This window comes from Rhinichthys klamathensis, unplaced genomic scaffold, assembly GCF_029890125.1.
Source record: "Rhinichthys klamathensis goyatoka isolate OS25496 unplaced genomic scaffold, OSU_Roscu_1.1 h1tg000042l_1, whole genome shotgun sequence".
In the NCBI taxonomy this organism is placed as follows: domain Eukaryota; kingdom Metazoa; phylum Chordata; class Actinopteri; order Cypriniformes; family Leuciscidae; genus Rhinichthys; species Rhinichthys klamathensis.
Window position 1 is genome coordinate 2,652,563 of NW_026606589.1, and position 72,089 is coordinate 2,724,651.

A 72,089-nucleotide genomic window follows, 5' to 3' on the forward strand; every position below is an offset into this window, starting at 1 on the left:
TCCTTTAACTAATGTAGTTAACTAATGAACCTTATTGTAAAGTGTTACCGTAATGTCTATGGTTTCCAATACTGTAAACTCACAGTAAAGCCAAGTTTTTACAGTAAAATTGTAAAAACTTGAACAAAATTATCAGTAAAGTACTGTTTTCAGGATTATGTTTCAGGGTTATGTTTAGTTTCATTGTCTTCTTTTTCAGGATTATGTTTCAGGGTTATGTTTAGTTTCATTGTCTTCTGTTTAAGTTTTAGTCATGGTTTTCTTTGTCTATGTGTAAGCTGTTGCATTGCTTTTTGGGTGTTCTCTTGTTTGGATTACTCTCTTTGTTTTATAAGTTAAATAAAGTATTTTGAAGTGGCAAGAGATCCGTTTTCTCAACTCTTTCATCCTCCTCTGCAACTATGTGACAACTGTAGATTTGACAAGAAATGTCTGAGAGTGCAGTTGGATAAAAGAGAAGTTATACTGTATAATTGCTGTGAAAGTAATGCAGTTATTAACCTGGAATATACAGTAATTTCATTCTGGGTTTTTTTAACAGTGTAATGATAGTGTAATGATACAAGCTCAGAGATATTTAGAATCTGTTGGGGTTTTTGGATGTTTTTAAACATTAAGATTACTTTGTGGTAATGCAACTGTTTTTTGCATATTTATGTACATGAATGTGTATGTCAGGCCATAAATTCACAAAAACTTGGCATGAGCTCTTGCTTTGGTGTTGCTACCTTTGCCCTTTGCCACCGTATAAATAATTTTCTAGATCCGCCCCTGCCAAGGTCGGTCATATTAGTCTAGCAGTCTATATTGCCTGTCCCCTACACTGGAAAAACAAATTGGTGTAAAAACAATTTTCACTCATGAATTACAATAAATTTCAAGTAACACACTGAATTAAATGTGAAATTTTGAAGTAGAAAAAAAATCAATTATAATTTTAATTTAATTTTATTGAATATTTTTTAACTAGTTCATTTAAACAGTAAAAAATGTAAACAAATTTCCCAAAAGGCTGGCCAAAAGTTATATAAAAATGTATATTTTTATTAACATGTTTGAAAATGTATACTTTTAATATTGTACACCATTTTCCAATAACACACTAACAAAAATAATGGTGAAGCTTGCAGTGGTATTTTAATAGTTTGATATGTGAAAAAAAGTCTATAAATACACTTACACTGATTTACATGTTTATTTCAACATTCAGTTCCCTTTCAAGGGAACTCGAGCTGCGTCGAGACGCTGTGGGAACGCCCCTGCGTGATTGCGTCGTGAAGCACGTGTATAATCAGTCCAATGGAGAGACGAGATGCCATAGGCGGGTGACGTCATCGACCAGGAAACAGACCGCGCTAGCTTCTGTGCCTTCAGCAAGCGCTCTGTGTGATTCTGTCTCTATTTATTGTTGTTTGTCCACAAGCATATATATATATATATATATATATATATATATATATATATTAGTGCTGGGCAAGTTAACGCGTTATTATCGCGTTAACGCATTTATTAATTAATGCCGACAATTTTTTTTATCGCGCGTTAACGCAGTTTTTTTATTATTATTATTATTTTGAAAGTCCGTTGCTCACTGGCTCTGAATACACATAGGCCTACAGTCAAACCATGATCACAGGAGGGGTGGGATGTTGGTCAGCCAGCAAATAACCCACCCAAACAAGCAGTGGAGAGGCTTTGGCAGGTTCTCTCAGGTGAACAGAAAGGGAGACAGCGCTCCGCGAGTGAATGACAGGCGCTCCATGGATAGTAACCATGCAACGGCTTCTGTGCGCTACGCAGCTGTAGCCTTTTTAACTTAAATTAAAATTATACATAACTTTACCTGATAGGCCTGCGTTTAGTTTAGCGGGGATGCTCTGCCATGTGAATTCCCTCCTGTTGATATCCTGATAACTATTTAGATTCTGGAAACTCACAAACAGCGAGCCGAGGATCAGTCTCTCTTCCAATGATTTGTGCTGCGCGTCGTGTACAAAAAGTTAGACAATTCAACTTCGGCAACGCGCGGGCGCGTGCGTGAGGCGAGCATGACCGCAACAGTTTCACAGAAACGCACCCGCTTGTCGCTGCACCTGCTCGACCACTTCACCTCACTCTAGGCTGATTTATAATTCTGCGTCGGACCTAAGCCGGAGCCTCTACGCTATAGACTACGCGTTGGTTTTCATTTATATATCTGCGTCGTTGTCCGCGTTGACGCGCAATTACACATGCAGAGGGAGAGTGTGAAACCCGGGGAGCAGTTCTAGCAATCACAGCGCTTGCAGTACGCGTAGAATTGACGTTACATTTTTGGAGAGATGCACGTCAGGGTACGCGCGCTACACAGCTACGGCGTGAGTTCGACGCAGAAGTATAAATTGGGCTTTACCTCTGTTTAATGTAATCTTACGTGGGAAACCATGGCATGCCATGCTAAGCTGCTATCAGAGAAGGAACGTTGGTCGATTTATATCTGTAGTAGTGATCATGACCCTTTGACTAGACTGTGTCTGCTGCTCCCTGATACAAGATACCTGTTCAGAAAAAAAAAAGAAAAGAAAACTGGACTCTTTTTAACAAGCTAGATAAAAGGTAATGCCCTGGCAGTGGCAAATAGCTTTGTTTAAATATTTGATTTGATTACGTTAATGTTTAAGTTGAGATTTACAAGAAATATTGTATTGATACTGTGTAAAGGGAATACTGCTGGTATAAAAGCACCTTATTTGTTTAAAGTTTTTGCAAACCACATGTTATTGCACTTTTGTAGCAGTACATTTAAATCAAAAGTGCGCAATACACTACTTTAGAATTCATTATTCAATATTGCGCGTAACAATGCGATTAATCGCGATTAATCGCAAGAAAATCATGCGATTAATCGCGATTAAATTTTTTAATCGTTGCCCAGCACTAATATATATATATTAGACAGGAGTATGGAGAGCAAACATCCTTGGATCGTGTGTTCGTCCCTGCCCTCGCTTTATTACGAGTGGGGACACACGCGATTCATGTGTTGTTTGTTTGGGAGTGGAGCATGCACAGTCAGCTCTAGTAAATTGGGGCTGACAGTGTTCATTCATAAATTACCGACGTGTAATGTGCACTATCGAGAGTTTTAGCTCTGCTCTTGTCGGTTTTCTTCTCGAGGGAAGAAAGTCAATAAAGATTTGGAGGCAGCACGTAGATTATGGGTCTTCATGTCTACAATAAGAATCTATGGCTCAGATTGCACGCTTGTCGAGGCAGAGCGTAGATTATGGGTCTGCATATCAAATAATGGGTCTGCATATCTGCAAAATAAAGTGGCTCTTCTCACGTTTGCCGAGGCAACGTGTAGATAATGGTCCGCAAAGTATAATATGCGCAGGGAACTGAGTAGACGGGGAATTTCCCTTTCTCTCGTTCTCTTATGATTGTGTGAAAACTAATTTTGTATTATTTATTGTTTGAGATTATAATATGAGGTCTATATTAATACACTATATTTAGCCTTTCAACTAGACCGTTTCTACTTGTCTGGTTGATATTTGACTGCATTTAATTTTTGAGAAAATTAAATATGTACTCATCTAATCTTTGAGTTAAATTTTTTGTATTAATATACTATTCAGCTTTTTCACCTCCCTACGGTGGTGGACCCCAAGCAGGCTCTGGTTATGTTATCATTCCTGGGAAGCGACTCACTGAGGAGGGTCGCAGCGCTGCCAGTTCGGTTGTTCCCTGCCAGTTCGCCGCTTCAGGGCACCGAGGTGTCAGCGTTCCCGAACAATCCTCCGAGGAGGGTCATAGAACAGTCAGTTCGGTTGTTAAGCAGGCTCTGGTTATAGAGCAAGAAGTACAGACTCTTCTGCGAAAGGTGGCTATAGAATCCACCCAGGAGGGAGTACTTTTTCTCTCAGTTGAGCAGGTTGATCCTTCCCCCCGTCCAGAATTGTGGAAACTTTGGGCTTGGCCTCTGAGGGGGCCCAGCTCATAAGTTCAGGTCTCTCAACTGAGGTTGTTGAGACCATCCTCAACTCCAGAGCTCCCTCCACGAGGAAACTCTACACCTTGAAGTGGAAATTGTTCACTTCCTGGTGCGGAGAGCACCAGCTGGACCCAGTTATCTGCCCTGTGGTTGCAGTGCTGGAGTTCCTGGTCTATCCCCCTCCACACTAAAGGTGTACATGGCGGCCTTAGCTGCTTAACACGTCCCTTTAAGTGGTTTATCCTTGGGGAGGCACCCTGTAGTACGTTTCCTTCACGGCACTGTGAGGCGTCTGACCAAGATACTAGGAGTATGGCTGCCTCAAAGGCTATGACTTGGATCTAGGCTCCACTCCGGGGTTTAGGGTGCTTGCTTCTTAGTGTGCGCAATGACTTCACACAGAACAGGCATTTGCTATTATGGTGTAGTGGGTATTAGGGATGTCACGGTACCAAAATTCCAGTAGTCGGTACCGATACCATTAAAATATTACAGTTCTCTGTACCAATTTCGGTACCACAGCAAAATATGTTTGAACTATTTTTCCAATTTATTTAACTATTTGAAAAAAAATATTCAATTCAATGACTTTATTATTTATGACGGTAAATTTATGAAAGCATTGAAGGCTACATGCTGTTTAAATGAAAATTTTGATGATATTGAGAAATATTGCTTATAAAAAAATCAAGTGAAAAATAAGCAACCTTCTATGCACACATTATTATTATTAGTAGTAGTATTTTTAATTAATGGAGACGTAGTTAAATCTATTGTACAGTAGCCTAATATAATTATTTCTGTCAATTTCTTTAAGTTGAACCAAACTTTTATTTTGACGGGTTGCCGTGAAGACCTTTGAGTTTCTGTGCGTGTATGATATGACGATAGTTTTTCTCAAATGAAACGGTAAAATGCTCATGAAGTGACTCTCGGAGATGAATTGAATCATAAATCATGTCATTATATCGTGAGGCAGCAGAGACTGAAAACAGCGCGAGCGTCACTCGTGCTTCAGTGTGTGTGTGTGTGTGTGTGTGTGTCTGTGTGTGAGGTAACGTAAATGAAACCGTGCGTCTGCGCTGTTCATTCACACAGAGACAAGCAGAACATGCAGGTTTAATATTTAAATAGTCTTTTTGCAGTTTAATATACACAGACACCACATCAGCAGCGCCGTCGGTCACCATGTCTCAGCGCTTTCATGAAGAGGACGCAACTTCACGCCCTTTGTGCATGCATGCGCATCAAGAACCGGGTTTGACCGGGTACTCGGTACCACCGGTACTTGGTACCGTGACGTTTAAAAAAATTTTGTACCGACTTGGTACCGAAGTACCGAATATTTTGACAACACTAGTGGGTATAGTGTTCCCACAGCGTCTCGACGCAGCTCAAGTTCCCTTGAAAGGGAACGTCTCAGGTTACGACGTTGCCCTGCCATACTCCCTGCATGCCTGTTTATCGACTTGCTTCGGCCTATCAGAAGCTAGCGCGGTCTGTTTTCAGGTGTGCTTTATAGTTTCCTGGTCGATGACGTCACCCGCCTATGACGTCTCGTCTCTCCATTGGACTGATTATACACGTACTTCACGACGCAATCACGCAGGGGCGTTCCCACAGCGTCTCGACGCAACGTCTCGTTCCCTCTCAGGGAACCATGGTTACAGTCGTAACCTGAGGCGTTATTCAATTATACACATAACGTATAACAAATGTGTAAACATGGATTATATTTATTCATTTGTTTTGTATGCTTTGGTTCTTTGTCATAATTGCTCTTGTATGGCCATGCAATAAAACTGATTTAATTTTTTTGTAGAAATATCCATATAACAGTCAGGAAATTAAGGCAAAGAAAGCAGTTCTCAAACACACATAGTAACAGGATAGAAAACAGCAGTACTGCAGGTCATGTCACCAGACCAAGTCTTAATGGAGCTCATGTTTCAGCACTGTTTAGTATGAGACGTCTCTTGCATGGGACAGATCATCATAGTGTCAGAGGCCTTATCGCAGCAGTAGAGGTAGAAGAACGGGAAGAGTTTCTCTTTAAACGAGTCCACAAAGGTGTAGATGTGACTTTTGTTTTGTACATCATAGAATGACAACTGTCCTTCTTCGTAGTCCACATATACGCCCACTCTCTTCAGCTTGGGCTCGATGGAAAGCAGGAGGGGTGGAGAGGAAGAAGCACGATATTCTCGCCCTTTCCTCATAGCTAAAGCCCAATAACCGTGAGCCGTACTCACCGAAATCCTCCCTTTTCTGTTAACAGATGCCCGGGCGACACCTAGGTACCAGTCGTCCTTCTCGCCCACCTGAACTTCCCAGTAACTGCGTCCGGATGACAATTCTTCACGGCCGAGTGCAATAACCACCGTATCGAAGCGCTCTGGTGTATCGGGCAGGTCCTGCCATGCTCCGAGATGACGCATCTGACGCCTGTCCTCGGATAGCTGCAGCCAAGGGTTAGCCGTGTCCGGGTCAAAGGTTACATCCACTTCACGGGGACATACAACAGAGACATACAGTAAGTAGATTATCAAACAGACCAGGCAGAGATAAACCCACTTGAATGCAAAGCGGTCTAGTGATATATGACCGATTAAATGAACAAGAAAACATTACCTGAGTACTTCTGAACTCTCCTCAGCTCTGTTTAAGATGACAAAAATAAATAAATTAATAAAAAGTAATTGTTTTATAGGTTGGATTGTACTTGAGAGGTTTTTATAATTATTTTACTTTTTTAAAACTTTAGAAAAACCTTTTATGTCATGTCATGTCATGTCATATATTTGCACAATTACACTATTTTTTAACCCTTTAGAACCTGAAGCTAAAATAGGTGTTTTTCACACATTTTGATTTTTTGACTGCAAAATTCTAAAATAATGTGCTATCTTCATGTGCAAGGTGTCATCTTTTTCAGAAAAAGATTAGCTTTCAACAAATTACAGTTATTGACCATTATTGTGTGTGGTGAGTTTGTAAATAGAATTTAAATAGACAAAAATTTAAAAAAACGAGAACACATTTTCTGATTTTTATTTAGAAAAAAAAAACAGAAAAATCACAAACGAAAGGAACTAACACTTTAAAGTTGAAAAATGAAGTATAATACATCAGATACAAGTCTTTTTTGTGACATTGGGTTGCACAGTTTTCATTTAGGACACTTTTTTTCATACACGCACACATACAAATGTGTCCATTCATAGGCACGCACACATACACATGCATACACCACATGTAAAGATACGTGAAAGAGTAACGACCATCCGCCTCCCAAGTTTCATTAAAAATCATCCCAATCCCCTCTTCTGCTGTCTACCACTTCTTTCGCGATGTATTTCTTAGTTTCTTTTACTATTTTATACAATCCAAAACACTCTAACCTGCCGCGCTTCGTATCTCTCTGTTCAAATCCTTCCTTCCCGCTTTGCCAGAAAGCTGCTGTCATTTGCTGACAGAATTACCGTAATAAGCCGTATATTGCCGAAAAGCGCATGTTGTCTACTGTCAGGGGCAATTTGAATGGTTTTGATAGTGTGAACGGTTGAAGAGTTACGGTACAATGAATACAGCTTGCTTGTCTGTGTCGGCGACGACACAGCCGGTTCTAAAGGGTTAATGATGAAGTTGCAATTTGATACATTTAAAATATGTTTAAAATACATTTTAACATTGAATAATAATGTTTGTGCATTTGTATGTTAGTCAACACATAAAAAGTGTACTTTAAAGCACAACAAAAGATTATTAAAACACAATATTTTAAAATGTAATCTAAAATATAACAAAAAAATTGACATTATTACAAACTGCACTTTTTAAAAGTGTGCTTAGAAACATAGGGGCAGTTTCACACACACACAGGTGAGGTCTCTGGACGGGACGTGGAGGATTAGGTGATCTACCACAAGCGGTAGATCACCACCACCAGTGATCTTTCACTTCGACAAGAGCACCCTCTACGAGGCACGTAGAAACACACACCTACGCTTTGAAGTGTAACCTGTTTGTTGAGTGGCCTCAACGCACTTCCTTATATTCCTGATTCACAGGGCGGGGTGTGCGATGCAAATCTTGCACGCCAATGTGCATTGGCTTGTTTAGTCCAACTCATCAGTTCAGTTCTGACATAACCTCCGTTACATTAGAACCTAGATATTTTAGTCTTGGAATAGGCTTAGGGCCTATTCCAATCGTACACCCGGCGCAATGCAGCGCCAAGCACGACGCAAGTGTTTTTTGCTAGTTTCAGTCCAGCGCGGTTATCATTTTCACGTCCTGCGCCACGTTGTTTAAATAGCAAATGCATTTGCGCCCATTTGTGTGCCCATGGGCGCGCTGGTCTGAAAACGAGGTGTGTTCAGGCACATTGTTGGCGTGTTGCTATTTTGAGGCAACAGAAATAGACTGTGCCAGTGACCAACTGAAACCTGGTCTAAAGTTTTTTTCTTTGTTATTTAAAGAGCGTATATGCGCCTATAGGCGGGTCCACAATGCGTGTACACTCTGCTTATTAAACACACAGGGACACACAGCAGCACACACACATGCGAAATATTTCAAATAAAATGATTACAATGTAAAAGATTATTGTTGTGTACATTTGATGGAATCTGGCTCGTCACATAGATGGTCTGCTTGCGCTTTAACCTCACACACACACACAGACACACACAGCTTTAACCTCGCGCACGAGCAGTTCCGTTTGCGCTCTGGAGACACGTTCGGTCTTTCCACTATCAAATTCCGTCATGTAAATAGCGAATCCGCCATGGTGCGAGCGCAACTGGCATTTAAATGGTAAATGGACTGCATTTATATAGCGCTTTCACAGACCCAATGGCCACCAAAGTGCTTTACATATTGCCTCACATTCACTCACACATTCATACACCGACGGCGGTGTCAGCCATGCAAGGCGCCATCCAGCTCGTCGGGAGCAGCTGGGGTTAGGTGTCTTGCTCATGGACACCTCAACACTTGGTCAGGTGGAACCGGGGATTGAACCACCAACCTTCCGGTTTGTAGACAACCTACATGAGCCCCTGCCGCCCCACAAAAGGGAATGGGTGATGAGACTAAATCCCAAAACACACCCATTACTCATAAAGAAAATAGGGACAACCCTTTTAGACCATGCGCCTGGTGCGCTGACCATTTTTCCCGTCGTTAAACAAGCAAAAGTGGATTCGGACACGCCCTAAGTGAACTTGCGCCCTGCGTTTTAGACCATGCACTTAGATCGTTAAAATAGGGCCCTTAATCTCTGTCTGGGAAACCGCCCCACCATGAAAGTGTACTCTTTTTTGGTAAACTTAAGAGGAATTTTATTTTATTAATATTATATAATCTGCAAGGACAGTACAAGATTTGAAGTAGCTACACTACAAGTGCACATTCAATAAAGTGGTGTAAGTATGACATCATTTCATAGGCCAAAATGGGGTAAAGAGTTAGCATTGTAGCATTTCTGGTTCCATCGTCCTGGTGTCAATGAGTTTTTTGAATGGGATTTTGGTTAAATGGATGTAATAATGTCTGTGGTGAACACAAGCTCAAGACACTTTGACGTTTTATTCTACGACATAAAAGTCAGTTTTAATATAAATACTGACCAATACTGTAATACTGACATAAATATCAGTATTACCCCAATTGTGATTTTTTGAAGGTGTTATGTGTCTTTAAAAAGGCAGTTGCTAACAAGTGGCTAAATGGGACTACAGAGTCTGTCAGGGAGAATAAACGTCATCATGGCGAACAGGTCAGCTCAGTCTGTGTTTACAGCCTCGTTATCTTTATAATCATGCTCTAATAAACTATTGTAACTCAAACATTTTGGGAAAATGTTTTTAGATAAAACTGAAAGAGTAGTCGGAAGCTTAGTGCTGGTGACGTTGAAGTCATGGGACTGTGGTGTAGTTTGTTTATAGCCTACCTTTACCTTTTTACTTCTGGCTACTGCATATAGACTTCAAAATTCATAAACGTTGTGTTCATCTGGGAAAATTATCTTAATGGACAAAACGTGTAAGTATCATAAACTTTTGTTGACCACAAAGCTTGTTTTTTGCAATAATCCAAAAGCCTATGGGGAAATCCTATTGGGTTTTTGCCAAGGGAACCAGTGTGACGCTAACTGCTAGTTGGCCTACAAAGTGACTTCATACCTGCGCCACTCTATACAATTATGCACTACTTCACAAGGGCAGGAAGACCCTAACAGTTAATTCTTCATGGTTACAGCCAATCTGTCTTAAAACTGTGCCACTTGTTGAGGTGAATATAAAGTATAGGGGCAGAAAAAGAGTGATGTGCATTAGTAAAATACTGTAACAGTAAAGTTCTTACCCAATTCTACAAGTTTGTCCACTTCTTCTGTAAGTGTCTCTTCTAGTTTGAGCACTGCTCTTCTGGTGGTGCCAACACACTGATCCGCATACACACAGGTCTCAGACCAGTCTTTAGTGTTTGGATGAGCCATTAATGATGTAAAGTTCTGGAGGAGAAGACAGTGGACATTTTAAAGGAGCTGTGTGGCATACAACAGAGATTAGCAGCAAATTCCCTTTCAAGAAAAGTTCACTCGCCATCCATATTTGCAATATTTCGGTAGCATCCGGAGCTTTTAACGGCAGCTGCAGTAATGCAATGACCTTACTAATTAGCAATTGGCTCTTTTATTTAGAAGGCGGGACGTATTACACCATATTGGGCATTGCATTTTCTCCCATTCATAAGTAATATGAGTGTGCCATCTTTGTATATCTAAACTCTTTGTTAGCAGACTCTGAATAATACATCTTGAAAAACATCCTGCAACCTTTGAATGTTTGTTGCCATCATTGATCACAAAACACTTTGGAGGTCATTTTTAGCACTGTACAATTATGCAAGTTGCTTATGAGTTTTTAAATAGTCATGGGTCTCTAGATTTGTTTAATCATTCTTAAATGTGAATCAAATTATCCACATCAACAAAATTGACAGTGAAGACTTTTTACATTAGTAAAAATGAAGAACAGATTACATGAAAAAAAATATAGGGTAAAAATATTTTACCTGCAGGAAGTGAATGTGGTCTTCAGTGTGTGAGAGATACCCTAACTTTGTGTTTCTCAGTTTCAGAACATCTATTTCCTGCTCCAGTTCTTGTATTTGTTGGTTGGCCCAGCTCTCTGTCTTCTTCTGCTTCTCCTCGATGTCCAGCACCAGCTCGGCCTGGACCTTCTGGACTGCTCGGATCAGATCCGAGAATACCTGCATGCTGTCCTCAATATCTCTCTGAGCGCTGCTCTGTGTTTGGGAGGAGATACACACTAATCAGTGCAGACCAGGGGCGTAGCCAGAATTTTATTTTTGGGGGGTCCCATCTTAAAATGAGGGGGCAACTAATATATATATATATATATATAGCCTATATATATAGCTTAACACCTGCACATATTTAACATCATATTTACTTCACCGTTTCAGAAGAACAGACATAACAGCCTACATCATAGCTCGCCGATTATAACCTTTTACATGAGTCTACGATTATAAAAAGTATCAATGATTACATCATACTCAGTCCAGAGAATCCACCAATTCACATTCGAAAAACAGCAGGGAAAGATTTAAAAGCAAATGTATACAGCATCAAATTACAGCATTTTTACTTCACTGTTTCAGTGTACCATTTTGGGGAAAAGCAACGATTCTTTCCGGCAAACTCAGTGTAATGAAAAGTGGTCATCACTGGTTGTGAAGGTGGTTCATCAATTGTCATTGGGCATTGTGCCGATCTGTGTCGTGGAAGTCTCACCCATGGGCGTCAGTTTGGTTTGAAATGTGCTGGGGACAGAGACGCATTCGGAAGTGCATTTTCAGAAGTGCTGGGTACAATGCTTACTAATGTAAATAAATAAAAATGTATACAAAAATGTGATGATGTCCGACTCGTTTTATGAAGAAGAAAGCCTTAAAAAAAGCATTAGACATATGACCCACTATTCTGCTTCATAAGTACCATGTTGACAATATGACATGACGTGGTTTAATGTACTTAAAGGGGTCATATAATGCCATTTTTGTACAAGCTAATATGATTCTTTAGGGTCTAAATTAAAAGTTTGTAATATACTTTAATTAAAAATTCTCATTAGTATTGTAAGAAAACACTTATTTTACCTGGTAAAAAACAGCTCTGTTTTCAGCACGCCGTTTCAGTGTATATGACTTTAAATGATCATGAGCTTTGCTGACTCCGCCTCTCTGTTCTATGCGTACACCAGAGCAGGTGTTCTGACGATTCATGCTACCCATCGAGATTTGCTACTTACTGGTTATGCGCATGTGCAGACTCAGTTTTTTTTTAACAAAAGGTAAATTTTCATGTGTTATAAAGTAATTTCCCTTTTAAAAATGCCAACTACCATATGAATATTTGTACGGTCAGTCAGCTGAACAAGAATAACTGAAAGTTTCAGTTACTAAGGAAAGGTGTGCTTTAACAAGTCAAAGATGAATATTTGATGATAATTTTTACTTTTCACACCGTTTTAAAAATAAAAACAGTAGTCTACAGTATACAGTAGCTACTCATAACTTAGAATTGTGTTATAATTGTATTTCATTTAATATTAATCGACATTCTGTGATCGATTCGCGCTACGGTAGCATTTTTCGACGAGGCAGCACAAATCGTCAGAACACCGGCTCTGGCGTACACCGTTTGTAACACAATAACACAATAACCATAACACGTTGTTCAGTATAAACGTGGGATTATGCATTATATTGAGAACGTCATACATAGAAAACATGCCGAAATGTACCCTGAGTGTAAACCTTAGACGCATTCATTGTGAAGCGTGCAGCTAGCGATTTACAAGGATTAATATAAATATTAATATAAAGTTTAATAAAACGTTACACTCACTTCAGTTCTTCTGTAGCAGCTGCAGGAACACGAATAGATGGTACCGATCCTTTCAGGAGCAGCTTCTTAGCAAAACCAGCTTTATACCTCCTCGTTTATAAAGCAGTCTGATGTGTGAAATGATTCGCGCAAACATGAGAGCATTGACGTTGCTCGTGGGGAATATTCCCTTCGAAAACAAACTCAGCCACTGCGTCTTCGGCGGTTCGGATTTAGGAACATTAAAATGACTGCTGTGTTCATTATTACACCCAAGAACAGAACACCACAATCGCTTAGACGCCATTCTGCTCATAGACAGTGCTCCAGCATATCAACAATGACCGCGCCGATCCGCGCGGACTATGATTGACAGCTGGCTCACGAGCGAGGGCGGGTCTGTGTTGAAACGCGGCTGTCATTCAACAATCGCGGGAGGGGCGTGCGAGCTTGTGACGTCACAGGCTCGAACGGCTCGATTTGAGGCAGGGGAAAACATATAAGGAGATTAAAACAAAACCACTGGATGGATTTTTATCATTATATGATGGCTGTGTACAGACACTGCCAACACACATTTCAGTACAATCAACTTGTAAAAGTGCATGGACCATTATATGACTCCTTTAAACAATGATTACCAAATTTCTCTCTCATATTGCCCCTCATAACCACTGAAACCAGTCAAAAAATCCAACCCAAAGTCCAATTATTATGGACGTTATCTGACATTAAGCGTTTCTGCTTCACATTTTCAGCAGGGCAGCGGCCAGCGGAGCGGCTGTGGGTTGACTCTCTACGGTTTTCATGGGATTTATAAGTCCCAACTTGAAAAAGCTTTACGTGGTTTAATATACCTAAACAACAATCACCAAACTTCTCTCATTGCTCCTCATAACCACTGAAAACTGTCAAAAAATCCAACCCAAAGTCCAATTGTTATGGACGTTATCTGACATTAAGCGTTTCTGCTTCATTGAGTCTATTCTAGGAAAAAGCTTAACGGTTTAATGTACCTAAATCACGATCAGTGATCACCAAATTTCTGGTTAGATTCTTTGACAGTTTTAAGTGGTTATGATGATATAAAATGTGTGGCTATGCCTTTTTGCTAATATTTTGATTTAATTCCCAGTACCTACACACAACACAACTTCTGCAATACAAATTTTGCCAAGATTGAAAAAGCAAAAATATGTGTCGCACAGATGAACGCTATTATGATGACTGACATCACCCAATCATGTGCGATTCCCACACGGGTGATTCCAATCAAAGTAACAAGTTCGATTTGGCGTGCCAACCACCCCTCCCCCAAACGTATCCCAATGTTACAGTTGTTGCAGTGTTATGAACAGATAAGCGTGTAGCCAGCGCATCAGCAGAACGGCTAAATTGAGCTCAAGGTTTTAAAAAAAAAAAGTGGTGGGTACAAAATGACTCATGACGAAATCTGATGGGGACGCGTACCCACCGTCCCCACCGAAATCGACGCCTATGGTCTCACCACTAACACTCCTGTGATGAAATCATAGACAGTATAAGAAGTGGACAGAGCCATCTCATTGGAACTCAGTTAAGACAGTTGAAGCCCATTTTTAGCGATTTTTGAGCACTTCCGTTCCTGACGCGCAGACTCAAACCGACTCAAACTAAGCTTGATGACGTGAGCAACCTGTCTGACAGACGTTAATCTTCTAGTAGCTGTGCGTGAAAATTGCCAACGTTAATCTTGCAGAGACGGGGAACTTGAGCAAAGAGTTCTTTGGCGTGAGTGAGCAGGAGTAAGTATTCCGTTGCTTTTATGGACTCATTATCTATGGGCTTCTCCCTTGACGGGACGTCCCCCCGATTGCCTGCGAGCTTCTCCTCCTGTCTGTACGGTAATTTCTGTTCAGCGCGACAGAGAGTCGAGTGGTTATGACGCAATCGTTAGCCTATTTTTACTAAATCTGTTTCTACGGGGCCATAATGTAACATAGAAGCTAATGGAGCCCTTTATACATTGTCGTGTTTCTTTAGAAATAAATAATGGACAAATGGAGTCTTTAAACGGCTCAGATGTAAAGTTATTCGCTGTCAAAGTGACGCCAAAATGAATGGGAGTCAATGGAAATGCTCACGCAAGTGAAGTTCTGCTACAACATGGCGTCACCCGGCCGGCTTCAACTTCCGGTCGATGGATTACCCCCTTGGATGAAATAGGCCTATGCGTTTCTGTGTGTTTCTCAGGTGCCACTTCACTCACTGTCACCTCGTAGTAAGCTGAAGCAGACTCGGATGTAGATGGCACATTTTCTCCTTCTCACTCATCTTTCCGTGCTTTTTTGAAAAAGCGTAATATTGTACATTGCGCACCAGCCATTGTCACTGCATATTAATGAACTCTCACTCAAAGATGACAGCGTAGGTTACGCACAACATGTGACATAATCAAATCAAGTTTGAAAACAGCCGCATTTTACCGTGCAGCATTTTGATTGGTCAATCTATCAATTAGACTAACAATTTTAAATTTCTTTTTTTAAATTATTTTATTTTAAGCAAACAGAAATCTGAGGACATGTAAATGAGGAGGCCTAGGCCCACCCAGGCCCCCTCCTGGCTAAGTGCAGACATAAATAAAAACGTTTGTTTGAAATGTTTAGCATATATATATGCATATGTATGTATTGCATATCACCATGACTTAATAATAATACCTTTGGATATAGTTCTTTAACCATTTGAAGGAGCTCTACAGAAGTTTTTTTGGTTAAAAATCTGTTATTGAGCAAGAACATAATAAATCAAATTATCTGTTTCTAAAACTGTCTTGCCTTGCTAAGAATCAAAACAGCAAGCTTATAATAATGATTTATAACTTGGGCTGTTGGGTTATATTTCACGGTAAATGGTCAGTTTCATGTCATTCCTCTTTGTTACTGTAAATAAAGAAATGGTCCGGTAAGGTCCGAATGGCGGAGGTGGACAGTAACAAAGTACATTTACTTGAGTACTGTACTTAAAGGACAAGTTCGGTATTTTACACTTAAAGCCCTGTTTTAAGATCGTTTCTGATGAAATAGAACAGTTAAGATTGAAATTTGGACACATGCTGCTGGCCCGAGAATTTTCGGTTTCTGTGGTTGCACCCCCCCACCTCCACAATGGTTGCGTAGGTGCACTGGAACAATCCTTCATAAAACGCATTAAACTTTAGTTTACAAAGACGTGAAACTCACCGAGTGGTCTGGGGTGTTCACTGATATGGTCACACAAAAATCGCTGCAAAAGATGCTTTCCAACAGGTTTTATCGTAGTTTTTGTCCAAGAAGTTGGACAAAACTTGTAGTTGTATTACATACAACAATGCAACAATAATAAAACAATGCATTGACATTTACTTTTTACTTTTGATACTTAAGTTCTTTTAAAAACGAGTACTTCTGTACTTTTACTTAAGTAAAAATCGATCTTTACAACTTTTACTTGTAACTGTCACGGTTTTCCCTGGTCCTGTCCCGCACTACATTTCCCAGCATTCCCCCTGGATCCCCGCACCTGCACTCACTTCCCTCATCACCGCAGCTGTTCCCTTTCACCTCATGATCTCGCTATGCTGATCCTTTATAACCTCCTCACTCCCATTGTCTCACTGCCGGGTATTATACGTTACTTCATGTTTCTGTTTCCACGTGCTACTACTGTGTTCTGAAACACTGGCTCCAGAGGTTATCGGCGAGTGGCTTTGTGTTCCCTCACTCGGGGTGACTCCAGTGTCTAAGTGAGAGATCGTCATTTCTAACGGGGATATTCCCGTGTTGGCTATCCGTGTGATAGTGTTCCTCGGAGTGTTTCTACGTCTCTACGCTCGAGGTGATTCCTATGTTCTTACGTGATTGTTTATTCAAGAGTCTTCTATGAACGGAAATACTGGATCGACTCCTCTTCTCCAGTGACTGATGTGAGTGTTAATTCAAGAACTGTCTGTATGAGAATTCCCCGTGCATCCGTGAGCGTTAATTCATGGACTGTCTGTATGAGAATTCCCTGGGCATCTGTGAGTGATATCCCGAGGACTGTCAGTGAGAACATCCCATGCTCATCTGAGTGATATCATAAGGACTGTCAATGAGAGCATTTAGGAATTCGTGCTTGAGTTCAAGTTTAATGTGTCTGCAATCTTTTGAGTTTTCTACGTTTATTCTTCTGCCCTGGATTTGCTCTGTGTATAAATAAAGTCTGTTGATTTAGTATTCTGGTCCCCGTGGTTATTGTGACAGAATACCCGGCCACACACTTGAGCAAGTTCCAGTTCAGTCCCAGCTTTAACCGATTCCCCTTCCAGGATGTGTTGGGAACAGATCGCGGCGCTGGCCCAGGAAAGCCGCGATCTTTTTGATTTTACTGTTAAATTTTGTTCTTTGGCCAAGGACTGTGACCTGAGCGATGAGACGATTAAGGCCTGCTACAGGATCGGGGCCGAATACGTCGATCCGCGGCAGCTTCTTGACGTCTCGGGTCTGGACTGGAGGGAGGCTATATCCGTCTGCTGGGATAGTTTTTTCCCTGAATGTACTGTCCTCAACCCAGTCAAGCCTGTTCAACTAATCAGCCCAGTCAAACCCACCGAGCAGGAGTTCAGTATCCGCCCTAGACCAGTCGCGGGGATCACCTGGCCCAGAGCACGTAAGCTGGTTTCAAACAGTGCTGATCTGGCGTCCAAATTGTTCGACCCCCCTTTGATGTCAGTCCGGGGAGCTCGCAGGTATGCCCCACATCCAATCGGCCCAGCTAAATCCGCTCATCTTGTCTGCCCAGCCGAGCCAGAGCCAGTCGTCTGCCGAGCCAGAGCCGGACGTCTGCCCTGCCGAGCCAGAGCCGGTCGTCTGCCCAGCCGAGCCAGCGCCTGTCGTCTGCCCAGCCGAGCCAGCGCCTGTCGTCTGCCCAGCCGAGCCAGCGCCTGTCGTCTGCCCAGCGCCTGTCGTCTGCCCAGCCGAGCCAGCGCCTGTCGTCTGCCCAGCCGAGCCAGCGCCTGTCGGCTGCCCAGCCGAGCCAGCATGCTTCGTCTGCCCTGCCGAGCCAATGCACCTCATCAGTCCTGCAGAGTCCGCTCGTCACATCAGTCTTGTCCAGGCCGTGCCTCGCACCAGACCCAACAAGCCCGCACTTCACACTAATCCTGCCAAGCCCACAACCCACGTGAGAATAGATGAGCCTGCACTTTACTTAGCGCCCGTCGAAGCAGAAACCGTGGAGTTAATGGCCGCCTTGCCAGCAACCGTGAAGGTTTTGCCCGCTGACTCGGGGTCTGAGAATGTAGTGACCGCCCAATCAGGGGCTGTGAGTACCGAGCCCGCCAAGCCAAGCACTGTAAGTTCCGAGTTACCCAAGCCACTGGGTCCGCCCAGTTCCGAGTTACCCAAGCCACTGGGTCCGCCCAGTTCCGAGTTACCCAAGCCACTGGGTCCGCCCAGTTCCGAGTTACCCAAGCCACTGGGTCCGCCCAGTTCCGAGTTACCCAAGCCACTGGGTCCGCCCAGTTCCGAGTTACCCAAGTCGCCGGTTACGTCCAGCTTGGAGCGCCCCAGAACGCTGGCGCCGCCCAGCCACGAATTCCCCTGGACGCTGACTCCGTTCGGCCCAGAACATCCCAATCCGTTAACTTCGGCCAGCCCTAAGTACCCCAGACCACCAGCTCCATCCAACCCAGAGCTCCCCGAGCCCCAGGCCCAATCCGGCCCACAGCATTACTCGTCTGTGGTCTTGCTCAGCCCAGAGCCTGTGCCACCATGGTCAACCACCCAGCCTGCTCCCCCGTGGTCGACCATTTGGCCAGCCCCGCCCTGGTATCCTCTGGTCCCTTACTATCCTGGAGTCTCTGGTCCTTGGTCCCTGGTTCCCTATCCCCCCGGGTAGGACTCCAGGACGCCCACCCTCCATCCCCTCGGATGTTATTAGGCGCGAGGACGCGCCTCCCGGAAGGGGGAGTGATGTCACGGTTTTCCCTGGTCCTGTCCCGCACTACATTTCCCAGCATTCCCCCTGGATCCCCGCACCTGCACTCATCACCGCAGCTGTTCCCTTTCACCTCATGATCTCGCTATGCTGATCCTTTATAACCTCCTCACTCCCATTGTCTCACTGCCGGGTATTATACGTTACTTCATGTTTCTGTTTCCACGTGCTACTACTGTGTTCTGAAACACTGGCTCCAGAGGTTATCGGCGAGTGGCTTTGTGTTCCCTCACTCGGGGTGACTCCAGTGTCTAAGTGAGAGATCGTCATTTCTAACGGGGATATTCCCGTGTTGGCTATCCGTGTGATAGTGTGCCTCGGAGTGTTTCTACGTCTCTACGCTCGAGGTGATTCCTATGTTCTTACGTGATTGTTTATTCAAGAGTCTTCTATGAACGGAAATACTGGATCGACTCCTCTTCTCCAGTGACTGACGTGAGTGTTAATTCAAGGACTGTCTGTATGAGAATTCCCGGTGCATCCGTGAGTGTTAATTCATGGACCGTCTGTATGAGAATTCCCTGTGCATCTGTGAGTGATATCCCAAGGACTGTCAGTGAGAACATCCCATGCTCATCTGAGTGATATCATAAGGACTGTCTATGAGAGCATTTAGGAATTCGTGCTTGAGTTCAAGTTTAATGTGTCTGCAATCTTCTGAGTTTTCTACGTTTATTCTTCTGCCCTGGATTTGCTCTGTGTATAAATAAAGTCTGTTGATTAGTATTCTGGTCCCCGTGGTTATTGTGACAGTAACGGAGTAATATTTGACCAATAGCATTTGTACTTTCACTCAAGGAAGGAAGTTGTGTACTTTGTCCATCTCTGCTGATATCCATCTTTTTCTGCAACATGGAGGAATATTTTCTTTGTGCGTATATTAAAATAGAACAGAATATTGAAATTACTTCCACGTTTCAAAATAAGTTGGAAAGATCTAAATAACTAGAAGAATAACAAAGTGCAGTAAACTGTAAAACTATGTGCGATTCAAACCAGTGTTTAGGATTATGATAATGAAATTAAAATAATATGATAGCAAATATAACAGTTTGCAATATCAAGCAACTTAAAGTCCCCATGAAATCAAAATTGAAGCTCTTAAGCCCCATTTACACCTGGTATTAAAATGCGATCTGTATCCAGATAATAAGTGTTCTGATCTTACCTTTGCGTTTTCACCTTGTATTTTTAATGCGTTCTCGTTATCCACATTGAGTTCGGATCTCTGTCCTCCAGAGTGACACCTGCGCGTGAGCACTGAGGTGGCGGGAAATCAGCTGTAGTTTGTCAACATGGCAGGTGTAGGATCGTTAGAGATGCTATTACTGTACCGCCTGTTTCTACTTTTTCTCTGTCGCGGTAGGGGTCATTTTCAACGTTTTTCAGTTGTTGAACATTTCTATTGTAAAAAATTTCCACTATAGCACTTGTCTTCTGTGAATGGTAAACCCCGCCTTCTTTGATTTGATTGGTCATCTCCACTATAGCAAATAACACGGAATGAAATCATACATTACGCCGATATATTTGTTTTTAATCATCAACGAACACCACTAACCACTCGGTGAGTTGCACAGTTGCACAGTTTTGAAAACGAACGTTAAGGGTTGTTTTAAAGACATGTTTGTGCATGCCCATAGACAGCCACTCTGAAGCGATTCTAAAAGAGTCAAAAAGTCGAGACAGGACCCATCGTCAAAATTTCTGTCCACCACTCTAGTTCATCCAAAACAAACTAGAAAATAGACTCAAAGTGCTAAATACCGGAATTATCCTTTAAGTAATTAATTACTTCGCGTGTTCTATAATGTATGTGCTATATAGTACGAATATGTGTAGAATGAATGTAATCCGGACGTACTACATTCACCATGTTGTCATTATCAAATAACCTACAAGCGTCAGTTGTCTCTCATCACTGCCATTCACAAATACTCTCCTGTGGCCTCATGGTTAGTAAAGTGTCCATCATATGTACACTTCAGAACCTCATCTGGGTACTTTTTGTATACTCTTTTATGAGTACTGTGAATTTGCACATACTACTCTTGTCGCATACTGTTTTCACCAACTATATAGTAGGGAAGTATACAATTATGGATGCAGCCAATGTTCTTTGTGGGTAACTTCCCGTTTTAAGCACCAACCACTAGTTGCAAAAGTTGCAAAGTGCACCTTTAAGTCACACCAGCCCGAGGATCTCTGTGGATTGGTATTGAAGAAGAGAAAGGCTAAAGCATCTGCTCATGTTAACTAATCTGAAATACATACATAAACACTTAAACTTACTTTGTTCAACTCTATGGAGTGTTTGATATCATCAACTTTCTTCAGTCGGTCCTGAATCATCTGCTGAACTTCAGTTTCAGTTTTCCTCAACAAGGCCTGTCAATCACAATATATTGTGTTAAACTTTTTAAACCTGCTCTGGCATAGCTCTTTTTAGTGATGTAGTTTATCTGTATCCTAGTAAATCCTTGAAGAGCACAATTACAAAGTGAAGCATCCTTGGTTCCTGAAGTATTTTTCCAATTCATTTTGGACTATTAAGCCATTCATTTCCATAAAATACTGCAAATTGTATAATAGAATTAATCTTTTTTTGTGTTTACTTTTTAGGAAATATTACTGGTTTCATACACTAATACAAAATCACACATTAGCTAACATTAGCTATACAACTGAACAGAATATATGGGCAACCAGAATATATGGGCAGGCCACTGTCCTGCAGAGTTTAGCTCCAACCCTGTAGCTTTCTTAATCCTGAAGACATTGGTTAGCTTGTTCAGGTGAGTTTGATTAGGGTTGGAGCTAAACTCTGTAGGATAGTGGCCCTGCAGGACTGAAGTCGGCCATCCATTATTTACATGATCTGATTACTTTATTCAGCCAGTAACAAGTAATGAGTAAAGTAATGTTTACTTTTTCAAATATGTAAACTTCAGATTTTATTATATATCTATTTTCTGACAATTTATTTTTTACTTGAATTCTGCTTTTCCCCCCATGTTGAGAGAAATGTGGGTAGAGGTGTGCCAGCACTGGAATAATAGCATGTATGAGCATGATGGGTATTGCAGTGTTTGTCATGCTTATCAGTGACATACAGAGCGTCTAGCTTCCTTTCCAGTTCATTGCAATATTTTTAGTAAATCGAAGCGTTTCACTGTCATCCAGTTGTTCATTATTTATAGTGGACAAAACAATAATTGGCCCTTTTAGCAATGAGAAGTGGCACTTTTACCTTTTTCTCTGTCCACTCTCGTTCGACAGGAACAGTGTAATGTGCCCTGTGGTCCATCTCAGTGCACAGCACACACACAATGGTCTGATCCTTCTTACAGAACAGCTCCAGCAACCTCTCGTGCTTCTTACACATACGGTCCTCAAGGTTCTGCACAGGTTCGATCAGCTTGTGTTTGGTGAAGCGGGCAGTGTGCGTCTTCAGATGCTCCTCACAGTAAGACGTTAAACAAACCAAGCAGGACTTCACCGCCCGTCGCTGAGGCCCAGTGCACACGTCGCAGGACACCGCCTGGGCCCACGGTCCATTAGGAGGAATCAGTTCAGGCATTTCTGTAGGGAGCTCCTCATGGGTCCTGAGTCCTGGGTCCAGCTGCATTGTCTTCTGAAAGTTCGCGACTGGATTGGATTTCATTGCCTTAAATTTCTCAGCGATTTCCCTCAGCACTGTGTTGATGCTGATGTCGGGCTGCTTGAAGAATGTCTTTTTGCACATCGGACACATAAAGAGGGCACTGGACTTCCAGTAGCTGCCGATGCAGGCCATGCAGAAGTTGTGTCCACAAGGGATGGAGACAGGGTTTGTAAACACATCCAGACAGATGGAACAGTGCACCTGCTCCTCGGCTAACATGCTGGTTGGAGATGCCATTCCTATAGAGACAGAGGGAGAAGCATGTGCCCTCAAAAAAGCTGTAGTCTTCCAACTTCGATCAAAAGAAACTTTAAAATGAATAGAAAGCATAGAGACAACTTTTCTCTAAACTTGTCAATATTGCTTTCCCTGAAACAATAAGCTTTTTGAAGTTTATATACCGTCACTGTCGGGCTGAAACCTTATATGTCCAAAACTACTTTTGAAGGGGGGGAAAATTATATTAAAATAATTAAACGCTGCATTGACGGTGTTGTGGCTTTTTATATGATCAGGCACTTGCACATGTCGTTATATTATTAACATTTTTCCAGAATCAATCTCAAATGTAGTTATGAGGTTTTTTGACCAGCGATGTTGGAGATATGTTTTGTCCGTCATTAGACCGCTTCTGAGAAAGTGTATTGTATTATGTTTTCATCATCTTACAGGTTACAAAGTTTATAGCATCTTAAAACATCTTAGAATATTAAAGTCAACATGAAATACCATTTACAGCCCATTTTACTTCCATTATATAATGTTTTTTTATGGGCAAAACATTCTTTAGCAGAATGGATCAGGACCTAAATGCAAATTTCATGCTCTACAGAGCTAATCTTAACATACTTCGATGGAAAACAATTATTTTCATTACTGTTTCAGTATTTGCTAATATTTTAGAAAGGTTGCATTACATATACCCTAAAAATTAGCTATGCCTATTAAATCAGATGAAAGTCGTTTCAGAGCATTACAATAAAATTGCCATGGAATAGCATTGATGATGAATGGTGCACGTTAAGACCAGGAATGTGTATTATTAAGAAACTCAAATAAATAATCAATTTTGAACTCGCATTGACTTTAAACTGTTGAAATGTCATCCTATAAAACTAGAACAAAACTAGCACACACAGATAAATTACCAGTCTTTTTTAAACTGACTTGGTGGCATTATTGACAGCTATGCCGTGTGCTAAATATACAGAGTCATTTGGATTTGATTAGCAATCCGTCTGTTGGCTTGTGCTCTTAGCAACATGCAGTGGTCTTTGACACAGAAAGACTTCAGGAATTTGTAAAGCCTGGCTATTCATAGAAGATTATCATCACTCCAAAAATACTAGGCTTCCCAGACTCTTGCTTCTGGTCCTATCTCATAAACAACACCTGCATGCAATTTTTGGATCTATATCACCATTTTGTCTATAGTTTTTAATAGCTGTTTTTCAAACACATTTTAGCAGATAAATTATTATTCATTATTAGTAGTTGGACGAGTTCCAAGTTGATTTCAGCATGCTTTTATTAGCAAATGTGTCCTTTTCTATACATCTTAGCGATGCATTTGCTGAAATGACATGCAGAACATGCAGTTTCCTCAATCATCTTCATTCATCCAAGCATTTTTGACTTGAAGAGTCACAGTGTTTTTAAAGGAGACTCACCGGCTGTCTGTTGCAGCTGAATGCCACTGACCACAATGACCGTCCTGGACTGGACAGCAATGACATGCGGCACAGCTGACAGCCTCCGTTACCCTGAAATATCCCCCCTTACCCCTCCCCCTTAGCCCAGTTTCACTTTTACACCTTAGACTACATGGGATCTCTTCTAGCCTCAGGAAATATTAACCATTCACTGTCCGTAGAGTTTTTTGTCTTGTTTTGCAATTAGGGTAGAGTGGGTGAAAACACCCCCAACCATTCAGTGATGTTTCATTTTTATTTAAAAAAAAATGTCCCATAAAATGTAAAACACATTATGTCCAAATATTTTTATTCAACCACCTAGTTAGATTACATTTGATGGAATAACAAAAGATGTGTTATTCAGACCATGGCAACTACAGTAATTATGAAAGTGGGAAGCGATGCCTCCTGGAGGCGTTTTACCCCATGACTAGGTTTGAAAAAAATTGTCATTCTAAAAATATAATTATACTTTCCTTAAATAACACGTACTCCCTTACTACAGGCCTTACTCTTTTCATATCATATATAACTGTGATGTTCTGCAAAACAACAAGGTTTTCTGAGGTACATGATCACCAATGTAAGCTTCATAGTGAATAATTTTACATCACTCTGATTCACATAGTGAATGTATAACTATTATCTATTAATGAAAGACATGGCAAATTAATGTTATTAATTAATTTTATTCAAAAGTTCTGGAAAACTCATAAAAAACCTGTATCCAAACATTATGACACCCCGTTATAAAGATTAACACAGGAAAATACAAGACTGATCTGATCTTTAAAGTTGATATATTCTCCATTTAGCTTATGTAAATTGTAATATTATCCATCCATTTTAAAGTAAAACAAATCTAGATGTATAAACATTTGGGATATAATCTGGATTGTAGCAAGTTATTACAATTAATAACTTCACAAGTGGAATGGTCACATACTGTAGCCATGGAACCAAACATGAACCGTTCAAAAGTTTGGGGTGAGTAAGATTAATGTTTTTTTATGTTTTGAAGTGTCTAATGCTCACCAAGCTGCATTGATTTGATGAAAAATACAGTAAAAACTTTAATATTGTGAAATAATATTACATTTAAACCATTTTTTATTTTAATATATATATTTTAAAGTGTCATTTATTCCTGTGATGTCAAAGTCAAAACCATTACTCCAGTCTCCAGTGTCACATGATTCTTCAGAAATAATTCCAATATGCAGAATTGTTGCTCAAGAAACATTTCTTATTATCAATGTTGTAACTTTTTTCAGGATTCACTGATGAATAGAACGTTCAAAATAACAGCATTTATTGTAACATAAAGTATTTACTTTATTTTTTGGTTTAATTGAATGTGTCCTTGAGGAATAAGACTTCATTTCTTTTTTACTGACCTGAAACTTTTGAATGGTAGTATATTTGTTTTTTTTGTAACTATATGCATCTTTGAAAGTAACTTACAGTCTTTTTACACAAAATGCATGTGTTCTAAGATCACACTCCTCTGCATAAATTTACAGAGTGAACTCTTATAAACAAAACAAAAAAAGTGTATTATTTGTCCAGGAAAGTCTTCATTTTTGTGAAAATCAGCAATGTATTCTGTCCAACCCTGAAACCCATAAGAAAGACCCTGAAGTGAGTATGCTGTCTCAGCTGTGTTTGACGGCGGTGATGACCAGTGCTTCTGGATTCTTTCCGTCCTGGTTGATGCAAGGGCTGAAGATAGGGTAGACACTCTCAGTGAAAGCATCGCTAAACGTGTAGAGATGAGAGCGCATCTTCACGTCATAGAAGGACACCTGGCCAGCTTCATAGTCCAGAAAAATGCCCAGCTTCTGAGGCAGAGTGGTGATATGGAGAGGAACTCTGTGCCCAGCAAGGGCTTTCACTTCTCCGCTTTTCAGCCATAAACACCAGAAGCCGCCCTCTGGACTGAGACGGATCTCTCCTTTGCGTCGTGCCGACCCCCGGGCCACTCCTACGGTCCAGGCTGTCTTATGTCCCATGTCTACCTCCCAGTAGTGTCTTCCGGTAGAAAGACCCTCACGCGCCAGGACAAACAGTGCTGGGCTGAAGCGTCGCGGTGTGTCGGAATGCGTGGAGCTCTTGCGCTGCTCTTCATAGTGCACCTGCCTTCCGTCCTCGGAAAGACAAAGATCACGCTGAGCTGTGGCAGGATCCAAGATCACCTCACCTACAGAGAAAACCAAAATCATGTGTGTTGAACACAAAAATAGACACACAGAAGTGTTTCAGTTGATTTGATAAAATACTGTATACAAATACATGAATGAAAAATGTTTTTCAACTCCTTTAATCTTGACAGGGCGGGACGGGACGGGCACCTGATCGGCTCAGAATGTATTTTCAAATTGCATATTGAATTTTGCTACATTCATTGCGGGACACTTAATGGAAATGCAATCGCAAGTGTCTTAACTGTGAGTGTAAATGCAATTAAGAAAAATAACATTTAAATTATAATTTTGCTACAGTTTTTGCTTGTTAACATGTTAAACGAATTAATAATTTCTGTAATACATTTTAATTTTAATTTTGCAACTTATAAAGGGTTAAAATATGGATTCAATTTACATATTAAAACTAGTGCATGAAATGGCAAATGTAAATTATACAATTAAATTTTGATTTTAATTTTGCACCAAACGTTTCACAAAGGTAATGGAAAATTTACCACTGAAAAGAACCACTGTACTATGTCATCATGAACCATAGAAGTTAAATTCCAATACTCAACAACACAAGGAAAGCGGACGTATGAAAGTGCCCGAATGTGTTCTTGATATCAAGGATGCAGCTTTTGTAGCTGTTGAGACGCCCTTCATTTTATACTGCAATGGATTCCATTGACTGCTTTAAACAAAACTGAATTAACTAGATATGAGAGCATGACTTGTCTTGTTAGCTGGGTATAATGGGAACCGATATTTTTAGAGTTTTTAAGTCATGATGACCTGTGAAATCTGTTATTTGTAAAGAAAACGTCTCGGTTACGGATGTAACCCTCGTTCCCTGAGTAGGTAACGGAGACGTTCCGTCGGAGGACGACGAATGGGGTTTTCGCATCGAAAGCCTATCAACTTCGACTATTACAAAACGAGCCAATGGCAAAGAAATCCCATGGGTCTGCGGAATTTGCATAGCGTATCTCCGCCCCACCTCGTGGGTATAAAGCGGAAGACGCCGCAACATGCAGATATGTTTAATCGCTGAGGAGCCAAGACTGAGCTCAGGCGATCAAGTGGCAAGAAGACGGAACGTCTCCGTTACCTACTCAGGGAACGAGGGTTACATCTGTAACCGAGACGTTCCCTTTCGTTGTCACTCCGAGTTCCATCGGAGGACGACGAATGGGGATACCAGTCTAATCACGCCATCTTCTCAGCTGTCTTCCAGTGCCCTGCGTAAATCTGAGATCCCTGTCGTGAACTGGCACGGACGAAGGACTCCAATTTAGCACAGGAATACCAAGGTACACTGGGGAGCATATCCCAAGATTTTAGGGGAATATTCAATTACTGCCAACCCAGAGGGAGAATACACATATGACCCGAGGGATGCATATGGGGAATCACTGGGGTGTCCAGCCACAGGTGGAATATTTGAACCCCAGGGGTGGTAAGGTGGCTTGCCAAGGGAAAGACACATGCTCAGAGAGGCTTACAGTGGAAATACACATGTGGGGGTCGCTCAGAGGAGGGACCATGCACACGGGAGGAACCTAGCCGACGCGCAGGCAAAAGACACTGGCGCCAGCGTCAGGAGTGCTGGAGGAACTGAGGAAATATCGCACGTATCCAGTCCGTGGAGTGGAATGTCGAGCAAGCAAAGACACCTGAGCGGGTCCGGTACTAGCTGATTGAAGCGAGTACATGAGAGGACACTGGCTCTACTCGGAGATTGTAGAATCTGGTGAATGTGTTGGGTGTCGCCCAGCCTGCAGCTCTGCAGATGTCTGTTAGCGAGGCGCCATGCGCTAGAGCCCAAGAGGACGCCACACTCCGGGTGGAGTGGGCGGTCGACCTTGCTGCTGGTATGCCAAAGCAATGGCGTCCACTATACAGTGAGACAACCTTTGCTTGGAGAGAGCCTTTCCCTTCAGCTTCCCACCATATCAGACAAAGAGCTGGTCTGAGGTCCTGAATCCGGAGAGCACGTACTGGACAGAGCAGGCTGGGTCTGCCTCCTCCGGGGGCAGCGCTTGCAGGTTCACCACCTGGTCCCGGAAGGGAGTGGTAGGAACCTTGGGCACATATCCAGGCCGGGGTCTCAGGATCACGTGAGAGTAAGCCGGCCCGAATTCCAGGCACGCTTCGTCAACGGAGAATGCGTGCAGGTCCCCTACCCTCTTGATGGAGGCCAATGCAGTCAGAAGCGCTGTCTTCATAGACAGGAAGTTAAGCTCGACTGACTGTAAAGGCTCAAAGGGAGCACTCCCCAGGGTAGATAGAACCACTGCGAGGTCCCAAGAGGGTACGAGAGGAGGGCGAGGAGGATTCAGTCTCCTCGCTCCTCTCAGGAACCTGACGATCAGGTCGTGCTTCCCCACCGACTTACCTTCTATAAGATCATGCTGTGCGGCAATAGCGGCGGCATAGACCTTGAGGGTGGAGGGAGACAGCCTTCGCTCCAACCCATCTTGAAGGAAGGAAAGTACGACGCTGATTGAACATCTCCAGGGGGTCTACTCGGTGAGAAGAGCACCAGTTGACGAAGAGTTTCCACTTCAACGCGTAGACGTGTCTCGTGGACGACGCTCTAGCGGAAGTGATGGTAGCCACCACCGCTGGTGGTAGGGTACTCAAACCTGCCTCGTCCCATCCAGGAGCCACACGTGGAGGTGTACAGCCAGCAACTCGAGGCAATTGACGTGCCATAGGCGCTGGGGTCCTATCCAGGAGCCCGCGGCAGCACGTCCATTGCACATGGCCCCCCAGCCCGTGTTGGAGGCATCTGTCGTTACAACAACATGCCGCGAAGCTCGTTCCAGAGGCACTCCGGCCCGTAGAAAACTGAGGTTCGACCACGGGGTGAAGGTTTGACGGCAAGTCGGAGTAACTGGTACTCGGAGAGTGCCGTGCTGCCATGCCCACCTCGGGACTCGGTCGCGAAGCCAAAGCTGAAGTGGTCTCATATGAAGCAATCCGAGCGGCGTTGCCGCGGCTGCAGATACCATATGCCCCAGGAGCCTCTGAAAAAGTTTCAGTGGAACCGCACTCTTGCCCTCGAACTGTCTCAGGCAAGTCAGCAGTGACTGCGCGCGCTCGCCCGTAAGCTGCGCGGACATGGCGACCGAGTCGATCTCCATACCGAGAAAAGAGATCCTCTGCACGGGGCAAAGTTTGCTCTTCTCCCAGTTGACCCGAAGGCCCAGACGGGCTACGTGGCGGAGCACCAAGTCCCTGTGTTCGCAAAGCTGATCTCGAGAGTGAGCTAGAATCAGCCAGTCGTCGAGATAGTTCAGGATGCAAACCCCGTGTTCCCAGAGAGGAACAAGGGCTGCCTCGACGACCTTCGTGAAGACGCGAGGAGACAGGGCTAGCCCAAAAGGGAGAACTGCGTCCTGATATGCCTGCCCCTCGAAAGCAAACCGCAGGAACGGTCTGTGTCGAGGGAGGATGGAGACATGAAAGTAGGCGTCCTTCAGGTCGATCGCGGCAAACCAATCCTGGTGCCGCACACATTTGAAAATGCGTTTGGCGGTGAGCATCTTGAACGGCAGCCTGTGAAGGGTTTCGTTCCACCGGTTTTCTTGGGGACAATGAAGTACGGGCTGTAGAAGCCGGACCTCATTTCGGCTGGAGGGACAGTCTCGATCGCACCCTTCGCCAGCAGGGTAGCAATCTCCGCTCTCATGACAGGGGCATTGCCACCGACCATAGTGGAGCAGACACCCCTAAAGCGGGGAGGAGACCACGCGAACTGAATCGCGTAGCCGAGCCTGATCGTCCGAGCGACCCAGCGGGACAGGTTGGGAAGCTCTAGCCAAGCTCCCAACAACTGTACCAGCGGGGTCATACGAACCACAGACTTCCCACCGGTGGTGCAGCGAGGCGGAATGACTGGCCCAGACGTGGACGGCATAGCGGCCCGATGTGGGGGCACAGTCATTGACAGCGCCCTGACAGAGCAGACCGGGGAAGGACGAACGTTCCACGGGGGTCTGCTCTGCCAGGGGGCTGGCGACAGAGGGGGATGAGAGCGGCACGGTCCGGGGACGGTGCGCACTGTCATCCGGCTCTGGGACAGAGGAGGACGAGGGGAGCACGGCCCGGGGGCGGCGCTCCGTGTCATCCGAGAACTCTGTGTGCTCAGGGATGGACAGGTTACTTCTTTCTTTAACCACATTGGGGTGCTGCCCACCCGGGGGTGAGCAGCGGGGAGTGGAGAACAAAAGATTCTCCCCCGGCCCTCCACCGGGGGAAGGAGTGGTCCTGCTACCACCTCCTGAGAAGTAACCGTCAACATCACTGAGCAGCCCGTCTCAGGAGCGCCGCTTGGGGGGCGGGGCTGGAGAGGGCTGGGACGCCTTCTTGCGGCTTCCTCCACGACCGGGCCCGGGTGAAGGCTGCTGCTTGGGAGGGGCGGGAGCCGCAGGAGGGCGTCCTCGGCGGCGAACAGACTGAGTGACCTGCCCGGCCGACTGGGTGGAGGCAGCAGCGGGTCGGCGGGGCAGGATGTGCTTAATAGCCTCAGTCTGTTTCTGAGCAGTTGAGAACTGTTGGGCAAAGTCCTCAACTGCACCGCCGAAGAGGCCGGCCTGGGACATGGGGGTGTCGAGCAGCCGGGACCGCTCGGCATCCTTCATGTCAGCCAGGTTCAGCCACAGGTGTCTCTCCTGGACCACGGCTGTGGACATCACCAAACCAAGGGAGCGCGCGGTCACCTTCGTCGCCCGGAGAGCGAGGTCAGTGGCGGCGCACACCTCATCAAAGAGCCCTGGGTCTGTCCTACCCTCGTGCATGTCTCTGAGCATCTGGGCCTGGTAGACCTGCAGAGTGGCCATAGCATGCAGCGAAGCAGCTGCCTGTCCCGCCGCTCTGTAGGACTTCGCCACTAATGTAGACGAGTACCTACAGGCTTTGGATGGGTGCTTAGGCTCGCCACGAGAAGAAGCACTCTGAGGACACAGTTGCATCGCAACAGAGCGTTCAACCGGGGGGAGCCCAGTGTACCCACGGGCAGCTGCTCCATCGAGGGGAGGAAAGGTGGATGAAATCAACGAGCGGTCACGGGAAGACATGGGAGACTTCCAGGACTTCGAGATCTCATCATGCACATCCGGGAAGAAAGGAATTGGGGTTGGCTGCGGACGTGAATCCGCAGCCGCACCCAAAAACCAATCATCTAACCGTGAGCGCTCGGAACGGGGCGGAGGAGTCCACTCTAACCCGATGCTCGCGGCCGCCCGGGCAAGCATGGCAGTCATCTCGGGATCCGACTCGGCAAACGACTGCGCACTCGAAGGAGGCAGCGCTGTCGAGTCATCATCCGATGAATCCTGCCCACCTTGTGATGCTGCGATGGACATCGCGTCATCCTCTGTAGCACCAAAGGAAACACGCGGGACATCCGAAGATGGGCCCTCGGGAATCCCCTGGACACTAACGGGCACCATCACGGGAGGGGTAGGTGCAGAGCACGGACTGATAGTCGGCGCTTTGTTCCACACCGTCACCCTCAGGTCACCCTGGCCACCAGCCGAAGTACTAGCTCTATTTCTAGAGTCAGTAGATCGGGGTGTGGATGAGGGGACTCTCACTCTTGCGAGATCAACAGTCTCGACCGTAGTGACGCGATGGTCATGTTCCCACAGAGAGAACATGAGTCATTCACGAGCGCTAATCTAGCGTGATCAATGCCCAAACACACTAGACAGCGCTCGTGCCCATCAGAGTCAGACACGAATCCACCGCAACCAGAAGTGCACGGGCGAGGCATCTTTAAAAAGACGTGCCGCGTGGAAGCTCTTTTAGAGAGGAAACCTCGGTATTGAAGCGCCCAAGGAGAAACACACTCACTGGCAAACCACTGCACAGATAAGCAGGAAGGTGTGCACTCGCTGGGAGATCGCCGTCACACCAACACCGGAGAATCTCGTCTTGTAGAAGCTGACAGTCAGAGATGGCTTGTGGAGCGAAGGGATTACCTTGGCTCCGAAGCGAAAACATATCTGCATGTTGCGGCATCTTCCGCTTTATACCCACGAGGTGGGGCGGAGATACGCTATGCAAATTCCGCAGACCCATGGCATTTCTTTGCCATTGGCTCGTTTTGTAATAGTCGAAGTTGATAGGCTTTCGATGCGAAAACCCCATTCGTCGTCCTCCGACGGAACTCGGAGTGACAACGAAAGGGAATGTGAGCTCTGCTTGTTAATGAATGGTTCCTATTGTGCTGGTATGGCTTTGCTTAGTATTTCTGAGTGGTTTTAATGCATTATTATGCAGCTGTTGGAGTGTTTTGGGTAGTTGCTTTCTGGACAAAAACCTTTGATATTCTGATTTGGAGATATGGCTCGACTGCATATTCGTCAAAATAATACTGAAAAAAATGTAACTTCAAATCTAATGCTTATATAAATAGCACTTACTTGCATAGTTTTGCAGCTTCCTGAGCTCTGCAAGGGAAATAAACACTGCATGATTACAAAGATCATGTAAATTAGCAGTTGATAAATGTTTATAGTACAGTGCATGGAAGAACTAGACATGGTTCTTCACCTTTCCCATAAAGCTGTTTGACCTCATGTTGGAATTTGTCAACCAGAGAGCAGACTGACTTCCTGATGGTGCTGACGTACAGATCTGTGTTTATAGACACCACTGACCAATCAGATGGCTCCGGTGGAGGAGGGAGAGATGGGAGGAACTATGAGGGATGAAATATTAGGTGAAATATTAGAGAATACAGCTCAAATGCACATACTTGTTTGTGTCATGCTAGGGACTTTCCATTGACCTTATCCTCATGCTATTAAGAATATTACATAACACTACCAATCAAAAATTTGGGGTCAGGAAGATTTTGTAATGTTTTTTTTAAACAAATCTCTTTTCTAAATAAAACCAAGGCTGCATTTATTGGATCAAAAATACAGTAAAACCAGCTATTTTTACTGACAAGCTTTCAACAGGATTATTTGATGAATATAAAGTTCAAAAGAACAGCAATTATTTGAAACATTAAAAATGCATTTACTCTCACTTTAAATCAATTTCATGCATTCTTACTGAATAAAAAAAAGTATTAATTTCTTTCAAAGAAAAAAAATCAAAGACTCTTGAATGGTAGGTTATACTGACCTGTAGAAAGAGCACCCTGTCCTGTGTTTGAGCCAGTGCGTCCAGCTCGCTGCTCCTCTTCCTTAGTGTGCTGAGCTCATGCTCCAGGCCGCTGGCGAGATCTCTGGCCTGCTGCTCCACTTGTTTCTGCCGCGCCGTGATGAGCTCCAGCAGCTCAACCTGCGACTGCTCTAACAGCCGCTGCAGCTCTGCGTAAACAGCCCAGCTCTCCTCTATCTCCTTCTGACTGTTCTCCTGAATGCAGACAGGATGCCATGCTTTATGTATTATCATACAGCAATTAATTCTGATTGCATATGACTGACTTTAACAAGCTACCACTCTCATAATCTACCAATTATTTAATAATCTTTAACACGTTACTGCTCTCAATTCAACCATACAGAGTTCATACTCTGATTTACAATTAAATGTTCCTGGTGAAGACGTGTTGCGTGAGCATTGACCTCAGTGATGCTGAAGTCAAATTAAAGTATGTGGGACTGAGAATGAGATTAGAGAGCTACAGCAAATGAAAAAGATGTTCAGTAAATAGCACCATAAATGTTGCCACTGTCTAGCCTGGGTGATAAAAAAAAGCATGTTAGCCAGCCCCTGACAGTACAAAGCCTCTCCATCACCAAGACTGCTGTTGTGCCTCTACATGGAAAATGGACATCCTGCTGCTCCAGGCTAAATAACAGTGGATCTCGAAGTTGCTTGGCCCCCAGAGGTGAATGGTGCAGCCTGTCCACTCACCAACCAAGCCCCAGCTATGGGTTAAATAGCTGGACAGATGAAGTTCAAAATCATGTTTCAGGCTTTCCTTTCTATGGGAGTAAACCCAAAAAGAAAATTTGAAGTGGAGCAAAAGGCGGTATGGTGCAATTACTATCACCGTACCGGCAGCTCCTACAGCCAAACTTATGTCAAATATAGTGCACTGCATAACTTTGGATCACACCAGTGCGGCCGAGAGGGAGGATCTTGATGTCTAGGCAGCTCAAGATCTCCATAAAGTGTTGCCCAGGTCTCTGCCCTGGAGAGGTTACTTCAGTGCCGCTGAAAAGCAGTAAAACCAACATGGGAGGCAGCAACTACAGGTTGCCTCTGTCGGTAGGAGAGGTCATTATATATCTCTGATCAGCTACTGCCCACCCTAAACCATGCAGCCCCCTGGTCAGTAGTGTGATGATCCACCACTGTCTGCCTGCTCCACTGGGTGCTTAGAGCTTAGATTTGGATCAAAAAGCAGGCGGTTAACATACACCAGGCAAAACAAAGAGAAATAAGAAAACAACAGCTACGTAACTGGCTACATGGAATGTCAGATCAATGTGTCCTGGCCACACAAACGACCCACAACAAATCAGTGACAGCAGGAAAGCATCATTGATCTCGATCTAAGCAAGCTGGACATTCATATAACAGCACTGCAAGAGTCCAGACTGGCTGAAGATGGCATGCGGCGGGCGAAAATCTACAAGTTCTTCTGGCAAGACCACACAGAGAGCCCTGGTTATACGATGTATGCTTTGCAGTCAGAAACAGTTTGCTGCATATGGATATGCCTCCCAATGGTGATTCTGAATGTCACCTCTCATCTTGCCTCTCGACATCCTCTGGAAAGTTGAACATCCTAAGTGTCTACACCCCAACACTGTGCTCACCCCAGGAAACAAAAGACAAGGTTAATGAAAATGAGTCTGAAAATATCATCTTGCTTATTGACTTTAATGTTAGAGTCGGTTCTGATCGCATCTCTTGGCCAGACTGCTTTGAACATTTTAAAGTCGGCAGGACGAACATCAATGGACATCAATGGACACTGGTACCACTTGGTTTGGTAATAACCAGGCTGCCATCAACAGTGTGCTTGTTACTCGTAGCTTTCACAGTGCTGATTGCGACAATGACCATTCACTAGTGTGTAGCAAAGTTCAGCTATGACCCAAAAAGATCCAACGGTGCAAGTTGGAGAGGCGCCCTTAACATCGCAAGGGCAGCGAATACACAGTTGTGTACAGGCTTCTGCATAAAAGAAGAAACGCCCCATAAAAACAGCACTGCTAAAACCATTGAAGAAAGGTGCCAATTTTTGTGGGACAGCATCCATGACACAGCCACAGCATTCCTGGCTAACAAGGAGAGAAACAGCCAAGACTGGTTTGAAACTCACCTGCTAGAGTTGGAGGCTCTCATCACTGCCAAACGAGAAGCCCTAATTCACTATAAAAAAATACCCGTCCTCGGAAAACCTTGCTACAATGAAAGGGCAAGAAGTGACTCACAGCTAGAGGCTGTGCAATGAATATTGGCAAAAACTATGCCAGAATATCCAATCCTGCTCCGAAAGTGGAAACGTGCAAGGCAAGTATGAGTGCATGAATAGAGCCTTTGGGCCCTCTGCAAACAAGATTGCTCCTCTAAAATCCAAGGAAGGCATCAAAGACTGGGATAAACAGATGGAAAGGTGGGCCAAACACTACCAGGACCTGCATACTACAGAGAACATAGTTACTGACCATTACAGACAGATCAGGATCTATCCCCAACAAAGAAAGAACTCAGCAAAGCCCATGGTAAAACACTGGGCAAGACTGCATCCCAGCAGAGGTGATTCAGTATGGGAAAGCAATGCTCATACCCAACTTGCACAAGCTTTTCAGGCAGTGCTGGGAAAAGGGATCAGTCTCCCAAGATATGTGTGACACAAACATTGAAACACAGTATAACAACAAGTGTTGGCCAACAAGGTGCTATCAGCAAGAGGCAAGACCTTGCTGATAGACCTTGGCAAGGACTCTCGAGAGGGATTGGGGAAATGCATAAAGACACAGTCTGGGCCACACATATGCCATGGTGTCCAGACCCAGGGGGGCTGGAGGAGTCGGAGAGAAACATTGCGTTGTTTCCTGTGTAGTGAAGAGGTACACCTCTGCTTCGTAAAGTTTTTCCCAAATCTGTTTCACTACCTCGGAGTGGAATTTCCATTGCCTGTGTGTCACAGCCTTTCTAGACAGTTATTCTGCTCCCACATTCATATGCTCAGGAATGTAAATCGCCCTGGACAGGACAGGAACTTGTCACGATCCCACAGCAGAACCTGCTGCACTAGTCTGTTCAGATGGCGCAAACACAGTCCGCCTTAGCGATTAGGACATGGTAGCCCCTTAACTGCTAGAGGAAGTACTTCAGGGCCAGAAATACAGCCAATAATGAGGCAATTGATGTGCCAATCAAGATGATGACCTCTCCAGATCCCTTGGGCTGGATGGCCATCTAAGACTGAACCCCAGCCTGTACAGGAAGTGTCTGTCGTTAGCATCTTGTGAGGACCCAAAGGAAGAAACCAGGGTCTGAACCACATAGATAGGGTACTAAGCCCATGGCACATAACCCTTATTTGCCTCTGTTGATTGTGATGCTGCCAATTTCTATGAAAGGAGTACTAATTTTTACACTTCGTTTTGTTGGGGGGAATGTTAAATGCTCTGTGCTCTGGGACATGCCTCGTCTGTGAAGTTCTTCTTCTGGATTTCATCAGTTCCTCGTGTCGTCTGGATGTTCCACGGTTCCTGGGTTTCACTCGAGCACGCTCACCACAGCACCACCACCGGATCGCCATCTCGTCCCTGCTTCACTTACCACCTGAGTGTTTGCCCCGACCTGTGTCTAATATCTGATTACTCTTTAATAAACTGGATTTTACTTGCATCTTACATCCTCCTGTTTTTTTCCTCACAGCTGAGTGCAACGAGCCGCTCACCAGTCTCTGCAAGGGGGGCACGACTCGCCACACTCTGCTTGTGGGTTTCCCTCCGTATAGGTGCCGGACCTGGTTGGGTGTCCGACAGCCCCTACCCTTGAACACAGCAGGGGAGAAACTTATCAAAAGCCTGTGTGTGTCTTTTGACCTCCTGGAACCTAATGACAACCGTATTAACAGATTTGCCAAATAGGCCGGAAGGCAACGCAGGGGAATCAAGGAGAAACACCCTATCCTTCTCCTTGATACCCGTGAGGTTGAGCCACAGATGCCTCTTCGTAGCGACCATAGCAGCCATAGAACGGCCGATGGCACAAACGATGGTTGCGTGAAGAGACATGGCTGTAGCCAGGCGTAGGACTGAAATCGCCTCCTAATTAATGCCCCTGCTCGCGCTCAAATCCTTCAGCAGGTCAGCCTGGTACGCCTGCACAACCACCATATGCAGGGCAGAACAAGCCTGACCCGCTGCCTGAAACGCTTTCCCCACCAGCGAAGACAAAGATACCTGAAGGCACGTCTGTTTCACGTCTATTTATAGCCTCTCACAAGCACACTTTCTGATTGTCATCGTCAGAGGTTATTTAAGCCAAATTCTTGGCGTGTTTGCCACACGCTTCACAACCAGTCGGACAAAAAATGTATTTCATAAGCGTTAATGAAACAGCATCGAGCGTAGCTTTTGAAATGGAACAAAATGCAAGCCAACAATAATTAAATAAGTTAAATAATACAAACGAAGACTTCAGATGCAAAAACCTTTAAGTCCGTCTGACATCTTTCTTTTAAATTAGCATTTTTTTATCAGGCTCCTATGTTTACGTTTAGTAATTTCACTGCAATGAAAAGGTTATTAGTTGGTTATTGAAATGCCTTATTTTCAAAAATGTCAGTTAGTCAATGAATTTGGTTGTCTTTTGCTGCAAAACCAGCTAAGTCCATGTGTGCTTTGAAAAAAAAACAAAAAACTCTAAGTCTCTTGTCGTCAGTGGAATAGAGCTGTTCTTTATTGTAGGTTATGTCAGTTTCTCTGCAACTCTGCAAACATTATCGTACTGTTAAAAACAGGCAAAGATCCCACATTACCAACTAGCTATCGCCCCATATCATTGATAAATGTTGACCTTAAAGTAATCTGCAAAACCTTAGCAGGAAGGTTAGAGAAAATAACCCCTTGTATAATTCACCCTGACCAAACGGGTTTTATAAAAGGCAGACATTCCTCTACAAACATGCGTAGATTTATTAATTTAATAGATTATTCCAACATTAATAATTTAGAAACCATTATAGTATCTCTGGATGCGGAAAAAGCCCTTGACAGAGTTAATTGGAAATTTCTATTAGCTACTTTAAGTAAATTCGGCTTTGGATCAACCTTTATTAACTGGATTAAGATCTTGTATAAATCCCCTAATGCAAGAGTTAGGACAAATGATCAAACCTCTCCTAGCTTCAATCTGCAGAGAGGCACTAGGCAGGGATGCCCTCTTTCCCCATCACTTTTTGCCATCTTTATAGAACCTTTAGCAATGGCAATCAGGCAAAATCAGGATATTAAAGGTGTTTGGTCCTTAAAGAATGAACATAAGATAAGCCTTTATGCCGACAACGTTTTATTATTCCTTCAGAACTCATGTACATCTTTCTCTGAATCAATCTCATTAATCAATAAGTTCTCATCCTTGTCCGATTATTCTATTAACTGGTCAAAGAGCACAGTTCTACCGATTAATTGTAGGTTTCAAGGGCCATCCAATATAGCATTACAATCAGGTAATATAAGACATCTTGGCATAAACATCTCCTCCAGATTGTCAGATTTATTAAAGTTAAATCACACTCAACTACTGAAGACCATAGAAGACGATCTTGCTCGGTGGAAATCTTTACCCATCTCACTCATGGGTAGAGTTGCCACCATAAAAATGATGATCTTGCCTAAAATCAATTACTTGTTTTCTATGGTCCCTACGAAACCTCCCTATACATGGTTTAGATCACTAGAATCATACATTTCGCAATTTCTCTGGAAGAATAAACCCTCTCGAATCAGCCTGAAAACTCTACAGAAAACTAAAGACAGGGGTGGACTAGACTTCCCTAATTTCCATCATTACTTCTCAGCAAATAAGTTACAGTATATTTCTAAATGGCTCAAACCTAGTGTATTGGATGAAACATGGATGGATATAGAGCAAACACTATGTGACAACCTGGAAATTTCTAATCTTCTGTATTTTAGTTCAAATATTAAATCTCATAAATGCTTTCAGAGCATTAACATCAGCACCTGTTTGACAGCCTGGTGGGAATTTCTTAAAAAAAACAGACTCTTCAATGATCCCATGTAGGCTTACCCCTATATGGAATAATCCTGATATCACACTAAACAAAAGTATGATTCATTTTATCCAATGGGAAAACAAAGGAATTAAACATTTAGAGCATTTAATCCATAACTGTAACTTTTTACCATTCCAAACAATCACCTCACAGTATGGGATAAGTAATAACAGATATTTAGAATATCAACAACTCAAAGCAGTAATAAGTAAAAAATTCCCTCTTAAGCAAATAAACCTGGAACTCCCACCAAGTGTTTCAGAATTCAGGAGCCTTGGTACTCCAAAGCTACTATCGAAAATATATAGAGTCATCTCCAAAATAGATGATACAATCTCATTACCAATTGCAAAATGGGAGTCGGATCTATCACTGAATCCCACCAATCAGTTTTGGTCGGAAATAATATTAAACAACTTTAATATGACTGACAGCTTGAATCTACGACTCATACAATACAAAATCCTCCATAGAACTTATTATACAGGACAAAGGATGTTCAAGATGGGTTTTAATCAATCAAATATTTGCACGCAGTGCACAAGTAATACAGCAGACGATTACATGCATGCCTGGTGGCTTTGTACACCAGTCCAAAGATTCTGGACTAAGGTTTGTGAGGACTTATCAATATGGCTTAAGTGTAATATACCTACTTGCCCAAAACTATGCATATTAGGGGATTTAAATGATATCAATATGGAGATCGACAAAGCACACATGGTCCTCACCACATTATCTGTTGCAAAGAAAACTATTCTTTTGAATTGGAAAACTAAAAACAATCTTAGCATTAACCAGTATAGAAATCTCCTGTCGGATCATATCAGTTTGGAGTCCATGCTTGCTTTTAACAATCTTCGATCGGGTGACTTCGATTCTCTCTGGGCCCCGCTGATTAATTATGTCACTTAGTGGGAGGGAAGGGATATGTGTTCTGCCCTGCTGGGGGATACGGGGATCTGCGGTACGATACCACTCCGACATGCGGTACGGTACCAGTCCGACATCCAACATCCAACTTAAGCCAGCTCACAATCAGTGGGCCAGTCTGGTATCCAAAAACCAGCCCAAGTCAGCCCACAGTTTGTGGAACTGTTAGATAGCCTGCTGTCAGCCCAAGCCAGATCACAGTCTGTGGACCAGTCTGGCATCCAACAACCAGCCCAAGTCAGCTCACATTCTGTGGACCAGTCTGGTATCCAGCAATCAGCCCAGTCCTGCTCACAATCTGTGGACTGGCTGGGCATCTAACAACCAGCCCAAGTCAGCACACAACCTGTGGACCTATCTGGCATTCAACAACTAGCCCAAACCAGCTCACAGTCTGTGGATCAGTCGGGATCAGTCGGGCATTTAACAACCAGGCTAAGCCAGCTCACAATCTGTGGACTAGTCTGGCATCCAACAACTAGCCCAAGCTAGCTCATAATCTGTGGACTAATCCGACATCCAACAACCAACCCAAGCCGGCTCACAATCTGTGGACCAGTCGGGCATCCAACAACCAACCTAAGTCAGCTCACGGTCTGTGGACCAGTCTTGCATTCAACAAACAGCCCATGACAGCTCACAATCGGTAGACCAGTCTGGCATCTAACAACCAGCCCAAGTTAGCTCACAGTATGTGGATTAGTCTGGCATCCAATAACCATCTCAAGCCAGCTCACAGTCTGTGGACTAGTCTGGCATTCAACAACCAGCCCAAGTAAGCTCATAACCTGTAGACCAGTCTGGTATCCAATAACCAGCCCAAGTCAGCTCATAGTCTGTGGACCAGTCTAGCATCCAACAACCAGTCCAAATCAGCTCACAATTTGTGGACCAGCCCGGCATCCAACAGCCAGCCAAAGTCAGCTCACAGCTTGCGGACCAGTCTGGCACCTAAACAACCAGCCCAAGTCAGCTCGCCATCTGTGGACCAGTCTGGCATTTAACAACCAGCCCAAGTCAGCTCGCCATCTGTGGACCAGTCTGGCATTCAACAACCAGCTTAAGCCAGCTCACAGTATGTGGATCAGTCTGGCATCCAACAACCAGCCTAAGCCAGCTCACAATCTGTGGACTAGTTCGGCATCTAACAACTAGTCCAAGCTAGCTCAAAATCTGCGGACCAGCCTGGCATCCAACAACCAGCCAAGACGAGCTCACAATCTGTGGACCAGTGTGGCATATAACAACTAGCCCAAGTCAGCTTACGGTCTGTGGTCCAGTACGGCATTCAACAACTAGCCCAAGTCTGTTCACAATTTGTGGACTGGGATGGCATTCAACAACCAGCCCAAGGCAGCTTACGGTCTGTGGACCAATCTGGCATTTAACAACCATCATATACCAGCTTACAATCGGCAGACCAGTCTAGTATCCAATAAACCAGCCCAAGTCAGCACATAATCTGCGGTCCAATCCGGCATCCAAAAACTAGCCCAAGCCAGCTTACAAACTGTGGACCAGTCTGGCATTCAACAACCAGCTTAAGCCACCTCACAGTTTGTGGACTAGATCTCAGTGCTCTGCGTGTAGCACAAACTGGCTACTAGTCTGTGGACCATCCTAGTGGCCTGCAGTCAGCATAAACCAGCTCTCAGTCTGTGTCCCAGCCCAGCAGTTTGCAATCAGCACATTCCCGTTACCAGTCTGTAGACTAGCTCAGTGGCCTGCAGTCAGCATAAACCAGCTCTCAGTCTGTGTCCCAGCCCAGCAGTTTGCATTCAGCACATTCCCGTTTCCAGTCTGTAGACCAGCTCAGTGGCCTGCACTCAGCACAAACTCATTATCAGTTACCAGTCTAAAGTTTTAAAACAAAAATAAAAAATAAATAAATAAATAAATAAAGTTGCCCTCCGAAGAGGGGGGTGAAGGTGGGAAAAAAAGAAAAAAAAGAAGAAAAAAAAGGCTTATGTCAGTTTCTATCAGAGTTACAGCAGCACACGGAACACTGTTGTGTTTGCATGCTACTCGTGAAATCCTGTCATTGCCACTGTAATGATTTTCTTTGGCCTTAGAATGGGCAGAATTATGAGTTTGATGACGTTTCCTTTTTACAGTGACTGAACCTACCACAGGTTCTTCCATTTAATCATACTCCTCCATCTTGTTTAGTAAAAAGTCTCTTCAAACAGGATAAAAACTTGCAGCTCAACAATTGAAAGCTGGCTCATATTCATGCCGTCATTCATCTTGAAATCATATGATGCCATTCATGTCTTCTGGTTGATTCTGTGAACTTTTGCTGGCAAAGGGAAGTGGCATTTAGAAGTTTCTGCCAATTAACAGTTATGTCTGAATGGGCTGAGACTGGGATCTAGCAGGATGGAAGCGAATGTATTTGATGAACGTACACTATGTGCGGAGAGCATTCGCTCAATATTGTTTCGCTTCGTTATCGTATCATTTAGCGGCTTTTGCATCTGAAGTCTTCAAATACACTTTATGGAAATAATCTCACTTTGTTTACCAATATTTTCACTGCTGACCTTCAACGATCAAATTCAACCATACAAATAACCACAAATGATCTGTAATTTTTATTTTGTATTTCTTTTTTATTTAATTTTACATTTGAATATGCTTTAGGATGGCAGAGTTTTATGCTATCTTTTGTATGGCATTAATTTATTTTTCATATAGACTGATGAAAATTTGTTTTGCTTTTGGTGTGAATAATAGGCCATTCCTCAAAGATTCAAACTTTGGGTAACACTTTAGTATTGGGAACACAAATTCACTATTAACTACGACTTCTGCCTCAATAAACTGCTAATTTATTGCTTCTTAATAGTAGTAAGGTCGTTTTTGTAGGCTTAAGTTTAGGTATTGGGTAGGATTAAGGGATGTAGAATATGGTCATGCAGAATAAGGCATTAATATGTGCTTTATAAGTACTAATAAACAGCCAAGATCCAAGTAATATGCATGCTAATAAGCAACTATAGTTAATAGCGAGAATTGAACCCTAAAATAAAGTGTTACCAAATGTTCTAGCAATGCATCTTTAATTTTCTTGAACCAAAACTTAACCCTAACTCTCATGGTACAGGTGATATTTGCAGGGTCATCCATTTTTTTGTTGTGGAAAAGCACAAAACACTTTCAGGACACTGCCCAGAGAGGAGCCCTGACACAAACACATGCAGTATAACTCATGAGATTACATGTTAACAGCTGCATGAAGAATTTCACTGTGTGTTTTAACAGGACAGACCGGTTCAACCGCTAAAACTTATACTGAAGAACTGTGTTGTTTCACCACCAGTTTAGCTCATCTGCCATCATATAATACCTATCACCTACTATCTGCTCAGACATCTTTATCTCTGTATAAAGTAATTACTGTAATGATTAAGGTTCTAATAAGTCTAATCTGAGTTATTTCTGCCTGCAGATATTTGTATTGTCTCTCTCTCTCTCTCCTCTCTCTCTCTCTCTCTCTCTCTCTCTCTCTCTCTCTCTCTCTCTCTCTCTCTCTCTCTCTCCAACCACTATGTAATTGGACCCATTTGTATTTTTAAATGTGACTCATGGTGGCCCTGTGCTCTATTTACAGTTATTGAACAAGCAAAACACTGCCACGCTAATATACTGTATATACAGTTCCAGGAGAGACCAGAGAGGAGCCGTGAGTTTGTTTAATTTTATCCTGAAGTGCTTGTGCTGTTCTGCATTTGCTAGAAAGGTGTCTCAGTTAAAGTGGGGTAGTGCTTGTGTTGTTCAGCATTTGCTGGAAAGTTGTCTCAGTTAAAGAGGGGTGTGACAACATGGGCAAATATTTGCAGTGCTCTTACTGGTTTTGTTAAACAAATGGTAAACAGATATTCTCAACAAAATAAGCTAAAGTAGAAGCAGTTACCAGCATGTGTCTGTAGTGGGAATTTTCCAGTTGTTTAGTTTAATGGATAAGGATTTAAATGTTTTTTTGTTTTTTTTTAAAGAAACAGATTGCAAAGAGCGCTTTCTAACCTATGGACATTAAAGAGCTAAGCATAACTGTAAAAAAAAAAACACAAAAAACCCCCCCAACTGTAGTCACTATGATTTTTCCCCACCTACTACTTTTTCCCCCCAAACCATCCCAGGCCTGGAAATCACAACTTTTACAAAACGGAAAACACAAATTCGTAATTTCCAGGCTTTTCATGACTATAAGAGCCCTGCTGAACTCATTAACTTGCCACAGCCTGTACCCTTACAGGGGACTGAGATTAAGGTGTAAAGATTGGTCTGCATATGGAGGCACGAAGGACGAAAGGTTCCAATGTACAGTGCTGGTCAGAATTATTTGCCCCCTTGGTAAATATGACCAAAGATGGCTGTAAAAAATAAATCTACATTGTTAATCCTTTTGATATTTTATTTTTTAAAAATTGCAAAAATCTAACCTTTCATTGATGTAAAATAATTGAAAGTGGGGGGGGAAATCACATTATGAAATAAATGTTTTTCTCCAACACGTTGGTAACAATTATTTGCCCCCTTTTATTAAATACTTTTTGCAACCTCCTTTTTCCAAGATAACAGCTGAGTCTTCTATAATTCCTGATGAGTTTGGAGAACACCTTACAAGAGATCAGAGACCATTCCTCCATACAGAATCTCTCTCCAGATCCTTCAGATTCCCAGATCCATGTTGGCGCTTCTTCTCTTCAGTTCAGCCCACTCATTTTCTATAGGGTTCAGGTCTGAGGACTGTGATGGCCATTGCAGATGCTTGGTTTTGTGCTCAGTGACCCATTTTTGTTTTGATTTTGATGATTGTTTTTGGATCACTGTCCTGTTGGTAAATCCAAACATGGCCCATTATAAGATTTCTAGCAGAGGTTGTCAGGTTTTGAATTGTTATTTTGTTGGTATTTGATCAAATCCATGATGCCATATATCTGAACAAGATGTCCAGGACCTCTGGCAGAAAATTAGACCCACAGCATTAAAGATACAGCAGAGTATTACATTTTACACATGGGGTACTTCTTTATCCCTGTGTGCACCAAACCCATCTTAGGTGTTTGCTGCCAAAAAAAGCTTTTTTTGTTTTGTTTCATCTGTTTCAAATATGGGGTTGGTTCATCCAGGGATAAAAAAGTACCCCATGTGTAAAATGAAATACTCGGCTGTATCTTTAATGCTGTGGGCCTAATTTTCAGCCAGAGGTCCTGGACATCTTGTTCAGATACATGGCATCATGGATTCGATCAAATACCAACAGATAAAAAATCAAAACCTGACAACCTCTGCTAGAATTCTTATGACGGCCATGTTTGGATCTTCCAACAGGACGGTGATCTAAAAACAATCATCAAAATCAAAACAAAAATGGGTCACTGAGCACAAAACCAAGCATCTGCAATGGCCATCCCAGTCCCTGACCTGAACCCTATAGAAAATGAGTGGGCTGAACTGAAGAGAAGAAGCACCAACATGGATCTGGGAATCTGAAGGATCTGGAGAGATTCTGTATGGAGGAATGGTCTCTGATCTCTTGTCAGGTGTTCTCCAAACTCATCAGGTATTATAGGAGAAGACTCAGCTGTTATCTTGGAAAAAGGAGGTTGCAAAAAGTATTTAATAAAAGAGGGTAAATAATTGTTCCCAATGTGTTTTGGAGAAAAACATTTATTTCATAATGTGATTTTCCCACCATTGTTTTACTTCAATAAAAGGTTAGATTTTTGAATTTTTAAAAATAAAATATCAAAAGAATAAACAATGCAGATTTATTTTTTACAGCCATCTTTGATCATATTTACCAAGGGGGCAAATAATTCTGACCAGCACTGTAGTTTAATAATATTCCACAAGGTAGTATTTAATAAAGACAGCCAATGCAAACACAAACATGCGTAAATGAGACCGAACAATGAACATAAGAAAAGCAGGAACTTACGGTAAGTAGTGCATATAACAAGGTGATAATCAAACACAGTCGAACCAAACAAACCCATAATGATGTGTGACCATGGAGACGGAAGACAGGTGGGAACTCAACCAAGGGAATACATGTGATGAATTAACAATCTGAGGCTACGTTTACACGACAACGATATGCTTAAAACGGAGAAGTTCTTCCTTTGAGTTTTCTGCGTACAGACGACACGATTGTTAAAACGATCCCCATTCACACGGATCCGAAAAAACTACTTAAAACCCTGTATTCTGTTGCCAGGCCATTAGATGGCGATGAAACACTGTAGATTGAACATGTAATACGCAAGTGCATGATGACGTTTAAAAAATGTACACTTTGAAACCCGTTTACAAAAGTTTGCATTTTCAGTCAACCAAAATACAGTTGTCGTGTAAACGGACAGCCAAACCGCATATAAAGTTTTATGTTTTTAATTGAAAACGGTGTCGTGTAAACAGCCCCTAAAAGTCCACATGGGGCAATATACACTTGTTCCATGAAGTTACAGGGTAAGCGTGACATCTGTGGGCTGTAAATTAAAGTGGTGCTTGTTACCCTCTTTTTCTATGAAGTTACAGGATAAGTGTGACATCGGCAGGCTGTAAACGAATAAGAAGTGTTGTAAATCTGTTTTGAATTAAGTTGTTTTTCAAATACAGGTTTCCGAGTCAGTGATATCAGATTGTGCGCATGCATTTGTATTGTACTTACCCTGTTCATGGAACAAGAGGGTAACAAGCACCACTTTAATTTACAACCGCAATGTCACACTTACCCTGTAACTACAAGGAACAAGAGGGTAACAAGCATCCCTTTAATTTACAGCCAGCATATGTCATGCTTACCCTGTAACTTCATAGAACAAGAGTATATTTCCCCAGTATTTAAACAAAAGTTGCAATAGTTTTAGTTTTACTTGCCTTCAAACACAGAAGAACAAACTTAATCAGTGCACATTTGTTAACAAAAAAATAACTGTATAAATGCACAGATATGTACCCCGCAATTAAAAACAAAGCCTATAACCTATGTATTAGTATGTTATTATTACAAAAAGGTATACAGTGTATGTTCTCGCTAAATTGCCCCCAAATGTAAGATTGTTGCCTATTATAATAGTAGAATGAGTACCTCTTAGTTGTAAAATACTTACAGTATAAATAATTTGTTAATTTTCCTGGTTGTCACCCCTTTATTCCCAAACCTTTACATAATGTTCCCTTATAATTACACATACATACTTTATAGGTACACTATAATTATCGAAAGTTACACTGTAAATTCGTTTTAATTAAGCAGTACTTTGTGGGCTGTAATCTAAAGCGTTGCCAATTACTTTTCAATAGAATGGTTTCAAGATTTTCTGACAGAAATTTGAGGACTTTGAAAAAGTGGCCTTTTAGCTAAAATCAAAATGGCCTTCCATATACAACTGGAAAAAAAAAAGAAATACGATCAAAGACCACTCCTTCGAGAAAAGAAGCATCACAAAGTATAAATAGACTCACTTTCACGACTTTGATAGACTGCTTGATCTCCTCGAGTTTCTTTTCTCGCTCCTTAATCAGATGTTTTAATTCCGACCTTTTCTTTCCCAGTTGACTCTGTGAATCAAACAACAAGATCCAGTCACATTTCCAGAATTATCAAGCTCAGTAATAATACTGCCGTTCAATGACCCATTTAGATTTTTGAGATGTCTGAAGTACTGGGTTACAACCAATGATGTTCACCTTGACTATTCCTCATTTGGGTCATGAGCATGCACTGTTGTGCAATGTGCATACATAATTCATAATTATAATATTTGAGGGTTAATTTGACATTTTTGGAACAGTGTTAGGCCTACATTTATTTGATATATTTTGCTATGCTGTTTCTCAACTACCCTCTCAGCTGTTTCTTTTTATATTTACATTCATGCATTTGGCAAATGCTTCTTTCCAAAGCAACTTACATTGCATTAAATGCATAATTTATTTTTCCAGTTCACACATTCCCTCCTTGGCATGTCTAATGCTATTCTCTACAGTTTGAGCTAAGGTTTATGAAAAAAAATTGTGTGTATATATATATATATATACACTCACCGGCCACTTTATTAGGTACACCTGTCCAACTGCTCGTTAACACTTAATTTCTAAGCAGCCAATCACATGGCGGCAACTCAGTGCATTTAGGCATGTAGACATGGTCAAGACAATCTCCTGCAGTTCAAACCGAGCATCAGTATGGGGAAGAAAGGTGATTTGAGTGACTTTGAACGTGGCATGATTGTTGGTGCCAGAAGGGCTGGTCTGAGTATTTCAGAAACTGCTAATCTACTGGGATTTTCACGCACAACCATCTCTAGGATTTACAGAGAATGGTCCGAAAAAGAAAAAACATCCAGTGAGCGGCAGTTCTGTGGGCGGAAATGCCTTGTTGATGCCAGAGGTCAGAGGAGAATGGCCAGACTGGTTCGAGCTGATAGAAGGGCAACAGTGACTGAAATAACCACTCGTTACAACCGAGGTATGCAGCAAAGCATTTGTGAAGCCACAACACGCACAACCTTGAGGCGGATGGGCTACAACAGCAGAAGACTCCACCGGGTACCACTCATCTCCACTACAAATAGGAAAAAGAGGCTACAATTTGCAAGAGCTCACCAAAATTGAACAGTTGAAGACTGGAAAAATGTTGCCTGGTCTGATGAGTCTCGATTTCTGTTGAGACATTCAGATGTTAGAGTCAGAATTTGGCGTAAACAGAATGAGAACATGGAACCATCATGCCTTGTTACCACTGTGCAGGCTGGTGGTGGTGGTGTAATGGTGTGGGGGATGTTTTCCTGGCACACTTTAGGCCCCTTAGTGCCAATTGGGCATCGTTTAAATGCCACGGCCTACCTGAGCATTGTTTCTGACCATGTCCATCCCTTTATGGCCACCATGTACCCATCCTCTGATGGCTACTTCCACCATGTCACAAAGCTCTAATCATTTCAAATTGGTTTCTTGAACATGACAATGAGTTCACTGTACTAAAATGGCCTCCACAGTCACCAGATCTCAACCCAATAGAGCATCTTTGGGATGTGGTGGAACGGGAGATTCGCATCATGGATGTGCAGCCGACAAATCTGCGGCAACTGTGTGATGCCATCATGTCAATATGGACCAAACTCCCTGAGGAATGCTTCCAGCACCTTGTTGAATCTATGCCACGAAGAATTGAGGCAGTTCTGAAGGCAAAAGGGGGTCCAACCCGTTACTAGCATGGGGTACCTAATAAAGTGGCCGGTGAGTGTATATACACACACTCACCAAAAGGATTATTAGGAACACCTGTTCAATTTCTCATTAATGCAATTATCTAATCAACCAATCACATGGCAGTTGCTTCAATGCATTTAGGGGTGTGGTCCTGGTCAAGACAATCTCCTGAACTCCAAACTGAATGTCAGAATGGGAAAGAAAGGTGATTTAAGCAATTTTGAGCGTGGCATGGTTGTTGGTGCCAGACGGGTCGGTCTGAATATTTCACAATCTGCTCAGTTACTGGGATTTTCACGCACAACCATTTCTAGGGTTTACAAAGAATGGTGTGAAAAGGGAAAAACATCCAGTATGCGGCAGTCCTGTGGGCGAAAATGCCTTGTTGATGCTAGAGGTCAGAGGAGAATGGGCCGACTGATTCAAGCTGATAGAAGAGCAACTTTGACTGAAATAACCACTCATTACAACCGAGGTATGCAGCAAAGCATTTGTGAAGCCACAACACGCACAACCTTGAGGCGGATGGGCTACAACAGCAGAAGAGCCCACCGGGTACCACTCATCTCCACTACAAATAGGAAAAAGAGGCTACAATTTGCAAGAGCTCACCAAAATTGGACAGTTGAAGACTGGAAAAATGTTGCCTGATCTGATGAGTCTCGATTTCTGTTGAGACATTCAGATGGTAGAGTCAGAATTTGGTCGTAAACAGAATGAGAACATGGATCCATCATGCCTTGTTACCACTGTGCAGGCTGGTGGTGGTGGTGTAATTGTGTAGGGGATGTTTTCTTGACACACTTTAGGCCCCTTAGTGCCAATTGGGCATCGTTTAAATGCCACGGCCTACCTGAGCATTGTTTCTGACCATGTCCATCCCTTTATGGCCACCATGTACCCATCCTCTGATGGCTACTTCCAGCAGGATAATGCACCAATGTCACAAAGCTCGAATAATTTCAAATTGGTTTCTTGAACATGTCAATGAGTTCACTGTATTAAAATTGCCCCCACAGTCACCAGATCTCAACCCAATAGAGCATCTTTGGGATGTGGTGGAACGGGAGCTTCGTGCCCTGGATGTGCATCCCACAAATCTCCATCAACTGCAAGATGCTATCCTATCAATATGGGCCAACATTTCTAAAGAATGCTTTCAGCACCTTGTTGAATCAATGCCACGTAGAATTAAGGCAGTTCTGAAGGCGAAAGGGGGTCAAACACAGTATTAGTATGGTGTTCCTAATAATCCTTTAGGTGAGTGTATATATATAATAGCTTTGGTGCATTTTTTTACAAGCAAGTGGTGCATTTACAAAATTCTTAGTACTAATATCACAAAAAAAATCTTCAAAAGTGTGTTCTTTTTTCAAACATCAGCATATTTTATATTGAGAAAAATAACTGAGAAATTATTGAGAAATGTACTGAGAAATGTGTCCTAGAGATTGTAAAAAAAATAATAATAATAACAACAGGAAGTTTACTGTTTTACCTGATTCTTCAATAGTCTGACTTTTGGTGAATTGTACTGAATCCAGTTATGGTCAGTACCATAAAGACCGTATACATTTTTAAAAAACATAATACAAGTGTTAACTCACCGTTTTTTTCTTCCACTCTCGTTCGGTGGAGACAACATCATGCGCTTTGTGTGAGGACTCTGCGCACTCCTTACACACGCACACATGTTCGTTTCGGCAGTAGGCATCCAGTAGACGTTTGTGTACCTTGCACATCTTGTCCTCCAGGTTGTGAATGGGCTCCACCAGCTTGTGCGAGGTCATCGCCTTTCCCTTCCTATGGTGCCGCAGGTGAGCTTCACAAAATGAACCAGGGCAATTCAGGCATGACTTCTTGGCCTTCATCTTCCTGCCAATGCAGGCATCACAGGGAACCTCTCCCGCTTTAGCAAAATCTCCCCAGTCGTCTTCTTTCTGTAAGCTTGGGGAATGTGTTAACTCAACGTTGCCCTTGTCACTTCTGTTGGAGGACAGTGTGGATAGACCCTGGAACTGCTCGGCAATCTCAGCTAGCACACAGTTGACGCTGAGCTCTGGTTTTCTGGAGAAAGCTTTCTTGCACATGGGGCACACAAACTTCTTGCTGTGATTCCAGAAGCCCTGCAGACATGCCTTGCAGAAAGTGTGGCCACAAGGAGTTGAGACGGGCTCGACGAAGACCTCCAGACAGATGGAGCAGGAGAACTGCTCCTCTGACAGGATTTGTCCCGGAGATTGTGGGCCTGCAAAGGTTAGGGTGAAGGAGATGGAATTAGATGGGTGGCAGTAAAAAGTGGAAGAGGAAAGAGTAGGACGATAGAAGGCCATGGTATCAAGACACAATTATGTCTTAATATAGTAGGCATGTTTACGTGTAATAATTTTCCTCGATTGGAATAAATCGATTTCATATTCTGAAGGTTCTGTTTATGTGAACCTTAAACATTGCAGTCTGATTCATATTAGATTACATGTGCATTACATGTATTCCAAACAAAACCTTGCGCATTGCTCAGTCAGAACCGGAGAAAGTGACACGATAATGTCACTGCAAATATAATTGTTGTTTTTGATGACATGTCTAAAAAGAAAACATGCACATTACAGCACTGCTCATGTATGCAAGTTTTTATCCGATTGAAAAGATAGTTTACATGCTTCATTATTTTCCTGTTGATCAGATTATTTCAGATCCACACCACCCCTTGCAAATCCTTTCAAATTGAATTCATATCCAGCTCATTTAGATCAGTGTTTACATGAAGGCTTTTCAGTCCAATCAAGCCATAATTCTGATTACTAATGGATTATTTAGATGCATGTAGTAAACGTATCGTTACTCAATACTTTCCCATGAATCCCATCGCTATGGAAATACATGCTGTTAGCAAATTTGGGATTACCTAGGATTTTGAAACTTGCAGGCAAACAAAATGAATTTAATCTAGGTATTTTGTAATTCGATTGAGAAGATAGTCCGATTCAAGCGTTTACATGCTTAATTTTTTTCTGTTGATCAGATTATGTCAGGCCTACACCGTCCCTTCCAATCAGATCAACATTTCATTCGGATCACATGCAAACACCTCTGTCGGATTAATTGAGGTGTTTACATGAAGCCTTTTCAGTATTTCTGAGACATTAACCTGATTACTAACGTATTATTTGGGGGCATGTTTCCCATCACTGTCAAAGTACATGCTTTCAGTTCATTGTATACATATGCAAATTTAGACACTGCCTTTGATTTTGAAACTTCCAGGTAAACAAAATTATTTCAGTCTAATTTCCATTTGCTTTTACAACATATCTATTAAACTATTAGCTATGTTTCCATCTGAAGGTGTGAACTGTGAATGAAACGGGAAATCTGAATATCGCACAAAAAATGGGAAATAAAGCATTGTTTCCATCCCATGGGTTCAGGAGAACAAAATCTAGACTTTATGGCAAACTGGATTAAATTATCAGTAATAAAATAATAAAAAGGTTGCTGCAAAAAAAAAAAAAAAAAAAAAATGCGGTTCTGGTAGGTAAGTATACCAAATAATTTTCATGGCAGACTTTTGATCAGGCAGACTTTTGATAAGGCATTTCAGAAAGACTAAAACATAATTTGAGATGGTGTGAAATGAGATTGTCCAATCACAGGATCTGTTGAGGCAAAGGCATGAGGTTTTTAGAGCATCTGGGAATTTATTCAGTGAGTGTGTTTCCATCATAGTTTATGTGCATGTTCTCTTACCAAATAAAACAAAAATCTGCCATATTACATATATACATATTGATACATATTGATGAAAGCAAACAAAATGCAGGACACAGATACTGAAAAAAAATTGCAGTAAATTATTATAACATTCACAAAAATAAACAAAGATATGCATAATAATACTGACTATTGAATAAAGTGAATAGAAACAGCTCTCCAGGCAATGTTGACAGTATCAGAGGAAAGGCCTGGCATTAAACTGGGAGTGTTATTGTAGGCGTTAAGCATGTGAGCTGTTAACACAAAGGTCACAGGTTTAGTTTCAGGTAAAGGTGGCCCATTATTCGAAGAGTTACTGAAGCCCTTGGTCCCTATTGTGTCCTTGAGCAAATTACTTCAGCTTTCAAATGGTGAGAAGATTTTAGCAATTGCTGTGTAGGAATAAAGACTGAAACAATGAAACAAAGTCTTTAATGGAAGGGGAAATGTAACATTTTAGGAACCAGCCACTGACAACCCCATATTGTTCTACCAATGAAAGGAATATTGGAAAGCGATGCGTTTACATCCCTGCTTAGCCCTAAAGTATTATTAAACAAGGCACTCAGCTCTTATTTCAAGCACTTTATAATGCACAAAACTGCAACAGATTTACAAGCCCAGTGGATTCAACAGCCAGTCACTAACAGCAACAAGTGAGAGACCAGATTTACGGCTTATATAAGCACAAACTCAGTCACAGATTCTTATCAGACGTGTGAAGGACGCGCCAATAGCAAAGCGCAGACGTCACAGTGTTATCCCAGGAATGTTGTACAACTGGGTTTTCAACTTCAACAACATTCAAATCCAAACAAATGTCTGTTCCTGTTTGCTCTTTTACTTGTGTCCAAATAAATATAAAAACTAAAACTGTTGATATAATTTAGTAGGACTTAAGAACATCTTCGTATCTTTATAAGCATTTATAATAAACAAAATGTTATGTCATTTCTATTGAAACTTGCATGTCATATATTTATACATATTTTTAATTTCACATTTGTAATGTTTTTTTATTATTACGAATTGCATATTTTAAAAGTGTACTTAACAGTCATGTAAGTGTAACTTAAGTGTCATTTTATTTTATTAATATAGCCAATTATCAGCAAGTAGTTTTTTAAAATGCTTTTAAGATTTGAAGTACACAACAAGTGCATTTGGCTTCATCAAAGCAACAAACAATAGCAGAATCATACATTAACTGTTTTGATTTGCTTAATGTTAATCAAAATTTACAGTAAATGTGCTTCTTAAAACAGCCACCATATTTTAATTTTTAACTTAATTTTCAGTCATTTAAAATAGAATGATAAACCAAGAATAGACTGCGTACGTTGAATAAACAGAGATTGTGACTTACACTGCATGATGAAGGATCTTGTTGTATTTTCTTTCAATGCTCTCCTGGCTTGTGAAGGGTGCGTGAGAATAAAACCTGAACAAAACCTGTTCTCTCACTCATTCTCTCTCATATGTTTGCTGTGTGGGTGTGTCTTCAGAGCACCTGTGACTGGAGGTTTAGGAATCAGCAGTTTGAATTGCTGACTTGAAAATGTATTTTGAATTCACATTTTGTTTTTAAAAGGTCTTAACATATTTGATGAAATGTGTAATCAGCACAGAACACTTTGTGCAAGTTATTATGATTATTGATACTATATGATTATACTGGTTATTGAAATGACATGTGTCATGATGTAAGATTTTTTTTTATGATTATGGGTTGAGGTTCATGCAGGGTGTGAAATGCAAACAGTTGTATCAGAAGTTTGGCGTTCTAGCCGCCTAGTGGTGTAAATTGGTACCACAAGCAGTGGTTTTTCTTTGGAGAATGAGGGTAAATGTTGAGAGAAACTTAAAAAAAAATGTTGGTACACAAACCAGAGAAAATCAAACAATTTTGTAAAAATACCCAGGAAGGTCAAAGCAGTACTCTTGGCCGAAGGATCTTTTAAAGGATTAGTTCACTTTTAAAAAAACTTTTGCTGATAATTTACTCACCCCCATGTCATCCAAGATGTCCATGTCTTTCTTTCTTCAGTCGAAAAGAAATTAAGGTTTTTGATGAAAACATTCCAGGATTTTTCTCCATATAATGCACTTTACTGGCTACCAAACGGTTCAAGGTCCAAATGACAGTTTCAGTGCAAACTGCAAACTGTTCAAATGGTTTTAAATGACACCAGACGATGAATAAGGGTCTTATCAAGCGAAACGATCGCTCATTTAAAAAAAAAAAAAAAAAAGTTTAAGTTTTATAAGCTCACATGCTCGCCTCGCTCTGTTCTGTGTAACTCTCCTGTTCGAACTCGTTCATCAAAATGAACAAATCTTTTTCCGAGTCAATTCGTTCATTTCGGTCGTTAAATGAATCAAATGACTCGTAAAAAGATTTGTTCATTTTGATGAACGAGTTCGAACAGGAGAGTTACACAGAACAGAGCGAGGCGAGCATGTGAGCTTATAAAACTTAAACTTTGTTATTTATTTTTTAAATGACCGATCGTTTCGCTTGATAAGACCCTTATTCATCGTCTGGAATCGTTTAAAGCCCTTTCAGTTTGCACTGAAACTGTCTTTTGGACCTTGAACCGTTTGGTAGCCAGTAAAGTGCATTATATGGAGAAAAATCCTGGAATGTTTTCATCAAAAACCTTAATTTCTTTTCGACTGAAGAAAGAAAGACATGGACATCTTGGATGACATGGGGGTGAGTAAATTATCAGCAAAAGTTTTTTTAAAAGTGAACTACTCCTTTAATGGCTGCTCTATTCAGTACCTAATTAATTATACAATATACAATATACATACCATCACACACAGCATTACAACTGTCCCACTCTGACCACTGTGGCTTATTTCCAGAGTACAATAGCATATTTGGGTTTGCTGTAGAACAAAAAATTATCAGTGACCACTAATAGCAGTAGTCAGATAAACACACAAAGACAACCCACCTGCAGCACATAGCATTATAAAGCCCTAAAACACCAAGGTCACTAAGTCGAGAGTACACTGTTGCAAACCTGAGCACAGTGACTGATGTGAAACTCAGGAAAACATAGGCGATGTACAGACTCAGCAAGCACAGTCTGGCCGGCGCAGACAGACCTGACTCTCCCCTCCCGGGACCGACTCTGCTTCCAGTGCAGGGGTGCGTTTCCTGTACAACTCGCTGCTTCACTACCATAGTTCGATGCATCGTTGAAGAAATCAACTAGCTAGTCACAACTGTTTCCCGAAACCATATTGTCGTAAAGTGGTCGTTCAACCACGTTGGTTTATGACGTCACGCACGTGGTGGAGTAGGCTAATAACTTCTTTTCAAGTCTACATATAATTATTATGGTAAAGGTTATGCGTACTTGGCGTGCTGTCCGGGTGGAGGGCTCCGAGCTCGGAATTTCTGCCCGAACCCAGAGTACTCCCCCCGTTGGTAAGAGTAGATGGAACTAGAGATGGAACTAAAAGTGAGGAGATGGGGTGGAGGTGGGATGCTGATAAACTGTCAAGGAACTAAGGTGGGTTCTGCTGTTGTTTATCTTGTCCTGAGTTGATTACTGATTGGGTTCATTATTTGCACCTGCTCCTCCCGAACCTTGTTAATAAAACATCATTTAGTGAAACTGTTTGAGATCGAATTAACGCTAGATGTTTTGATATAAATTACAGACATATTTCTGAGGACTATTTCTCATTTTTCTCAGTTATTTTGCTTTATTTCCAGATTCAATCATAGGCTCCTTCTTACATAGTAGAGCACGTTCGCACATGCGCAGTCTTCAATAACGGTGCTTCAAATCTCTAGACAAATTAAAAGAGGTAAATGACATTCGTATGTATCCTAAATAAAAGACACATGTTGTACTGAATGTCGGCTTGCTTGTTTAGCTCAAGATTATTAAGTCCACATTTCATGCAAACTAGAAACTATGTTTTTAACCACAGGTCGAGAGCTGTCTTTCCAACCACACTTTGTGATGCTGTTTGCGAATGTTCGTTGGAATGATGGTTTCGGGAAACACAGACTCGGCCTACTAATAACGACGGAACTTGCGACCATAGTTGGCTAACAATGCTTTTGGGAAACGCACCCCTGTCTGGGAGTGACGGAAACTAAAGCCCTATTCGCACTGGATTAGTGTTATCTGGGGACCTCGTGTGATTTAGAAATTACCCACCCACATCTGAATTTCGTGTGGCGCATTCGCACGGGATAAGCGAAGCCTGTGATTTTACTTTAATTTTACTGACTTATCTCCCGAATATGATGCCAATAGGCTATTGCTTGGAAAGGTCAGGGGTGCGTTTCCCGAAAGCATCGTTATCCAACTATGGTCGCAAGTTCCGTCGTTATCAGCATAGTTCAACAAGTCGGTGTTTCCCGAAACCATCGTTCCAACGGACATTCGCAAACCGCATCGCAGTTGTGTGGTTGGAACGACAGCTCTCGACCTGTGGTTAGAAGCATAATTTCTAAATTGCATGACATGTGGACTCAATAAATCCATATCTAGAGCAAAATAAGCAAGCTGACATTCAGTACAACCTGTGTATTTTATTTAGAATACATAGAAATGTGTTTGACATCTTTGAGTTTGTCAAGATATTTAACCCTCAGACGGTCCTCGGTCATTTCTGACCGAATAATTTTCTGTTTTGAATTTCTAAAAATCACAGCTTCATCGGAATGTTATGAAACTTGGTGACTTTTATGGCATTAGGTATGTAAACACACAAAAAATTGAGTTCATGATCCGAGCATGCTAAGTGGTCGTAAAAAAATTAGTCACGATATTGGTCTTCGGTCAAAAATGACCCACATTGGAAATGAATCGGAAATTGACAAAAACACTAAAATGATCTACAAATCGGCCACGATGCAAAAAAAAAGTGCTCAGCAATGAAGGGGTGAAACTCTAAAACATCAAGAGTGAAAAACATAACATAATTAATAATTATAATTAATATATATATATATATATATATAATTAATATAATAATTATTAAAATTATTAAAATAATAATTAATAAAATGTTATAAACCTTGGCAAAAAGTATTATTTGAGAATTTCTAAAAAAAAATACATTGAATCCACATCTTAAAAGTAATTTGGTCCAAAAACAACTAGAATTCACAAGCATCTCCATTTAGAGCTATACAGGCATCTAGTCCATGCAATAACATGATTTATTTAATTTTATGTTCAATATTTTTTTTATTTTTTTTCTAGCAACGATGCATCGTACTATGGTAGTTAAGCAGTGAGTTATGTCGTTGTACGGGAAACGCACCCCTGGTCTGTATGATATATCATACAGAATAATGTTCTTTACCGCATGCTGCTATAGATGTCATGTCATCCATCTCCATCTAATTATTCTTTTTGTTTTTGCTCTTCTGATGATTTTCAGCTTTCTCTTTCTGCAAATTGTATAGTTGTATGGTGAAGGTATAGCGATATGACCCAGCACCCAAATACTATCAAAACACTCAAATCACAACGCAGCCTCCATTCTTCGCAAAAGATGGATAAAAAGGCGCACAGGAAACAAAAACCTTGAAAAAATTATATACGAAATCACAGAGATGCCGATTCGCACGGGACTAATATTATTACAGGACCGCAGTGTTCGGCGAAATATTCGGCTTGCTGCACTTCCTCACAGAATGCCCAAAATATCAAATCACAGAGACTTGCCCCAAAATTAATCCAATATTTCCCCAATTTAACATTTGTAGCCCAACCGAAAAACTTTGATTCAGTCTTGGTGAAAAAAGCCAAATGTGCAAATATAACCGCAAGAATTGAAGGGGGTGAAAACCTTTGAACAGGATGAAGATGTCCAATTTTTTCTTATTTTGTTTAAATATCAATTTCTTTTAATTTAGTCGGATATTGTGTTTAGTCGGAAATTCAGTGTTTCCCGGAAGTCAAGTCAAGTCACCTTCATTTATATAGCGCTTTTAACAATATGGACTGTTTCAAAGCAGCTTTACAGTGATAGGAAATGAAAGTAACAGATATAGTTTTGGCTTTACAGCAGCTCTTGGATAAAGTTATTAGCAATGTTTCCATGCACACGTTTTTATCCAAATTAAGTGATATCGAATGAAAAATGCCTTATGGAAACAGTAAAATTCGATTGAATTTCATGAATATCGACTCAAATGAAATACGTTCGGTCCCATCGGATTTTATCTTGAACGCTATACGGCTTGGATGGAAACTTGGCTATTGTCCAGCTAAAGTTAGTTTTGATCGATTCACTTCCGTTGCAAAGATCATTAGTTAACGGGCCGCTTACACGACACTAGCCAAGTTTCCATCCACTTGTCAATCGAATTATCTGAAGTTCGGTAAAAAAAACTCATGCAATTAAAGCTGGTGAAAGTGAGTTCTCTTACGAGAGGTTCTCTCGTATTGCGTAAGCTAGCTTACGCTGCGGGAAAGATTCATCTTTTCTGAGAAATTGAAGCCAAAAATTATCCTATAATTTTGTATCCATTGTCAACGCAGTTCAGCTGCAGCAGAGCATGAGCAGGCTAGCTAGCAGCTCATTGGCTCGCTCACAGGGAACTGCTTAAGCCTATGAGGAGACACGAATGAACTCTCGGCCAATGAGAGTCTGACCTGCTCTCATTGCGTCAGAGCCCGCCGAAACGGGCGTGGCCAGAGAGTATAAATTCGCCTCTCAGGCTGCAAACTCTGATTTTCATCTCTTCAGCGAGGCTACACGCATCTGCTGATCCTGAGAGAAGCCGCCGTCGTGGAAAAGGCACCTTCTAGCGAGCATCTGGGAGACTGAGGAAGCCGGCCGTCTTCGCCACCTTCAGCCGTCCTGCAAGCTAGCGCCATCCGACGGATTCATATCCTTTTACCAAAAAGCTTCTTGTTTTTGTGTGTGTGTATCTAAAAGAGCCGAGCGTCTTTGTAAAGATGTCTCGTTTTTCCTCCTGCGGTTCTTGCCGCGCTCCCCTCGAGACTGGAGACCGCCACGTCATCTGCGCTCTCTGCCTCGGATTGGAGCACGCCGAGCTCGCCCTCGCCGATGGCGGCTGCGATCTCTGCGAGGAGATGCCGTTGTCGACCCTGCGGGCTCGACTTCAGGCCACTAAAGTTTCTTCCGCGCCGCCTCTGACTTCGCCGCGTAAGAAGAAACGCCGCTCTCAGAGGCCGCCGGAACCCCAGCCAGAAGCGTTCATCCCGCCGGAGCCTGTCGCCTCCCGCTCTCCTTCTCCGCCGCTTCCGGACATACAGTTGCCGCCGAGTGGCCGCTCTGTCGCCTCCGATGACGCCGCGGACATCAAGGAAACATGTTCGCTTCTCGCTTCAGACAGTGAGGAATGGTCCGGTTCTCACGCCTCTACAGCCCGAGAATCCTCTGGGACCCGCGCTGGAATCGAGGAGGAATTAGTGCGCCTCCTCTCACAGGCCGTCGAACGCCTCGGGCTCGATTGGTCTCCTCCCCCCGAGCAGACCATCAACCGTATGGACGGCAGCTATTTCCGCCAGCGCTCGACTCCCGTCACTAAACGGGCCGCGCCCTTCTTGCCCGAACTGCACGCGGAACTCACGAAGTCCTGGAATGCCCCGCTATCTGCCAGAACTCGCTCCGACTCTTCCGCCCCGCTTCGCGTTGTGGACGGAGCCGCAGAAAAGGGCTATCTTTCCATTCCCCCTGTAGAGGACCTGGTCGCCGCACATTTGTGCCCGCCCTCCACGAGATGGCGCTCATCACCTGTGCTTCCTTCTAAAGCCTGCAGAGCGACTTCGAGCTTCCACGCCCGCGCTTATTCAGCCGCCGGCCAAGCAGCCTCTGCACTTCACTCTATGACCGTCCTTCAGATTCTACAGGGTGATTTACTGCGTGAGTGGGACGAGAGCGGAAAAAATCCCCCCTCAGTCGCGGATTTGAGGAGCGCCACGGACATTGCCCTTCGCGCTACAAAATCTGCTGCTCAAGCCCTGGGGAAATGTATGGCCGCCATTTGCGTGTCTGAAAGACATTTGTGGCTCACACTCGCCGACATGGGAGATTCCGAGTGCGCCGCTTTTCTCAACGCCCCGCTCTCTCCATCCGGCCTCTTCGGATCTGCTGTCACGGGTATCGTTGACCGTTTCTCCGAAGTACAGAAAGCCTCCCAGGCCATGAATCTTTTTCTGCCTCGTCGCGCTAGATCCTCTGCAGGCCGCTCACGTGACCAGCCTCTTGCACGAGCCCCACCCCAGCGCCCAGCTCAGCACAGTCAGACTTCTCAGCGACGCCAGGGCGGCCGCCCTCGTTCTCGCTCTGACAGCCGCCACAGACCGCCGCCTTCCCGGGGGCCTCGGTCCAGGATCACGCTGAAACCTGATCACTCAAAGTCTGCCTAGCACAGCTGAGAAAAAGACGGCGCTCTCCCGCCGAGGCCGGACCGCCGTCAAAGTTTCGCCCTCTGTTAGTCCTCGCTCACGCGGCTACTACAGCAGTGTACCCCACCATTACCAAGCCGGTCCCATTTCCCGCTTGCATGATCAAGTTTCCGTTTCCGTTACACTGAATCAAGCACGCGTGTTCTCACGGCGTTGAGTGTTTGTTGTTAATTACCTGATGATTTACGGATTCCAAATTCTGATTCAAACGCCTTGTTCTCAGTATGAGTCGGCAGAGGAAAAACGCTTCAGAAAACAGCGAGGACGTAAAAAAGTCCATCGATCTTTTGTTCGAAGAAGTAACTACTGTCCGGAGGCAGCAGGAAAACCTCTTGGCCCTAGTGGAGGAGGTGAAAATGCTACGGCTCCAAATAGAAGTCAAAGACAAACGGATTGTGGATTTGGAGTGGAGGGTGAACGAGCTCGAGCAGTACTCCCGGATGAACGACCTGGTCATCACTGGTCTACCGATCAAACCACGCTCGTATGCACGCGCTGTGGTTGGGGACAATGGGGATGAGCCAGAGCTGGAGTCGCGCTCGGTGGAGCAACAGGTGGAAAGCTTTCTCCAGAGTAAAGGAGTGGAGCTAAACCTGGATCACATCGAAGCATGCCACCCTCTACCCAGGAAGAGCAACAGCAAGCCCGTTGTCATCGTTCGATTTGTCAATAGGAAGAATAAGATAGCATTGTTGAAGCAAGGACGCAAACTCAAAGGAACAAATGTTTACTTGAACGAACACTTGACAAAGAAGAATGCCGAAATAGCCTGGAAAGCAAGAGACCTCAAGAAACATCATAAAATCCAACATACATGGGTTACCAATTGCAAAATCTTTATTAAGTTGAATGGCTCAGCAGAGGAAGCCAAGATCCTCACCGTGAGACATTTGGAGGAATTGGACAAGTATCAGTGAATGCAAAGAGTCAACGCTTATGCCGACGTGAATACATCAAGGTAATTTTTGACGTACAGTTGAACTTTGATAACAATACAGTATGTCCAATCCAAAAGACATTAATACTGAACTATTGAGGAGAATCCATGAACTCCAACTGTTGGACCTGAATATGTTTAGTTATACAGATTTCAATAATCATGACACCGAAACAGACATTGACCCGGACAATAATTTTTTTTCTTCTGCTAATATTAATTGTAAGTATTATACTAATGCACAGTATAACACTAACTTGATTACAAAGGGTAAATTGTCTATTATCCATTTCAACAGTCGAAGTATGTACTCCAATTACAGTGAAATACGTGATTACTTAGAGTCATTTATTCATCCTTTTAGTGTCATAGCAATATCTGAAACTTGGTTTAAAGATGACAAAGGAATCAACTTTGAAATAAATGACTATGCCCTCAACTACATCAACAGACAAAACAAGACGGGAGGTGGCGTTGCACTGTATGTCCATAAAACAATACATTTTTCAATAGTAAATAGCCTGTCAATAGCACTTGATAATGTCCTGGAGTGTGTAACTATTGAACTAAAAAATGAAAAGCAAAAAAATATTATTATAAGCTGTGTCTATAGGTCTCCTGGATCAAGTGTAGACTTATTCAATGAATGGATGGTGAAATTGTTTTCTGAAGTTATAAATAAGCCCTTATTTGTATGTGGGGACTTCAATATTGACCTTCTGAACTCAAACAACCACAAACCTACCTGTGAATTTGTTGATAGGATGTATAGTATGTCCTTATTTCCATCCATCACAAAGCCTAGTAGGATTACCTCTCACAGTGCAACTTTAATTGATAACATCTTTACTAACAACCTTTTAAACAAAACAGTTAATGGTCTATTGATTTGTGATATCACTGACCACTTACCAGTCTTTACTATATATGACTGTAATGTTTCTAAACATATTAAAACTTGCAATGTGAACTATAGACGAGTACGAACTGAGGAAGCTATTAATTTATTTAATGATGAATTAAGGTTACAAGATTGGAATACTATTTATGGAGAGATGCAGACTGATGTGGCTTACAATAATTTTATAGAAATATTTACTTCCCTGTACAACAAGCACTGTCCCATCAGAATATTTAGTAAACCGAAAAAAAATCTAAAATGCCCTTGGATTTCAAAAGGCCTGCAGAATGCATGTAAGAAAAAAAATAACCTTTATAAATTGTTTGTTAAATCGAAAACCAAAGAAGCTGAGGACAGATACAAGCTGTACAAAAATAAATTGACAACTATAATGAGAATGGCGAAAAAACATTATTATGAAAAACTATTAATTGCTAATAAATCTAACATAAAAAGAACCTGGGCAGTATTAAATAGTGTTATTAAGCAAGGATCGAATATAACGGATTATCCAGAATATTTTGTTGACTCTAATGGAGAAAACATTGATATGAATAAATTAGTAAATGATTTCAATAATTTCTTTGTAAATGTTGGTCCTGATTTAGCAGCTAAAATTCCTAACCAAGAATTGAAGTTGAACACTGAAACAAATGACTGTACTATTTTCCTCTCTCCTGTCAGTGAGTGTGAAATAATGAATATTGTTCAAAAATCCAAAAACAAGTTATCTAAAGACTGTCACTCCATCGATATGGTACTAATAAAAAAGACAATTAATAGTATCATAAAGCCTCTAACACATATCTGTAACCTGTCGCTTAAAAACGGCTGTGTGCCAAGAAAAATGAAAATTGCTAAGGTTATACCATTGTTCAAAAATGGAAATAGGAATCACTTTACTAATTACAGACCCATTTCTCTCCTTCCCCAGTTTTCAAAAATCCTTGAAAAGGTTTTTGACAAACGGTTGGAAATTTTTACATATAAGCATAAGCTAATTAATGAAGGACAATATGGGTTCAGACCCAACAGATCTACTTCGATGGCCATAATTGACGCCACAGAAGAAATATCGAAGGCTCTAACAAACAAAAAACATGCAATAGGAATTTTTATAGATTTCAAAAAAGCTTTTGATACCATTAATCATGATATATTACTTAAGAAATTAGAACGATATGGAATACGGGGAGTTGCTGGGAAATGGGTGAAAAGTTATCTGAGCGACAGAGTACAGTTTGTTCAAATGGGTGAGTTTTCTTCTGGATGTCTTGACATTGCTTGTGGTGTCCCGCAGGGGTCAGTATTGGGCCCCAAATTATTTAATTTATATATTGATGATATTTTCAATGTTTCTCAATTGGTTAAATGTGTATTGTACGCTGATGATACAAATATTTTCTATAGTAACGATAGTTTGGAGCGACTGATTAGCGTTATAAACAAAGAACTAAGTAAATTTAAAAAATGGATGGAAAGTAATAAATTATCATTAAACCTAGATAAATCCAAAGTGATGTTTTTTGGAAAGTATCAAGCTGATTCGCAGAAAATGGTTGAGATAGATGGAGTACACATTGAAAATGTTCAGGAAATTAAATTTTTAGGTGTAACGATAGACAACAAGCTAAGTTGGAACGCCCACATCAGACATATAACAACTAAAGTCTCCAAAAGCCTTGCCATAATAAGTAGAGTTAAGCATATCCTTGATTATAATGCACTCCATACCCTGTATTGTGCTTTAATACAGCCATATCTAACCTACTGTGTAGAGGTATGGGGCAATAATTACAAAAATGTAATACAGTCACTTTTTTTGCTACAGAAAAGAGCGATACGAATTATACACAAGGCCGCCTATTTCGAACACACAAATCCTCTCTTTCTCAAATCTAAGCTATTAAAAATGAAGGATCTTGTAAAATTATATAATGCACAGTTCATGTTCAAAGCGTATCACTATTTATTACCTGTGAACATTCAAAATATGTTTTCTCATAAGGAGCAGTCGTACAGTTTGAGAGGATTTGGAAACTTTGTGCTCCCAATGGCGGGTTCCACCAGGAGGAGTTTTTCTATGTCTGTTTGTGGGGTTACTTTGTGGAATAATCTGGGGCTTGAATTAAAGCAGTGTCAAGGCATTCACAATTTCAAACGTCTTTACAAACGAAAGGTCTGGTTCCATTACAATGACAATGAGGTTTGATTGTTTCATGTTGTGTGGATTGTTGGATTAGTTGTTATTTATTTACCCTTGTGGTATTCCATCTACCATTGTTGGTAGTTGTTCGTCATTATGTACTCTTGTAGTATTCCATCTACCATTGTTGGTATTTGATAATCATTGTTATGTACCCTTGTGGTATTTCGTCTACCATTGTTGGTATTTGATAATCTTTGTTACCTGTGGATAATCATTGTTACCTGTGGAATTATCTGTATATTATTAATATGTATGGTATGAATGTATGGTTTTGACCCGTGCAACCACTGTTTCTAAATGAGGTATTATTATTACTATTATTATTCTTTTTTTTATTTTTTTATTATATTATTTTCTCTTTGAGATTATTGCTGAAGGAAGCAGCCTTTATTTGTTTGTATAAATTCTTTTATAGATTGGGGTGGGGTTTAATAAGTTTTACTTCTTCCCACTCCATTTTCAAGCATACGTGTATAATTTGTTATTATTGTGTATCTTTTCTGTTGTCACACTATTTTGCTTGAAATAAATAAATAAATAAATAAATAAAAAAAATGAGCACAAACGCCGTTATCACGGCGACCCAGAGAAATCTCAAAAAGAGCATAAAAGCCTCACGTGTAGAAAATGTGCCCACAACACTGTGTTCACTCATACACAAAAGCATGTCAGTTCCCGTGTGTCTCACAGAGCTCACTCTCATAAAGCGGTTCCAACCCGCTCGAGTTTCAGAGTGCATAAGCGCGCCCACGAGCCCGTGTGCGCGTCCCACCTCTGCTCACTCTGTTACACGGCCCTTAAACTCCTCTCTGAGTGTAAGTCCCGCTGTCATAAACACTATGAGCGCGTCCGCGCGGCCCGCTGTGTGCAGCAACGGGGACCATGTAGCCATTCACCCCTTAGCGTTACGCTTCAAAGCGTGGGAAGCTATTCCGGGAATTTCCCAGTGGGTGCTAAACACAATAAGGCTAGGCTATCGCTTACAGTTTCACCGCCGCCCTCCACGTTTCCAAGCGCGACTAGAAACTATTGTGAACCCAGAAGCAGTGACTCTGCTCCGTTCAGAGATAGCAAAACTATTGTGCAAAAGGGCTATAGAGAGAGTTCCTCTGTCTATGAGCGAGTCGGGGTTTTACGGCCGTTATTTTCTGGTTCCAAAGAAAGACGGCGGCCTCAGACCAATCTTAGACCTCAGATTTCTGAACAAAGTTCTCATGAAGAGACCGTAAACCCCCTTCACAGGCCATTCTTACGTTTCGCCTTCGAAGGCCAGGTTTATCAATACACCGTCCTTCCGTTCGGCCTGTCCCTAGCACCCCGCACGTTTACGAAGTGCATGGATGCGGCGCTCGCCCCCCTGCGGAGTCAGGGGCTGCGAATACTGAACTATTTGGACGACTGGCTGATTTTGGCACAATCACAGAGAGAGCTACTGTCTCATCGTACAGTTCTCCTCGACCATCTGAAAAGTTTGGGCCTCTCTGTCAACTGGACAAAGAGCGCACTTCATCCCAGTCAGACTATCTCCTTCTTGGGTATAGAGCTAGACTCGGTCTCGATGACGGCTCGTCTGTCTACACAGCGCGCGCGCCGTGTTCAGCGTCTCGCCGCATCCTTTCAGATGAACAGACTCACACCTCTGAAAACTTTTCAGAAGGCGCTGGGTTACATGGCCTCAGCCTCCGCAGTGCTCCAGCTGGGGTTACTGCGCATGCGCCCGCTTCAGTTCTGGTTGAAGAGCCGTGTGTCTCACCGCGCGTGGACCACGGGCCGCCAGCTGTTAAAGGTAACGCAGACCTGTATCACAGCTCTGCAGCCATGGACCATGACAGAATGGTTTCAGCGGGGCGTTTCCATGGCGACCTTTTCTCGCCGAAAAGTCATTTCGACAGACGCATCCAACACGGGTTGGTGTGCGGTCTGCGAGGGCTCACCGGCCTTCGGCCCCTGGTCAACTCAGGAGAGTCTCCTCCACATAAACTGTTTGGAGATGCTGGCGGTCGAGAACGCGCTCACGCGCTTTCTGCCGCGCATTCACGGTCACCATGTGCTGATCCGTTCGGACAATATGGCCGTGGTCTCCTATCTAAACCGTCAGGGCGGAGTCAGATCCAGAAATCTCTTCCGGCTGACAGAACGCATCCTAGTTTGGTCCCAGTGTCACCTGCTCTCGCTCAGAGCGACGCACGTGCCGGGCCATCTGAACGACGGTCCAGACAGTCTGTCCAGGAACCCCATTCCCCCCGGGGAATGGTCCCTGCACACTCTTACAGTCCAAAAGCTGTGGCGAATATTCGGCAGAGCAGAGGTGGACCTCTTCGCCTCAGAAGAAAACACCCACTGCCCAATATTTTTCTCAAAAGGCGAGGACGCGCTAGCCCAGACCTGGCCCAGCCGCCCGCTTTATGCATTCCCTCCGGTTTCTCTGCTACCGCAGGTGCTTCAGAGAATCAGGGAAACACGCCACTCGGTGCTCCTCATAGCCCCGCGTTGGGAGGGTCAGACTTGGTTTCCGGAGCTCACTCAGCTGTCACAGACGGCCCCGTGGCCCATTCCAGTCAGAACAGATCTCCTCTCCCAAGCTCGCGGCACGATCTGGCATCCCCACCCAGAGCGCTGGGCGCTTCATGTGTGGGTGATCAACGACTACCCGTTGCTTTGCCAGAGGGAGTTCTAAACACGATCAAGCAGGCTAGAGCGGCTTCTACTAGAAGGCTCTATGCGTCTAAATGGTCTGTGTTCTCTAAGTGGTGCACCGACAGAAGCTTGGACCCACGGTCATGCGAGGTTCCTTCCTTGCTAGGTTTTCTCCAAGAGATGCTGGACAAGGGCAGGTCCCCGTCCACTCTCAAGGTGTATGTGGCAGCCGTCGCGGCGTTCGCTGAACCCCGGCACGGCCAGTCACTGGGCAAAGATGGCTTAGTCATCCGCTTCCTCAGGGGAGCTAGAAGGATGAACCCCTCACGCCCCCCTTCGGTGCCGATTTGCGACCTTTCCATAGTTCTCGAAGCTATGAAAGCCCCCCCATTCGAACCGTTAAACACCGTGGACCTCAAATACCTCTCGCTCAAAACCATTTTTCTGCTCGCGCTCGCGTCAGTGAAGCGTGTGGGAGACCTTCACGCGCTGTCCAGTAGCGCTTCCTGTCTGGAGTTTGGGCCCAATGACTCCTTAGTCGTTCTCAAACCTAGACATGGTTATGTCCCAAAAGCGATTGGTACCCCGTTCAGGGCACAAGTTATCTCCCTATCGGCTCTGCCTGCATCTGATAGCGAATCTGACTCTAATCTCCTGTGTCCGGTCAGGGCCCTGAGATTATACTTTACTCGCACTGCTCCGGTCAGACGAGCTGAGCAGCTTTTTGTTTCGTTCGGTGGGCGCACCAAAGGGTTGGCCGCCTCGAAACAGACTCTGTCCAGATGGATAGTTGATGCCATTGCAGCCGCATACGCGTCAAAAGACCTGCCATGCCCTCTGGGCATCAGGGCCCATTCCACTAGAGGCATGGCCTCATCGTGGGCGTGGTCCAGCGGAATTTCCATTCATGATATTTGTGTGGCAGCGGGATGGGCTTCCCCCTCCACCTTTGTCAGATTTTACAATCTGGAAGTTCCCGCCTTGCAGGCTAAACTACTAGCAGTCTAGTATGTTACAGCTCTTCTGGTTGAGCTGCTCTATGGGGAGTTATTCACTCAGACCGGTTTCGCTCTGTCCCTCCTTATCACGTGCTTATGTACTTCACAATCCCCGGCCCGCTCTGCTGGCCTTTGTCACATGTACATATATTATTCCCACTCATAAGGGTTCCCCGGGGTCTCCCCTGGGACTCATAGTGGATGCTTAGCACGCACGGCGTTGACCAGGTGTTCCCGCAGCGTAAGCTAGCTTACGCAATACGAGAGAACCTCTCGTAAGAGAACGAATCGGTTACCTAACGTAACCTCGGTTCTCTCTAGATGAGGGAACGAGTATTGCGTTCCTGGCCGTGCTTGTGCTACTAGCGTTCTCGCTTCATTCTATGAAAACCAGAGTTTGCAGCCTGAGAGGCGAATTTATACTCTCTGGCCACGCCCGTTTCGGCGGGCTCTGACGCAATGAGAGCAGGTCAGACTCTCATTGGCCGAGAGTTCATTCGTGTCTCCTCATAGGCTTAAGCAGTTCCCTGTGAGCGAGCCAATGAGCTGCTAGCTAGCCTGCTCATGCTCTGCTGCAGCTGAACTGCGTTGACAATGGATACAAAATTATAGGATAATTTTTGGCTTCAATTTCTCAGAAAAGATGAATCTTTCCCGCAGCGTAAGCTAGCTTACGCAATACTCGTTCCCTCATCTAGAGAGAACCGAGGTTACGTTAGGTAACCGATTCGTTTCCATCCAACGGCTTTAAAGCGAATAAAAATCTGTACGTAATGACGTCACATGCTGTTTTGCCATCAAATTGGTATATCGAATTGATTTGAGACATTTTAAGGCGTTTCCATTCATTTTCGCACTGAATCGCACAACATTCAAGCAAACATTTGCAAACAAAGTTTTGCTAGACAAAATGGATCGCGCCATCTACCAACAAATGATCAATATTGCACAAGTTGTAGCCTAATAGTGCTTATGTGCCAGCTGATAGCGACATGTAAGGGATAATGTATATCCGAGGCGGTTAGCCTGAAGGGGTTGTATTCGCTATAACGACCGCCTCGCTATACATTATCCCGCTTATTACATGGCTACCTACCAAATAAATCAATAATTTGACACAAAATATTGATTTAAAAAGGAGTTTATTGATTTAAAAACGATTGTATTGCTTCCACTAAAGAAAATAGTCCGTTCCGTCTTCCGTCTCCGAACTGCGTCCATGGCAACGCTCTGTTTTTCATGGCAACGGTGTGTTAGCAGCGGTCTGTTATCAAGAAATAACAGACCGCATTCTACATTAGATTTCAACCAAACCATGTAATAACAAGCTATAATAAGAAAACAACGACGCTATCAACACATTGCTATGATGCGTCAATCGCATATCGATCAAGATAAAATCCGATGAGACCGAACTTCATTTGAGTCGATATTCATGAAATTCAATCGAATTTTACTGTTTCCATAAGGCATTTTTCATTCGATATCACTTAATTCGGATAAAAACGCGTGGATGGAAACATAGCTACTGCCAGAAAGCCCTTAACGCGATCCGGCCTGCTCATTCGCACAACAACAGTGCCTGGTGGCTCGAGAACGCAAACCTTGAAATAGCTTCCAATGTGCAAGCCTTGAAGAAAAAAAAAATATATAGACAAATTAAGAACAATTTACCTCGATCTTCAAATTCAAAAAGTTTTTACTCCCCAGCTCTTAATGCATCGTGAAGAAATTACAGTACCTGAAGGATTGTTCTGAAGAACATTGGGCAGTTTAAAGGGGTCATATAATGCCATTTTTGTACAAGTTAATATGAATGTTTAGGGTCTAAATGAAAACTTTGTAATATACTTTTATTAAAAATTCTCATTAGTATTTTAAGAAAACACTAATTTTACCTGGTCAAAAACAGCTGTTTTCAGCACCCCGTTTCAGTGCATATGACTTTAAATGATAATGAGCTTCGTTCACTCCGCCCCTCTGTTCTGCGGGCGTTTTGACACAACACACGTGGAGTGTTGCCTTGACAAGAGTTGAGGGTATATTTTGGAGAGAGAATGGCAGCGGGAGTCTCTGAGGACACAATACATCTACGCAATCGTATCAGTTTGAACCGGAGTCGGAGTCGGACCCGGAACAAGATGACAGCCGCAAAGAAGTTCGACAATTAAGGCTCGAACAGGACGTTTCTGAATGGTTGGTTAACGTAATGTCACTTTGATCTATTTTTGTATGCACTGGCAGGGTAGAGTAGTGAGATACGAATGCTATGTGTTTACTGATGTATAAGTTAGTTCATTGACAGATTGACGTTACAACTAAAGGTCATGAAAAACTTTTTTTTCGCGATTTGCAAAGATTAATATGAAGGTTAATAAAACTTTACACTT

The 72,089-nt window shown here is 42.7% G+C and overlaps 2 protein-coding genes across 2 annotated transcripts; both read right to left on the reverse strand.

The window, feature by feature from the left end:
* Positions 1 to 5,718: 5,718 nt before the first annotated feature.
* On the reverse strand, positions 5,719 to 24,312 carry si:dkey-46i9.6 (E3 ubiquitin-protein ligase TRIM58). Its single transcript, XM_056247073.1, has 7 exons — positions 24,231 to 24,312; positions 22,147 to 22,799; positions 21,189 to 21,284; positions 11,057 to 11,290; positions 10,346 to 10,493; positions 6,608 to 6,634; positions 5,719 to 6,479 (listed from the first exon to the last, which is right to left on the reverse strand). Exons 2-7 carry the CDS (start codon positions 22,795 to 22,797, stop codon positions 5,926 to 5,928), a joined length of 1,710 nt encoding a protein of 569 aa, XP_056103048.1. The 5' UTR covers positions 22,798 to 22,799; positions 24,231 to 24,312; the 3' UTR covers positions 5,719 to 5,925.
* A 1,363-nt stretch (positions 24,313 to 25,675) lies between these two features.
* On the reverse strand, positions 25,676 to 55,058 carry btr12 (bloodthirsty-related gene family, member 12). The gene is made up of 7 exons (XM_056247074.1): positions 54,961 to 55,058; positions 51,446 to 52,086; positions 48,090 to 48,185; positions 33,587 to 33,820; positions 33,005 to 33,152; positions 32,875 to 32,901; positions 25,676 to 26,454 (listed from the first exon to the last, which is right to left on the reverse strand). Exons 1-7 carry the CDS (start codon positions 54,965 to 54,967, stop codon positions 25,910 to 25,912), a joined length of 1,698 nt encoding a protein of 565 aa, XP_056103049.1. The 5' UTR covers positions 54,968 to 55,058; the 3' UTR covers positions 25,676 to 25,909.
* Between the last annotated feature and the right edge of the window lie 17,031 nt (positions 55,059 to 72,089).

Excerpts from the sequence above, each read along its gene's own strand:
- si:dkey-46i9.6 (XM_056247073.1), bottom strand. The coding sequence starts at position 22,797 with ATGGCATCTCCAACCAGCATGTTAGCCGAGGAGCAGGTGCACTGTTCC. Across the intron at positions 11,291-21,188 it reads ACTCCATAGAGTTGAACAAA|AGCAGCGCTCAGAGAGATAT; the intron begins GTAAGTTTAAGT and ends TCCCAAACACAG. Across the intron at positions 6,480-6,607 it reads GAGAGTTCAGAAGTACTCAG|TGGATGTAACCTTTGACCCG; the intron begins GTAATGTTTTCT and ends GTCCCCGTGAAG.
- btr12 (XM_056247074.1), bottom strand. Across the intron at positions 33,153-33,586 it reads ACAGGGTGCTCTTTCTACAG|TTCCTCCCATCTCTCCCTCC; the intron begins GTCAGTATAACC and ends CATCCCTCATAG. Across the intron at positions 26,455-32,874 it reads GAAGCTGCAAAACTATGCAA|GTGAGGTGATCTTGGATCCT; the intron begins GTAAGTGCTATT and ends TTTTCTCTGTAG.